Source organism: Chanodichthys erythropterus, chromosome 13 (genome assembly GCF_024489055.1).
Source record: "Chanodichthys erythropterus isolate Z2021 chromosome 13, ASM2448905v1, whole genome shotgun sequence".
Lineage (NCBI taxonomy): Eukaryota > Metazoa > Chordata > Actinopteri > Cypriniformes > Xenocyprididae > Chanodichthys > Chanodichthys erythropterus.
Window position 1 is genome coordinate 51,978,486 of NC_090233.1, and position 72,089 is coordinate 52,050,574.

General features: G+C 41.5%; 2 protein-coding genes across 2 annotated transcripts; both read right to left on the bottom strand.

Annotated features, from left to right (window-relative positions):
- Positions 1–21,434: 21,434 nt before the first annotated feature.
- On the bottom strand, positions 21,435–34,527 carry LOC137035017 (cytosolic phospholipase A2 gamma-like). Its single transcript, XM_067408262.1, has 14 exons — positions 34,420–34,527; positions 30,361–30,495; positions 29,173–29,315; positions 28,834–29,035; positions 27,528–27,639; positions 27,314–27,454; positions 27,038–27,103; positions 26,905–26,949; positions 26,501–26,761; positions 25,364–25,492; positions 22,885–22,962; positions 22,666–22,820; positions 22,415–22,580; positions 21,435–22,333 (listed from the first exon to the last, which is right to left on the bottom strand). Exons 1-14 carry the CDS (start codon positions 34,525–34,527, stop codon positions 22,167–22,169), a joined length of 1,908 nt encoding a protein of 635 aa, XP_067264363.1. The 3' UTR covers positions 21,435–22,166.
- A 15,093-nt stretch (positions 34,528–49,620) lies between these two features.
- On the bottom strand, positions 49,621–70,266 carry LOC137035018 (cytosolic phospholipase A2 gamma-like). The gene is made up of 13 exons (XM_067408263.1): positions 70,241–70,266; positions 69,942–70,053; positions 59,770–59,912; positions 59,485–59,686; positions 58,323–58,434; positions 58,108–58,248; positions 57,883–57,948; positions 56,882–57,055; positions 55,740–55,871; positions 50,342–50,419; positions 50,123–50,277; positions 49,869–50,034; positions 49,621–49,787 (listed from the first exon to the last, which is right to left on the bottom strand). Exons 1-13 carry the CDS (start codon positions 70,264–70,266, stop codon positions 49,621–49,623), a joined length of 1,674 nt encoding a protein of 557 aa, XP_067264364.1.
- Between the last annotated feature and the right edge of the window lie 1,823 nt (positions 70,267–72,089).

A 72,089-nucleotide genomic window follows, 5' to 3' on the forward strand; every position in this document is an offset into this window, starting at 1 on the left:
ATTAAGATGTTTTTAATCATGTAAGATGTTTTCAATCATGTTGTCAGATTTCCCAACAGAATGTGATTATGCAAAGCTTTTATTTCACAATCTCAAAAATACCCAATACACACCAGAAGAAATTCTCAGCACAATATACATGTAAAATATCAATATGAATAACAAGGTGTTTTTTTCATTTTTAGAAAATATGAAATATTTGAAATTTGAAAAAAAAAAGAAATATTACAATTTAAAATAACTTTTCTATTTGAAAATATTTTAAAATGTAATTTATTCCTGTGATCAAAGCTGAATTTACAGCATCATTACTCCAGTATTCAGTGTCACATGATCCTTCAGAAATCATTCTGATATGATGATTTGATGCTCAAGAAACATTTATTGTGCAAAATTGTACAAATTATTTGTGTACAATATATATTTCTTTAGTAACATTGTAAATATCTTTACTGTCACTTTTGATTTAATGCATCCTTGCTGAATACGAGTATTAAATTCTTTAAATTCTTTTCAAAAAAATCAAATTAAAATTTCTTACTGACCGCAGACTTTTGAACGGTAGTGTATAATGCTACAGAAGCTTTGCATTTCAGATAAACGCTGTTCTTTTGAAGTTTCTATTCATCAAGGAATCCTGAAAAAAAAGTACACAACTGTTTTCAACATTGATAATAATCATAAATGTTTCTTGAGCAGCAAATTATCCTATTAGAATGATTTCTGAAGGATCATGTGACACTGAAGACTGGAGTAATGATGCTGAAAATTCAGCTTTAATCACAGGAATAAGTTACTTTATAAAATATATTCAAATAGAAAACAGTTATTTTATATTGTGATATTTCACATTACTGTTTTTACTTTATTTTTAATTAAATAAATGCAGCCTTGGTGAGCAGATTAAACTTCTTTAAAAAAAAAACTAAAACAAAAATAAAAACATAAAAAAATCTCACCGATCCCCGACTTTTGAACCGTAGTGTATATTATATATTTAATAATAATAATATTATCGCTTTGCGTCAGGTGGAGAAAGAGTGTCTTATGTGTTATGTCTTATGTCTTTAACGAACGTATTAATAAAACTTTTTATTAAAATGTGTGCGTAATCTAGACCCAACTCTAATTAAATAAATAAAATAAGTTGTTTAGATGACCAAATCACAAGGTTTTCTCGCATAATTAACATTTTAATTGTTTGGCCAGATATTTACACATTCATATTAAACGTGCAGTTATGTATGTTAAATATGAATATAATTACAAGCGTATGTGCTCAGTACCTATAACTGCTTTGCATCCGCTTTCTGCTGATTGCTGAACGAGATTTACTCGCATGCTAAATGACCGTCCTATATCGGGTACACTCTCATTCATTTCATCTTTCTCTCTCGTTCAGACTCAAAAGACTCAAGTCATTTTATTTAAAAGAAAAAAACTGTTAAAACATAAAACAACAATACAAAAAAATGCACACAAAACCATCTGCTTGCGTAATTGAGCGTTTGTGCCCGAGACACTTACAAAAATGGATTTACAAAAATCACATTTACATTTATTTGGCAGATGCTTTTATCCAACACGTCTTACAGTGCTGTTATAACAGGGACGATCCCCGTGGATCAACCTGGAGTAAAGTGTCGAGAAGAGTAGCAATGTTCGAGTTCGATGCGCAACCGGTTCCCATGACAACTTTCACATTAGCGATTTTCCAATGTGAAAGCCCCCTTAAGGCAGGAACACACCAAGCCGACGGTCGGCCGTCGGGCAGTTTTCCTTTTTTTTTTTTCATCTGCGTTTCATCAAATGATGTTTTCCTGAAAGTGTCAGTGTGTGGAAACTTCACATGACTGTCCTGACAACCACATTTTTCCCTTTAAGCTCAACAAGTTGCTTGAAAGAAGTGGGCGTATTGCCGAATCAACAGGTAAAACAAAACTTATTTGGCAAACAAAAGTAATTCAAATCTGAATCTTTAAATTTAGTATTTATACACACACACACACCAAACTAAAAAAATGTATAGTTAAAAAAATAAAGTATAAAAATTTTATAATTTACATACATGCATGCATACATATATATTAGGACTATTTGTTTCTAAACTATTACTTCAAACATATTTTAGACCTGTACTTTATGTATTTTAATTAATATAAAATTTCCATACGTTTGATTACAGTTTTGATAAACTATTAGTAATAAACATTTGTTACATATTTGTCAGTCATGGATAAATGAAACACAAATAAGATTCGTGCAACAGTTCTGTACAGTATTTAAATGCACAATTTCCAGGGTTAGGGTTATTTTTATCAAACAGTCTCATGCATTTGACCTAATTGACATTTGCAGTTATATGCAAACATTACAACCATGTTCTTTCTTTTATAAAGTCCTCCTGAAGTCAGTAAAATCACCAAAATTACATATTTAAAGTTTTTGTTTTCCTGTGAAAAATGTATTCATGCCTTAAAATAGCTTGACACTAACTCTACACCCTCACTTCAGTTAGTATACGCAAATCAATGAATATGGAAATTAGCCCCGCCTCCACTCACTGACACCAGCTCAGAGATCCACTCGGTCAACTTACTGAGGTAAACGCTGCACAATGGTGTCGCTCTTTACAATGTCGGACACATAACAGTAATTAATATGATTAGTGTTTTGTTTGACTATGTTATCAAACAGTTAATAGCTTGTTGCTAATATTACACAAACCATGTTCACATTCATCATGTCAGAGTCAGACAGCTTCTAACCACCAGTCTCCTTACAAATGCTTTAACAACTCAGAATGTCAGTGTAGAAAGGCATATAGTTCATAACATCATACACCCTCCACATTGCTAATTGTACACAATTTTTCATATCAATAGAAAAATATACCAGGATAACCCGGTGTTGGGGAAAAATTTAATGTCAATATCTGCTTCTGCTGAAACCCAGGGGGGTAACGGTGAGACACCCAAACTGAGAGCTTTCCCGAACCTAGGGTGTCGGATAATTTAAATAAGTTCTAAGACAGAAGGGGGACCATTGTGTTTGTGTATTGTCACTAGCCATTTGTGTGTATTGTCACTTTTCCCCTGTATGGAAAAGTACTGAGTTGCTTAAACATTGGGGTGGGTATAAATGTTTGTGGGATCTCTGTGTCCTTAGTTCACACTCGGGGCAGACATTGTATGGTTGTGTCGACTGTGGACTCTTTCTTGCAAGAAATAAAATCTTTATAAAGTGAATTCTCCTGAGGTTTGTCTCTTACTAGTGATGTCAGCTAATTCATTTTTGCCGCAACAATTTTGGTGTCAGAAGTGGGATTCCTTGGACGGACCTTCTGGACCTGGGCAGCACCGGTGACCTGCAATCCTGACCCAAGTCAGCCCTAACCCCGTTTAGATTCAGGGACGAGGGGCCGGTGCTGTGTGTGTCCGGGAGGACGACCACTGGAATCAAGAGAAAAGAACCCGAGAGACGGCAACGGGAGCTGCTGGTAAGGGACAAACTTGGAAAATTCAGGGGGAGATTTTTTTTTTTAAATAGAATTTGGTTAAATTGAAAATTGAATTGATAGGGATAAACCATAAGGGGAGTCTGAATCTGTGGCAAATGCAGCGTGAACTGATGTTTTTTACGAGGTAAAAAAAAAAAAAAAAACTGAAATCACGTGGGCGAATAAGAGGGACTGAGTTGTGTGCGGTCCGGGGACTAGAGGGACTGAGTTGTGTGCGGTCCCAAATAGGGCGCTATTGAGAGCGTCCGCCCGGCTGATCTTGGGTGAAGAGATCAGATCTGTACGGAGACGTCCAACAGATTAATAGCGCGTGCGCGAAAAGCCACAGAATCAGACTGCCAATATGGGGAAATCCCAAAGCAAGCTAGCTGAATACGAGACACCGGTATTTTGTCAAATGAGAAAATTATATGGCCAAAGATGCATGCAAGATATAGAAAAGTTGATCAAATATCATGATTTCCCAAAAGAAGGAACACTTAGTAGTACAAGGTTGAAAACGGTAAAATTGTCGATCGAAGAAGGGAGTGACATAACGAAGGGTTGTGCTAAAAAACATGTATGTGGGAAATGTGAGAAAACAATTAATTGCTGGGTGGAAGAGGCAGATAATAGGGAAAGAAGAATGTTGAAAAAAAGAAAAGAAAAATGAAGAAAAGGCGACTGCGCCTCCACAGAATGAGATTACTATTACTAACACATCTTATGCTTGTGCTTTTCCACATGAAACACCGCTGAGCTACACAATTTATCCCAATGCGGAGCTCCAAGGCCTAAAAGTGACCCCGACCTCGACTGCTCTCCGTTTCCACTGAACCAACCAATTCTACCAGCCAAACCAACTCCAGCTCCCCAGGAGAGAGACGGGGGAAGCACGCACCGCTGCCGAGCCAACAGCAGAGGGGGCGCACACAGCTGAAAGCTTCCGGGGCAAAGAAACCCTGCCGTCCGGAAAGAGAAAGAGACTAGTGATCCGGAAGACAAAGCAAAGAAAGAAAGAGAGCGACGAGGAAGATGAAGAGGAAGATTTTGAGATCCAGAGTCCGAAGAAAACAAAGAACTGGGACAGAACTGCGAAGGAAGAGCGGGTGAGCATCACAGCACCCGTGGTGGAAGTTATGGGAACAAATTCAATAGAATTAGTATACCGCCCTTGGAATTTAACCGACATGAAAGAGGCGATGGCCCACCTGCCGAATCCCGACGACGCAGGGGACCATTTCGCCACCGAACTAATGACATTCTGCCAAGAGTTCAGCCTGACGCTAAATGAACTGAAAAGAATCATGATGGCAAAGCTGGGAGGAATGAACTGGCACAAGATCAGCGCAGAATTACCAGCAGCAGATCACAGACGAAGTCACGTTAACTGGCATCATGCTTCAAACGACGGATATCGAGCAGCTGTGACGGGACTGACAGACTGTGAGGAGAGCATTTCCAGCGCGCATTGACATGTCCAGAGTGAGCAACTGCCGTCAAGAACCAGGTGAGAGCATTCAAGTTTATTATGAGCGACTCTACAGTGTGTTTTGCAAGCACAGCGGGTTAAAGGAACCAGCAGATCGTGGCGACAGACCAACCACGTGGGAAAGTTGTTTGGCGAATAGTCTTTTGAATGGACTGAGACCTGAGATTTCCCAAGCCGTGAAACACAGCTATATTGAATGGACTGAAGGACGAGTAAGCACCATCATGAAACATGCCTTGCACGCGTTAGATGAGCTGAGGGCAAAGAAGGAAAGGTCAAGAATAAAAGAATTGCAGTTGGCAGCCGTGCAAAGACCGCAAAGATTCAGCGGGAACATATGGGGACACAATTCAGATAAAAATGGCTGTTATCTGTGCGGAGCTGATGACCACATTGTTCGTGAGTGCACGAGATGCAGGAAGTGCAAAATGGATGGACATTGGGCAATAAACTGCCCTGAACTGCGAAAGGCTGACTGAGGAAAAAGGATGCGGAGAGCAGGAGGAGATCGGGTGGACCACGGCCAAGGATGCAAAAACCGCCGCAAAGGGAAGTACACCTTTACTAATATCAAACACTCACACAAACGCACCCACACCTGAACACATGCACTGATAATGCAATGAAAAAAAAAAAAAAAAAAAAGAAAGAAAAGCTTGCACCTCTTTGTGTGTTTCTGAAACAAACAGAGAAGATTTTGACAAATGTTTGATTATGTATAGCAGTAAGGGATTTTTTAAACATGCCTGAATATCCCCTGCTAGTTGAAGGGACAATGATTTCATTTTTGGTAGACTCAGGGGCGACCCGATCTGTTTTGCGATCATGTCACTTGCCATGTGAACCAGCGCTAACAAACAAAACACATGGTTCTTTGTCTGTATCAGGACATTATATAACAGAACTGTTCACTGTGTCACTAAAGTGTGAGACAGAAGGGGGCCACATGCTGAAGCATGCATTTTTTAACTTCAAAAACATGCCCAGTACCCGTTCTGGACCAAGATTTAATGTGCAAATTAAATTTGGTAATGGTTGCAGATCCCTCGGGAATGTAGTGAGAGAGGGTGAGCAAATGTATTTGAAAACAGAACCAAAAATGGGTTTACAATTGGCACATAACCAAAACTGAGTGGCCAAAAACAATCTGTGAATTGGGAAAAAAATAGAACGCTGTCATTTGGTACAGATTTTATGATGCCTGACAATTTGCATTGCACGTCACGTCGCAACAGAACGAGATACTATGAAAAAAAAAAATGAAAAAAAAAAAGGGTTCATGTCTTCTGTTCTTTTGTAGCTACATGGAGACAGAATGCGACCAGTGGGTTATTTCTCTGGCAAACTAGATCCAGTAGCAGCAGGCCTGCCGCACTGTCTGAGGGCCGTGGCAGCTGCTGAACAGGCTGTGATGGCCTCTAGAGAATTTGTGGGGTATTCTGACATGACATTAATGGTTCCGCATGCCGTTTCCATGATTTTGCAGAAACAGAAGACATCACATTTGTCAACAGCACGATGGCTGAGGTATCAAACAATTTTGCTGGATATGCCAAACATCACGGTCAAGCGTTGAAGAGTGCTGAATCCTGCCACTCTCCTTCTAAAAGAGGAGGATGGGGAGGAACATCATTGCTGTTTGACTGCACTCAAACAGATATGTACCCCGCGCCCTGACATTTCGGACACACTGCTCGAAAACAGTGAGCATATCCTGTTTGTGGATGGCTCTGCGTTCAGAGATCCACAGACAGGCCTGAGCAAAGTTGGTTACGAGGTGACCACTGAATTCGAAACATTGACATCTGGCACATTGCCATCAAATTTTTTTTAGCTCAAGCGGCGGAGCTCGTAGCCCTGGCAGAAGCATGAAAGCTTATGGAGGGTAAAAGTGTAACGATTTACACAGATTCACGATACGCGTTCGGGGTTGAGAATGATTTTGGGGCTTTATGGAAACATACAACATTTTTTTTATTTTTTTTTTAAATCTGATGGCCGGCCAATTCTAAATTATTCTCTTGTGTCTACTCTTCTAGACACAATTCTCTTGCCAAAACAACTTGGTATATGTAAATGCGCAGTGCATATTAATAACAAAGATTTCATTTCAACAGAAAAAACAAGAGCAGATATGGCTGCGAAGGCCGCGGCAGCACAGCAGTCAAAGGAACCAGAATGTATTTTATTATCTGAAACTAACACAAATGCTTTGACTTCCTTACAGAGTATGCAGGCGTTTGCTACAGTAGCGGAGAAGAACCTGTGGAGACGTTGTGGCTGCAAACTTGAGAATGATGTGTGGATGAGCGTGGATGGCAAGCCTTGTTTACCCCGACATTTTTTTTCTCTCATTATGCTAAATGCTTCCATGGGCGAGACCATGGAGGCAAAGGGGCTATGGTAGGGCAGATGAAAGACATGTTGTTCACAAAGGGTTTTATTGTGTTAATGTACATGAGAATGAGAAAAAGAACCAGAGTAAATCTAAGCCCATTTGAAATTGTTTTGGACGACCACACTTCATGGGAATGGAAGGGGGTAAACAACAGTTGCCATCCACAGATTTGTGTGAGCACAATATGTTGAATTACCACAAAGAAAAGTCTTCTCTGTTGTCTAATGTCTGTGTGTAGGTGAAAGATGCTCAGGGCAAACCGGCTGAGACCCCCTTGCACAACATCAAGCCGAGAGATTACATGGTGATAAGGGACCTGAGGAGGAAGAGCTGGAAGGCGAAAAAGTGGCTTGGGCCTTTTTTGTCGTGCTTCTGACAACACACCGCCGTCAAGGTAGCTGAGAGAGCGACGTGGGTGCATGCGAGCCATTGCAGAAAGGTCCCACCAGTGATCGGGGAGGAGGAGCCGAGAGGAGAGGAGCAGGAGGCACACGTCTGTGCAGGCAGAGATCAAATATAGACATCGTTTGCCACTATCATCTCAGGAGCAGAGACAATGGCACAACGTGGTGCTGAGCCAAAAAAAGTAAAAAAAAAAAAAAAGCACATCAAAGAATAATCTTCCTCACACGTTCTGGACGTACAACTGTGCGATCCATTTAGCCAACTGTAAAGAATGGAGCAAGTGAGACCGTGGCACCGGTTTCGAGTGCCCGGAACGTGTGGCATGAAGCAGCATTCGAACCTGAATTCCCAGCTGGGATGAAACGGCGTAGATGGGAAATGAAGGAGCAGGAAAAGGGGGAACAAAACCGGAAGTGGACGAGGCAATGACAAAATGCCAAGGGAACAAGGCCTGCACTCTGGCACTGCTGCAGAAACAAGAACCGAAGATAAACACAAGCTGCTGGCTTTGTCTGCAAATGTCTCACGCCTGGAAGGCAGTACCATTGACTGTTGAAACAATAAATGAAACTGACTGTCTGATCCCAAAGCAGATGACAGAGGTGCTTAGAGCTACAGCGGACATCGAGCAAGGGAAGATTCCAACAAAACATCCAACGTCTGCCTGCAAGAGAACGCAACGGTACAATCACACAGAAATGTTGATTCCACCTTTGAGAGTGATGCATGTTAAAGGAGATGTGTGCATGTGCTCACAGAGACTGAAGCTGAACGTGAACATAGGGTGGTCTGACTGCAGAGTCAGAATTGACTTCAAGAATTCAACGATATCAAAACAGACTTTACCTGCCCGTTTAGCAAACTAGGTGACACTTCACCTGCGGCAGTTTGGGGTTGTGGTGATTGAGGATATAATTTCATGCCACAGAAAGATTGGACACATTGATGTTACCCAGCTTTAATGAATGTGGGTAACAAATCTGAGAGTTTGGGGATATTGGCTATGTTACACTGTGTTGCCAATTTTAAGTAAGAGTGATGAGTAACTTAAAATTGCTTGTTTTATTATTACTTTTTATTATTATTATATTCATATCTACACATTTTAAATTTTTCTTGTGAGTTATCAAAGAATGATAAAAGGGGGAATTGTTGGGGAAAAATTTAATGTCAATATCTGCTTCAAGCTATGCAAAACACCTCTCTGAGCTCAACAGACACAGTGTCTGCTGAAACCCAGGGGGGTAACGGTGAGACACCCAAACTGAGAGCTTTCCCGAACCTAGGGTGTCGGATAATTTAAATAAGTTCTAAGACAGAAGGGGGACCATTGTGTTTGTGTATTGTCACTAGCCATTTGTGTGTATTGTCACTTTTCCCCTGTATGGAAAAGTACTGAGTTGCTTAAACATTGGGGTGGGTATAAATGTTTGTGGGATCTCTGTGTCCTTAGTTCACACTCGGGGCAGACATTGTATGGTTGTGTCGACTGTGGACTCTTTCTTGCAAGAAATAAAATCTTTATAAAGTGAATTCTCCTGAGGTTTGTCTCTTACTAGTGATGTCAGCTAATTCATTTTTGCCGCAACAATTTTGGTGTCAGAAGTGGGATTCCTTGGACGGACCTTCTGGACCTGGGCAGCACCGGTGACCTGCAATCCTGACCCAAGTCAGCCCTAACCCCGTTTAGATTCAGGGACGAGGGGCCGGTGCTGTGTGTGTCCGGGAGGACGACCACTGGAATCAAGAGAAAAGAACCCGAGAGACGGCAACGGGAGCTGCTGGTAAGGGACAAACTTGGAAAATTCAGGGGGAGATTTTTTTTTTTAAATAGAATTTGGTTAAATTGAAAATTGAATTGATAGGGATAAACCATAAGGGGAGTCTGAATCTGTGGCAAATGCAGCGTGAACTGATGTTTTTTACGAGGTAAAAAAAAAAAAAAAAAAAAAACTGAAATCACGTGGGCGAATAAGAGGGACTGAGTTGTGTGCGGTCCGGGGACTAGAGGGACTGAGTTGTGTGCGGTCCCAAATAGGGCGCTATTGAGAGCGTCCGCCCGGCTGATCTTGGGTGAAGAGATCAGATCTGTACGGAGACGTCCAACAGATTAATAGCGCGTGCGCGAAAAGCCACAGAATCAGACTGCCAATATGGGGAAATCCCAAAGCAAGCTAGCTGAATACGAGACACCGGTATTTTGTCAAATGAGAAAATTATATGGCCAAAGATGCATGCAAGATATAGAAAAGTTGATCAAATATCATGATTTCCCAAAAGAAGGAACACTTAGTAGTACAAGGTTGAAAACGGTAAAATTGTCGATCGAAGAAGGGAGTGACATAACGAAGGGTTGTGCTAAAAAACATGTATGTGGGAAATGTGAGAAAACAATTAATTGCTGGGTGGAAGAGGCAGATAATAGGGAAAGAAGAATGTTGAAAAAAAGAAAAGAAAAATGAAGAAAAGGCGACTGCGCCTCCACAGAATGAGATTACTATTACTAACACATCTTATGCTTGTGCTTTTCCACATGAAACACCGCTGAGCTACACAATTTATCCCAATGCGGAGCTCCAAGGCCTAAAAGTGACCCCGACCTCGACTGCTCTCCGTTTCCACTGAACCAACCAATTCTACCAGCCAAACCAACTCCAGCTCCCCAGGAGAGAGACGGGGGAAGCACGCACCGCTGCCGAGCCAACAGCAGAGGGGGCGCACACAGCTGAAAGCTTCTGGGGCAAAGAAACCCTGCCGTCCGGAAAGAGAAAGAGACTAGTGATCCGGAAGACAAAGCAAAGAAAGAAAGAGAGCGACGAGGAAGATGAAGAGGAAGATTTTGAGATCCAGAGTCCGAAGAAAACAAAGAACTGGGACAGAACTGCGAAGGAAGAGCGGGTGAGCATCACAGCACCCGTGGTGGAAGTTATGGGAACAAATTCAATAGAATTAGTATACCGCCCTTGGAATTTAACCGACATGAAAGAGGCGATGGCCCACCTGCCGAATCCCGACGACGCAGGGGACCATTTCGCCACCGAACTAATGACATTCTGCCAAGAGTTCAGCCTGACGCTAAATGAACTGAAAAGAATCATGATGGCAAAGCTGGGAGGAATGAACTGGCACAAGATCAGCGCAGAATTACCAGCAGCAGATCACAGACGAAGTCACGTTAACTGGCATCATGCTTCAAACGACGGATATCGAGCAGCTGTGACGGGACTGACAGACTGTGAGGAGAGCATTTCCAGCGCGCATTGACATGTCCAGAGTGAGCAACTGCCGTCAAGAACCAGGTGAGAGCATTCAAGTTTATTATGAGCGACTCTACAGTGTGTTTTGCAAGCACAGCGGGTTAAAGGAACCAGCAGATCGTGGCGACAGACCAACCACGTGGGAAAGTTGTTTGGCGAATAGTCTTTTGAATGGACTGAGACCTGAGATTTCCCAAGCCGTGAAACACAGCTATATTGAATGGACTGAAGGACGAGTAAGCACCATCATGAAACATGCCTTGCACGCGTTAGATGAGCTGAGGGCAAAGAAGGAAAGGTCAAGAATAAAAGAATTGCAGTTGGCAGCCGTGCAAAGACCGCAAAGATTCAGCGGGAACATATGGGGACACAATTCAGATAAAAATGGCTGTTATCTGTGCGGAGCTGATGACCACATTGTTCGTGAGTGCACGAGATGCAGGAAGTGCAAAATGGATGGACATTGGGCAATAAACTGCCCTGAACTGCGAAAGGCTGACTGAGGAAAAAGGATGCGGAGAGCAGGAGGAGATCGGGTGGACCACGGCCAAGGATGCAAAAACCGCCGCAAAGGGAAGTACACCTTTACTAATATCAAACACTCACACAAACGCACCCACACCTGAACACATGCACTGATAATGCAATTAAAAAAAAAAAAAAAAAAAAAAAGAAAGAAAAGCTTGCACCTCTTTGTGTGTTTCTGAAACAAACAGAGAAGATTTTGACAAATGTTTGATTATGTATAGCAGTAAGGGATTTTTTAAACATGCCTGAATATCCCCTGCTAGTTGAAGGGACAATGATTTCATTTTTGGTAGACTCAGGGGCGACCCGATCTGTTTTGCGATCATGTCACTTGCCATGTGAACCAGCGCTAACAAACAAAACACATGGTTCTTTGTCTGTATCAGGACATTATATAACAGAACTGTTCACTGTGTCACTAAAGTGTGAGACAGAAGGGGGCCACATGCTGAAGCATGCATTTTTTAACTTCAAAAACATGCCCAGTACCCGTTCTGGACCAAGATTTAATGTGCAAATTAAATTTGGTAATGGTTGCAGATCCCTCGGGAATGTAGTGAGAGAGGGTGAGCAAATGTATTTGAAAACAGAACCAAAAATGGGTTTACAATTGGCACATAACCAAAACTGAGTGGCCAAAAACAATCTGTGAATTGGGAAAAAAATAGAACGCTGTCATTTGGTACAGATTTTATGATGCCTGACAATTTGCATTGCACGTCACGTCGCAACAGAACGAGATACTATGAAAAAAAAAAATGAAAAAAAAAAGGGTTCATGTCTTCTGTTCTTTTGTAGCTACATGGAGACAGAATGCGACCAGTGGGTTATTTCTCTGGCAAACTAGATCCAGTAGCAGCAGGCCTGCCGCACTGTCTGAGGGCCGTGGCAGCTGCTGAACAGGCTGTGATGGCCTCTAGAGAATTTGTGGGGTATTCTGACATGACATTAATGGTTCCGCATGCCGTTTCCATGATTTTGCAGAAACAGAAGACATCACATTTGTCAACAGCACGATGGCTGAGGTATCAAACAATTTTGCTGGATATGCCAAACATCACGGTCAAGCGTTGAAGAGTGCTGAATCCTGCCACTCTCCTTCTAAAAGAGGAGGATGGGGAGGAACATCATTGCTGTTTGACTGCACTCAAACAGATATGTACCCCGCGCCCTGACATTTCGGACACACTGCTCGAAAACAGTGAGCATATCCTGTTTGTGGATGGCTCTGCGTTCAGAGATCCACAGACAGGCCTGAGCAAAGTTGGTTACGAGGTGACCACTGAATTCGAAACATTGACATCTGGCACATTGCCATCAAATTTTTTAGCTCAAGCGGCGGAGCTCGTAGCCCTGGCAGAAGCATGAAAGCTTATGGAGGGTAAAAGTGTAACGATTTACACAGATTCACGATACGCGTTCGGGGTTGAGAATGATTTTGGGGCTTTATGGAAACATACAACATTTTTTTTATTTTTTTTTTAAATCTGATGGCCGGCCAATTCTAAATTATTCTCTTGTGTCTACTCTTCTAGACACAATTCTCTTGCCAAAACAACTTGGTATATGTAAATGCGCAGTGCATATTAATAACAAAGATTTCATTTCAACAGAAAAAACAAGAGCAGATATGGCTGCGAAGGCCGCGGCAGCACAGCAGTCAAAGGAACCAGAATGTATTTTATTATCTGAAACTAACACAAATGCTTTGACTTCCTTACAGAGTATGCAGGCGTTTGCTACAGTAGCGGAGAAGAACCTGTGGAGACGTTGTGGCTGCAAACTTGAGAATGATGTGTGGATGAGCGTGGATGGCAAGCCTTGTTTACCCCGACATTTTTTTCTCTCATTATGCTAAATGCTTCCATGGGCGAGACCATGGAGGCAAAGGGGCTATGGTAGGGCAGATGAAAGACATGTTGTTCACAAAGGGTTTTATTGTGTTAATGTACATGAGAATGAGAAAAAGAACCAGAGTAAATCTAAGCCCATTTGAAATTGTTTTGGACGACCACACTTCATGGGAATGGAAGGGGGTAAACAACAGTTGCCATCCACAGATTTGTGTGAGCACAATATGTTGAATTACCACAAAGAAAAGTCTTCTCTGTTGTCTAATGTCTGTGTGTAGGTGAAAGATGCTCAGGGCAAACCGGCTGAGACCCCCTTGCACAACATCAAGCCGAGAGATTACATGGTGATAAGGGACCTGAGGAGGAAGAGCTGGAAGGCGAAAAAGTGGCTTGGGCCTTTTTTGTCGTGCTTCTGACAACACACCGCCGTCAAGGTAGCTGAGAGAGCGACGTGGGTGCATGCGAGCCATTGCAGAAAGGTCCCACCAGTGATCGGGGAGGAGGAGCCGAGAGGAGAGGAGCAGGAGGCACACGTCTGTGCAGGCAGAGATCAAATATAGACATCGTTTGCCACTATCATCTCAGGAGCAGAGACAATGGCACAACGTGGTGCTGAGCCAAAAAAAGTAAAAAAAAAAAAAAAGCACATCAAAGAATAATCTTCCTCACACGTTCTGGACGTACAACTGTGCGATCCATTTAGCCAACTGTAAAGAATGGAGCAAGTGAGACCGTGGCACCGGTTTCGAGTGCCCGGAACGTGTGGCATGAAGCAGCATTCGAACCTGAATTCCCAGCTGGGATGAAACGGCGTAGATGGGAAATGAAGGAGCAGGAAAAGGGGGAACAAAACCGGAAGTGGACGAGGCAATGACAAAATGCCAAGGGAACAAGGCCTGCACTCTGGCACTGCTGCAGAAACAAGAACCGAAGATAAACACAAGCTGCTGGCTTTGTCTGCAAATGTCTCACGCCTGGAAGGCAGTACCATTGACTGTTGAAACAATAAATGAAACTGACTGTCTGATCCCAAAGCAGATGACAGAGGTGCTTAGAGCTACAGCGGACATCGAGCAAGGGAAGATTCCAACAAAACATCCAACGTCTGCCTGCAAGAGAACGCAACGGTACAATCACACAGAAATGTTGATTCCACCTTTGAGAGTGATGCATGTTAAAGGAGATGTGTGCATGTGCTCACAGAGACTGAAGCTGAACGTGAACATAGGGTGGTCTGACTGCAGAGTCAGAATTGACTTCAAGAATTCAACGATATCAAAACAGACTTTACCTGCCCGTTTAGCAAACTAGGTGACACTTCACCTGCGGCAGTTTGGGGTTGTGGTGATTGAGGATATAATTTCATGCCACAGAAAGATTGGACACATTGATGTTACCCAGCTTTAATGAATGTGGGTAACAAATCTGAGAGTTTGGGGATATTGGCTATGTTACACTGTGTTGCCAATTTTAAGTAAGAGTGATGAGTAACTTAAAATTGCTTGTTTTATTATTACTTTTTATTATTATTATATTCATATCTACACATTTTAAATTTTTCTTGTGAGTTATCAAAGAATGATAAAAGGGGGAATTGTTGGGGAAAAATTTAATGTCAATATCTGCTTCAAGCTATGCAAAACACCTCTCTGAGCTCAACAGACACAGTGTCTGCTGAAACCCAGGGGGGTAACGGTGAGACACCCAAACTGAGAGCTTTCCCGAACCTAGGGTGTCGGATAATTTAAATAAGTTCTAAGACAGAAGGGGGACCATTGTGTTTGTGTATTGTCACTAGCCATTTGTGTGTATTGTCACTTTTCCCCTGTATGGAAAAGTACTGAGTTGCTTAAACATTGGGGTGGGTATAAATGTTTGTGGGATCTCTGTGTCCTTAGTTCACACTCGGGGCAGACATTGTATGGTTGTGTCGACTGTGGACTCTTTCTTGCAAGAAATAAAATCTTTATAAAGTGAATTCTCCTGAGGTTTGTCTCTTACTAGTGATGTCAGCTAATTCATTTTTGCCGCAACACCGGCTTCTCTCGAGACTCCCCTGCTAGTTCTCTGTTAATGATATGCTAAAGCCTGCCGGCAGGTAGACGTTATTGGTTACAAGGTAGTTTGTGACGTCACACACTCCAGCGATTTCAAATCGTGTTTTTTCACTTCAGATTTAAAGAGAAAATACTCAGCAATGGTGTTGACTAATGAATTTTCACATGGTTTGCCTTAAAGCATATTAAAAACACCACATAGACATATAAACAACATTAAAAACTTGATTTTCACCACAGGATTCAATTTGATTGTTTTCACAAATGGGCTGGTTTATACTGATTCTAAGTAATCAAATAGATGCAATTTTGAAAATATGACTTCTAAACTAAAATCAAACAGACGCAAAACGTCTCGGGTTACGTCTGTAACCCTGGTTCCCTGAATAAGGGAACGAGACGCTGCGTAGTCGCTTTGGGTACGCCTCTGCGCGTTTTGTCTTGAAGCACTCGTGAAATCGAACCAATAGTGTGACGGGACGTCAGTGCGGGTGACGTCACGGACCAGGAAGCTATAAAGCACTCCTGAGAACAAAGAATGCCAGCTTCTGATATGGATGAAGCAGACGCTCACAGGCGTGCAGGGAGTATGGCTAAGCTACGCAGCGTCTCGTTCCCTTATTCAGGGAACCAGGGTTACAGACGTAACCCGAGACGTTCCCTTTCATGGGAACATCGACGCTGCGTAGTCGCTTTGGGAACGCTATCCCAACTAGGCCATAAGACCAAGTGCCTGTCTGTTATCTTACGACGAGAGCACCGAGGACCCTGTAGTGGAGCCCAATTCAAGGTTATACAACCTAATGAAGGTATGTTGAGATGACACCCAGCCGCATCACATATCTCGTTAATGGGAACCCCCGAGATCAAAGCCTTTGAGGCAGCCATACCCCTAGTAGAGTGTGCCCGGACAGTCAAAGGTGAAAGCTGCCCGTATGACTCATGGGCAAGAGAGATGGCCTCGACCACCCACTTGCTCATTCTTCCTGATCCGGATTAATCAAAGGAGGAGGACAAAAGGCCTGCAGTACATTCGGTCCTGGGACGTTGGTGGGGACCTTGGATTTATAACCAGGTCTAAGATGAAGGAAAGCCCTGAACATACCAGGCGCAAATTCCAAACATGAGGGAGCAACCGAAAGTGCTTGAAGATCTCCAATTCTTTTGAGAGATGATATTGCCAACAGGTGGACAGTTTTAAGAGAGAGGAATCTTCCAGACACCTCCTCTAATGGTTCAAAGGGAGCCTCAGCTAACCCTTCCAACACAATAGCCCAGTCCCAGACCGGAGTTTTGTACGCACAGAAGGCCTCAGCCTCTGGGTACCACAGAGAAAGCATATAAATGGGGAGTCTCTTCCACAGAAGAGTCCCCCAACAAAGCATGATAAGTGGAAATAGCCACTATATAAACCTTCAAGGTAGAAGGAGATAAACCATCCAAGTTTTATACTTTGTGAAATTGCAGCACAAGACTGATAGAAGAGTGGAACAGGTCCAGCTGACGTTGTCTACAGCAAGTAGAAAACAACTTCCATTTATTTGTCTGTATAGCTTTCTCGTGGAAGGAGCTCTGGAGTGGAGTATAGTCTCGACAACCTCAGTTGGGAGACCGGATTCTATGAGCCTAGCCCCCTCAGAGGCCAGGCTCAGAGTTTCCACAACTCCAGACGGGGGTAAATTATCATGCCGCCCGCTTGAGACAGAAAGTTCTGTCTGATAGGGATCTCCATGGGGGAGCAGTGTAGAAGAGACACTAGGTCTACAAAACAAACTCGGGTTGGCCGGAACTGGGCTATCAGTATGAGATAGACCATCTCTAGGCAAACCCTCTCCAGAACTCCTGGGAACAGAGCGATCAGGGAAATAGTGTGTACAGACGTAACCTCTGCCACGTCTGCACCATGGCATCCAACCCCAGAGGGGTGGATTAGTCAGAGAGCACCACAGTGGGCAAAGAGATGTTCTTTCGAAGCAAATAGGTCAATTTCTGCACGACCAAAGTTCTCAAATGAGCTCCACCACCTCAGGGTGGAGACTCCATTCCCCGGGCCTCGGCCCCTGCCTCAACAGGATGTCTGCCCCCACATTTTGATGCCCCGGGATAAGTGCTGCTCTCAGGGAGAGGAGCTTCCCCAGAGCCAACAAGAGGATCTGATGGGCTAATCTGCACAACTGGCAAGGCCTCAGACCCCCTGATGGTTGATATGAGAGACCACTGACATGTTGTCTGTGCGAACCAACACATAGTGGCGAGCCTTGGGTCTGGGAGGAAGTATTGAGTACTCAAAATACCCCCATCATTTCCAGATGATTTATGTGCCAGGAAAGTAGATGGTCCTCCCAAAGACCCTGAGCCAAGCGACCACTCATGATCGCCCCCCCCAGTCTGTGAGGGAAGCATTTGTCGTTAGCATTACACGACGACAAGGAGCTCCCAACACAGGTCCCTGGGACAGGAACCAAGGCTTCTTCCACATGACTAAGGCACGAAGGCATCGCCGCGTGACCTTAATCATGCGAAAAGGATTTCTTCTCTGAGAAAACACCTTGGTCCTGAGCCACCACTGTAAGGGTCTCATGTGCAGCAGGCCAAAAGGTATCACGTTGGACGCAGCTGCTGTAAGACCCAACAGTCTCTGAAACTGTTTTGCAGTGTGTGACTGGCCTAATTTCACCCCATTCACGGCTGAAAGAATGGAACGCACCAGAGCAGGAGACAGACGTGCCTGCATCGTGATGGAATCCCAGACTACCCCTAGACAGTTGGTAGTTTAAGCTGGAAGAAGCACACTCTTCTTGGCATTAATTCTCAACCCTAGCCTTCTGATGTGAGACAGAACAACATCTCGATGTTGGACTGCTATATGCTCAAACTGAGCTAAATTCAACCAAGTGTTGGTATAATTCAACACGCGAATGCCCTGGAGTCTCAGAGGAGCCAGAGCTGCATCCACGCATTTTGTGAAGGTGTGGGGTGAAAGAGCTAGGCAGAAAGGAAGAACCCTGTATTGATAAGCTTCGCCCCCAAAAGCAAATCTGAGGAACCTCCTGTGCTGAGGATGGATGGATACATGAAAATACCCTCCAACCCTCTTTGGAACAAAGTACAGACTGTAAAACCCTGACAGCTTGCTGGGAGGAGAAACCCCTTCTTTAGCTCCTTTTTGCAAGAGCGCCAGAACTATGTGTTCCAATACCAGAGACTGCAAGGGGTCCACCACTATAGGGAAGACCCTGTTAAATTGGGGCGGGCCAGACCCAAATTCTGTAACCCTTTTCTATTGTGAGCAGTACCCATTGAGAAATACTTGGAAGTTTCCATCTACCAGAAATCTACTAAGGGAACCAGTCTCTCAAGACTGACCTCTGGTGTTTCTTTTTTTTTTTTTTTTTTTGAGCATTTGACTCAGCGCCCTGAAGCGGCGAACCGGCAGGGAACAACCGAATCAAATGTTGACCGGCCCTCCTCAGAGGGTCAGTGGAGACTGCTGCGCCCTGAAGCACACGAGGTGGCAGGGTTGGCAGAACGGCCCCCTGAGGGCACCGAGGAGGGGCGGATACCATATAGTGTGGTAAAGAACCCTCTTCGGAAGGGGGCTACCCTCGATTGTCCCATGTCACTGGCGTCAGGACCTTTTCGAAGCCTTCTTGGTGATAATAACAGTCCGCAGATTCCACAAAGACTTCAGCTGTGTTGCCTGTCCCGGTCCCCAAGCTTTCTGCGGGGGAGCACGGGTGGCGACACTTTTTTTTTTTTTTTTTTAATGAACGGTCAGACCAGTGCCCTGAAATGGCGAACCGGCAGGTAACAACTGAACTGACCACTCTATGACCCTCCTTTCCTTGGAGGATTACTGGAAACCGCTGCGCCCTGAAGCACACGAGGTGGCAGGGTTGGCAGACCGGCCTCTTTTCTTTTTAAATTCCTCAGAATTTAATGTATTCAATATTTCATTTAATTCTCAAATTAAATGCAGCCAAAAACAAACAGTCAAAAATGACAGGCTGAATATATTAGAATACAAAAAGAATTATAGCTCGAAATAGTTTGCAATATTATAGGAAAAGAGAGAAAGGGAACTCCCGTCTACTCAGTTCCCTCCAAATATATATAAACATATATATAAAATATATTACGGGCACGATATCTATGCGCAGCCTCGGCAAACGCGAGATCCGAGCCGTATATTCTTTATTGCGGACTTAATCTGCGCGCTGCCTTGGCAAACGCGAGATCCGAGCTATATGTTCTTTATTGCAGGCTTAATCCACACGCTGCCGCGGCAAACGCGAGATTCGAGCCTTGCGTTAGACTTTTATTCCCTCGAGAATAAAGCCAACAGGAGTGGAGCTAAAAACTCTCGCTAGTGCATACTTCTCTTTACACTTCGGGATATTTTTATGAATGAACACTGTCAGCTGTGAACTGACGTGCATGCTCCACTCTCAGCAAACAAAACATCGTGTGCATCCTTACTCGCTTTGTAGTATGGAAGTTCCTTCACTGGAAGGAATGCAACTCAAACTGCTGTTCACTTTCTTTATATATACAAATATATCTTCAATATTTGTAAGTTGACAAATTCAGAAAGATATTACTTCTCAGTTAAATCGAGAAAATAATCAGACAAGTATTTCACGGTCTGAATATTAAACAAAATAATCATGGCTTTCAAACACAACTGATTTGTTTTTGATGTTAGAATAAACGTGTGATTTTGAAACACGATATGTGTGTGAGGTGGCGAGTCCTCAAATCAATATCACAATATCCACCTCCTCAGAGCTGGACATGTGAAGTACCGGTGCCTCAACCCGGGGGAAGAAACCGCAGAGCGTGCTTCCACCTGGGAGACGGCACTGAAACTGGCAGGTAAGGGCAGAGAAAGGGCAGCGCCCGTCTCTAACCCCTCTGCCAAATTCATCTGCGAACTCCATGATCTGAGCCGCCACTCTGCCTCGGCAGATGCGCGGGACCTGACCACGAAGAACGCTCGCCGCGGCACCTTCCTCAGAGAGCGCCCGGCGGGAGTGGAGAGGTTTTATATTACAATGCTCGCAAACAACCCCCTCGAGGGCCGCCTGGGCATGCTCCGCTCCCAGACAAACAACACAGAGCTCGTGTGTATCCCCACCCGTGAAGTAATGAAAGTAGGGAAACACACGGTCTGATGCTGTTTGCTCGCCATTATAGTGTCTTTTATATACTATATATATATGTGGTGTAATACTGATACTCTTGTTCTCAAACAAAAGAGATCGTTTCTGTATATGTAAATGACAGACAACACCAAATAAGACACACGATAACACAGAGCGCTGCTGAAGACACAGAAGCTGGCGTTCTTTGTTCTCAGGAGTGCTTTATAGCTTCCTGGTCCGTGACGTCACCCGCACTGACGTCCCGTCACACTATTGGTTCGATTTCACGAGTGCTTCAAGACAAAACGCGCAGAGGCGTTCCCAAAGCGACTACGCAGCGTCGATGTTCCCATGAAAGGGAACTCTGTTTTATTATAATCAGCATGCATGAAGAAACATTGAAACATGCAGAAACATATTAAACAGAATTAAAATGGAAACCTCTGATAATCTAATGTCATTTTGCAGAAAAAAAAACTGATAGACAAAGAAATTAAACCGAAGAGTTTGGTTCCAAAACACAATAACTCCATTTTAATTACTTTGAGTAAAAATGTGTTTGTTTGTTTTTTTACCAAGAAAGTGGCAAAATGAAAACCACTATTTTCTGTTTCAAACTTTCACATACTGTAGCATCTTTTGATTATAAAAACATGAAAAATTCAAATCTACATTTTGATTTTAAAAAGTTTATTATAAAAACGGATTATTTTTTCCCCCAAAATGCAATAAATCCATCAATATAAAAGTTATTTTTCAAATTGAAAATACACAACAAAGTAAGTTGATTCACATATATGACAATGTGGCATTTTTCTAAAAATACATTCAGCCGTTGCTCCCAAAATGAATTCAACGGGTCATCTTGTTAATGTTATAAATTATTTGTCATTACGGATTAAAGAGTATCTGGCGCCACCTCACGGTTAAATAAACACATTTGCCGGGTACATTGGTATTAAAAACGTCTTTTTAAAAAAGCCTACAATGTTTACAGAGCGTGGAATGGAGCGCTGTGATTGGTTGAGCGGATATATCGCGTTCTGCAGAGAAAGGAGACTGGCGTTTGTCTTGTTTTGGAAAGAAAGGGAGAAAACATGACAGAATAACACAACAGATATCTCATTTTGCACAAAATTAATAAATTACTTTTCAATACCGACCAGATACAATACTGATTTTGACGTAAACTCCGTTTTTTTTAAAATGCTATTTATCGCGTTTTGAAACCAAACTCTGTTGGTAAATGACTGATATGCAGTGTAGAGGAAAGTTACTTCAGAAAGTATTGCGTCACCCTCCAAAAAGAAAATAATTGCGTTACATCAGTCAATAAATGTGAAAACAAAGTAACTTGCGTTACTGATTTGAAAAAGCAACTCTGAGATTAAATTGTAAATTTAAAAGTAATGCATTACTTTACTAGTTACTTGAAAAAAGTAATCTGATTACGTAACTCAAGTTACTTATAATGCGTTACCCACAACACTGCTGATACGCAAATCAGTTTAGTCTATATTCAGATTTTATACATTAACGTCTGGATCCTTTTTGCCCAACGGCCGCACGGATCTGCTCCAGCAGTTTTCCTCTGTTGTTTGTGATGTTTTTTCCAGCGACCTCCATGAGATCAGTGATCTCCTTAGCGCTGTAAGCACCTTGAAAGGTCTTATAATTTTTCCTCCAGGCCTCAATTTTATCTGAAGAAACATGAACACACTTAAATCAGAACACAGTTGATATTTCAGTTTCATTCAGGACATTGTAAGACTTTAACTTGCCTCCACAGTTGACCACATTAAAAAGAGGGATGTGGATCACAGTTGGAGTGTTTTTGCCTTTGAACACATAGAAGTCCTTCGGTTTCTTTATGTCTTCACTCGGAATGTTGATCTCAGGAAAAGGTATCTTTAGTTCCTTGCACGTCTTGGCAGCTTCCTTCACCGTCTGCAGTGGAAAAGCAGCACTTATTTTTTTAATCACTAACATATTCTTATGAGTGAAACTAGAGAATTAAAAATGTGTATAATACCATGAAAGGATCACCCTCACTGAAATCCAGTGAAATGATGAGGTCGATGTCTCTCTCTTTTCTCAGCACTGAGAAGTAGGGTGAGTTCAGCAACAGCCCGGCATCTTCATAGTCTCTCGTCTCAGTTTCCTGAAGAGTGGAGGGCACTGCTTCACCTGAGGGATCACAGCATTACTAGATTATTCACAATGAATTTCCAGTCAGCAGGTCTGTTCTTACCTGTCATGTTGTGGAGGAAGTTATAATTCCTGCCCCAGGTCCAGTGATTCATGCATTTAATAATGCTCGTCCAAGCATCTGTAAAACAAATACACTCTTATTAATTAAAGGGGTGGTTACATGGGATTTCACTTTTTTAACTTTAGTTAGTGTGTAATTTTGTTGCTTGAGCATAAACTGTATCTGCAAAGTTACAGCACTGAAAGTTCAATGCAAACGGAGATATTGTCTTTTAAAGTTATGGCAGTTTATTGACTATAAAAACAGGTGGTTTGGACTACAACAAGCTTCTTCCCGGGTTGGTGACATCAAAAACCCTTGCTATTAACATAAACACTGCCCCCGGGAACACACAACAAAGTGGGCGAGGCCATGTGGCGCAGCATAATGGAAGCGGAAGAGTTGTTTACACCGGACGTGAGCGGTGCGACATGACGCGTCAAAAGATATAGAACCCTTTTATAATCTGATATTTTCTACACTGGATGCGGTGCTGAAGACAGATTCCAGAATCTACACGAGTTCAATGCTGGATTTACACAAAGGCTTTTACTGAAAGATGAAGCAGTTCCCACTTTAAAAGCAGAAGCTGCTGTTTATTGGCTTCAAACTGTAAGCACGTTTTATTGTTTGTACATGTCTTTTAAACGTAATGTTATAGTTCTGTTGCTATTTTTAATGCATCAAGGACATATACAAAGAGCAACTCATTTTTGCTAGCCAGTTAGCTAAATTCTACTGCAACAAACACCAACAAACTTCTATGTTCATAGACAAACAGTTGTTCATGCTATAAATTAAACGCTACCTTTACAAAAATGCTACTACTCAGTCATGTATTCAGCTACAGTAAAGCTTGAATCAGGGTAATTGAAAGCTAACAAACAGCAGTGAAAGCATCTAAACAAAATACTAAATGAAATACCATTCATAAACGTCCTTTAAAAGACACGATTGCAGAAGTTCTGCTTTTTCCTCTTCATCTGGGTCCGATTCGGCTCAATTTGATACAGCAATATAGACACTATTATTTATGTTTCCTCTGAAGCGCTAACTATGAATGGTAAGGGGCGTGGCATTTCCGGACGCTTTAGCGAATCATGATACACTGGGCCAGTTACCAAACTGCTGACCAATCTGATCACACTGCGTATGTCGGAGGGAGTGGCTTCATAGAAGCAGGAAGTCAAACGAGCCGTTCATATGACAGTGGAAACAGAGGTGTAGAATAAAGGCAAAATATATGAAAAATACAGCGTTTTCAAAAAAAACAAAGCATTAAGACATGTTAAACTGTGCCCCCAAAACACAATCAAGCCTAGAAAAAAACCACTGAACCACCCCTTTAAGGTCTACAGTTTTCAGGCTGAGTAAATAGTTCTTTTGGCCCTCTAGAGGATGAAGCATAAAACTACAAGTTACTTATGGCGGAACATTGTTTTGATCGTTACGTGACGCGAGTTGTGCTTTGGCTCCTGCGTAGATGAGTCTAATCAGTGCGAATGTCACTAACGACATCAAAACACCCAATAATGCAAGAAAGATGGAAAACATGTCTTGTAAGTAACTTCTAGCCTATAGATGTTGTTTTGACTTGTTGAAATCGATTGTTTTAAAATAATGTTACAAGATTTTGGCAATGATTGCTATTCATATCAGATATCATGTATCATTTATCATATATTCATATCAGGTTTTCTGCTTTTTTATCAGCAATTCTTTCCACATGACTTTTGCCTCCAGAGAGGTCTGTAAAAACAAAAATAATAAAATTGCTTTGAAAACTGCTGACGAAAAGCAAAAAGAAGGCAACATTACATGAACTTAATGTCAAATGTTAAAGTTTGTTTTTACATTCATAATCATTGGAGTCAGGACACGCCGACATCTTGGAATTGACTCAAAATGACTGATCTGTCTGGAACATAGCATAAGTAAGGATTTTTATAGGCAAATACTCAAAACTGGTTTAGAGATCGTTACCAGCATAAAGATTGTTTTCTGAACTTAGTCGATGCAGCAAATGTACTGCTATGCTAATTATGTTGATTCATGTTTTATTACGAGTTCTGACGCTTTCGCATTTTGCCTGTGAAATTTTTTAGTTTCAATGTTCATTTGTCGTGGATTCAAGCTATTACGACACCTTCCACTGCATATAGTAGCCTGAACTTCTTTCATTTATCTATAGATAGACATAAACATGAAAGTATGCAGTTTCACGCAAAATCCATCCCAACAGCTGTCAAATAGGCTGATTATTATGTTTACGGCAGTGATTTGGGGTAAGGCAAATACTTGGAAAAGTTGGATTTTTAATATACTCGCTCACAAATATGCATCACATTACATTTATTAGTTTATGTTAAAACAATGGATGGAAATTTTGGTAACATTAAGGTGTAAATGAGCATCCCCACAACTCTAGAAAAATGGTGTGGAGAATCGATGGATGGATATTAGAAACATTTCAACCTACCAAATGGCCAACCAATCCGGCCTTTCAAACTGTTGCATACATCCATGGTGTAACTATTCAAATCCAGTTCATTTGCTTCATCATCAGCCATTCTCAGTGTTCCACTACGACTTTGGCCTCCAGAGAGGACTGTAAAAAGACGGGACATGTACATTTGTGAGTTCTTCCTATTCTAGTGTATGTATCTTTTTTTTTTTTTTTGTTTCATGGTTTTCATAATGCTTTTGAAATTTTGCCAAAATGCAAAAACAGACTGTAATACATTTTTTAAAATAACATTTAATCATTAACAGATGCTTTTATCAAAAGCAACACTTACAAATTACAAATTTTAAATGGAGATATGATATGAAATATGGCCTTTTGTATTGTATACAGTATTTAGTTTTTGTTGTTGTTGTTGTTGTTTTTTTCTCAAATCTAAAGGCCTGTTCACACCAAGGACGATAACTATGTTAGCATTCACAAAAAATTCTTGTTCTAAACCTGTATGAATTTCATTATTCTGCTGAACACAAAGATGATATTTTGAAGAATGTCTGTAACCAAACTGTTGATGGACCCCATTGACTCCTACTATGTAAGTCAATGCCCATCAACTGTTTAGTTACATATAATCTTTAAAAGATCTTCTTTTATGTACAAAAGAAAGAAACTAATTGAGGATGAGTAAATTAGGACAGAATTGTCATTTCTGGGTGAACTATGTCGTGACTCCAACCTCAATTTTATGAAGTGACGTGAGTGCTTTGTTTGTGCAAAAAACAAAATGTAGCACTTTATTTACAAAATATTAATCTTGATATTAATATTAATATTTTTAGGTGAACTAACCCTTTAAGCACAATCTGCACTTTTGTAATCTGTCACTTTAAATGCTCGAGCTCTTTAAGCAGGGTGAATTCTGATTGGCTGTCAATGTTTTTATTGTTCATCAGCTGGAAAAAAATCATTCTGAAAGTGATTCCAATGATATTGTTTCTCTGCGCTGTTAGAGTTGTGGTGTGGATTCTGCTATTCTTTTATATTTAGAGCAATATCTAGTTATCGTCCTTGGTGCAAATGGGCCCTAAAACTTTCATTAAGACGTGAACACAAGGCTGTGATGGACATACAGACCAAGCAGTGGCTTGTTACCGTACAGTGATGTCCTGATGGATTCATTATGAGTAGAAGGATTTTCCCCAGTCAAAGCAGAGAGATTCATGTTCACAAGGTTCATAAGCATCTGGTAACACTCCTCGTCTGAAGCTTGAGAGTTTGGACCTTCTTGTCTGCACTCTGATATAGGGTTCAGTAGCGCTTCTCGTGTTCCGGATACGAATCCCGCTGCAAAGACTTCTTCCGACCTTGTTCTGCTCCCTCTTGCCAATGTTTCCAGTCTCATCTCATGATGTTCTATAAAATTAAAATTTTCGGCATCATTACTCCAGTCTTCAGGGTCACATGATCCTTCAGAAATCATTCTAATATGCTGATTTGTTGCTTAAGAAACATTTCTTTATAAATAAATTTATAATAAAGCCTAAGAAATGCTTTACCCTTCCTCGATTCCTGAAATATTTTTTCCTTTGGTTTAAATAAATCTGAAAAAAATAAAAAATAAATAATAAATAAATAAAATGGATGGTAATGAAATGACTGTTAATTTAAGCCAAATTCAGTCCTCTGAACCTTTTATCTTTTGCCAGAGCTGTTCCTTAATCGCCACTTCATCAGCTAAAGCGCTTCCGCATAGAGCTGCAGAAAAACAGAGAATATCAGCAAACATGAAGTTTACAGTAAAACAGTGGACACCCTAACACATAACATAAATAGTACATATATTTATGCCATAAGCTAATAATACAGACCTGAGATTTCGGTCAATGACATACAGTAAGTGTACAATGTACAATATAAGCTGATATTACAAATAATATTAAACACCCCTTTAACAGAGTTTGTTACCTTGGAGGTACAGCATGTCAAATTCATCCTGCTGATTTTTCTTGGATCCTTTGTGAAACTTGCTGCCAAAGTTGGAGGCGTCCACAAACGCTCTAGTGAGAGAATAACCTGCTTCATGAGGAGTGATCTCAAACCAGGGGTCTGCAGACAGAAACACGTCTATATAACAGCTGAAACAAACACATTATCTCTCTCTCTTCAGACAAACACAGACCTCCGATATTGCGTTGTTTGCACTTCTTGTCGATCACGGTGTAGATGGGAAACGGGACTTTACCATCTTTACTGTGCTGGCTCCACTGCTCTGTGAGTGTGTGTTCATCGATCTATAGAGAACACAGTATTCACAGCTTCATGTTATTGTAGAGACCGGAGATAAACACATTAAATTTCTTCAATCACCAACAAGTTCAACTTAAAACTTGTGCAACAGCAGTCCTCTTGACTCAAAGCCTCAAGTAAGTGTGTCCTCGGCTTAAGGGAATGCAACTGTTTTGCGTATTACAGTTTTTTACAATCGCTAGGACACATTTCTCAATACTTAGGTCACTTTTTCAAAACTCTTCACACAGTTCTCCTAACCAACTTTCATCTTGGTACAGCAGTTAATTTCACATTCAAAATGCACTAAATCTACCAAAACACTTCATTCATGTCTCAAATCAGCTCATTCTTCCAGAACACTAGCAAAGGTTTTCACCAAGCAAACACACTTTGTCAGTCATAAGACATCGACCTTAAAAACACTAACATCAGTTAGCATTATACAATGTTTTCTTTTTTAAAATTTCTTTATAAAACAAGAATGACACTCTCTACTGCTTATAATTAACCGCAGTACATGTTACATGGTCCATGTTTACATTACAGAACAAAATTATTCCTAAGTTTCTCCTTTTGAATATATATTCCTCTGATAGTATATATTGAATATATTCCTATGATAGTATGGTAATGAAACTGAAAAACAAATGCTTGTGTAGGTGTTCAGTTTCATCTAATTCCTCTGATAGCATTTGATTTTTTATATTCAGAATATATTTCATAACTATATTACTGTAGAAATGCAGCATATTTCTGCCTTATTCAGTTTTGTATGATGTTATTGTTTTGAACATAAGTTTAACAGTTTTGAAAACAGTATGTAAGCATGTGCAAATTGGCCTGTACGTACAAAGGGTTTTGGCAGTTGTTGTGTCTGAGTGTGAAAAGAATTCATGACATTTGAGAGATGTAGTCATTGAATGCATTTTGTGCCAAAGCAATGATAATTGATCCTCAGTTTAGCCCACATAGACTTCTGTTGTGCTCACTGTGTGAAGAGTTTTGCAAAAGTGACCTAAGTATTGAGAAATGTGTCCTAGCATCTGTAAAAAACTGTAATATACTCAAATGTTCATAAATCCACAGGAAATATGAATTATTGCTTTCTTTGGTGTTGTTACTCCTCATAGTCTTCATGCCATCTTATAAATAATTTTCTAGATCTGTCCCGGGTCATGAATAGGCTCTTTACAGACCTCTTTCACATATGACGTGATGACCGTCACTGCCCAGAAGTCAGTCAGACTGAAGTAGTCTTTCCTAAGGTAATATTTCTTCAGTTTGTCAAGTGCTTCTTTCCAGCTGACTCCAGGACCACTGAGTCTCTTGATGATCTTGTCTTTCACAGTCTCTAGTTTGGTGGACCAGTCTGGTTCCTTATATAAGGAGGCCATACACCTTCAGAGGAACAACATATGCTCTTATTTTAGGCATTCAACTAATCTCTCTGTGTGTGTGTGTGTGTGTGTGTGTGTGTGTGTGTGTGTGTGTGTGTGTGTGTGTGTGTGTGTGTGTGTGTGTCTCAGTGTTCATACCAGGTGGATCCAGAGACTCCGCTCAGATAAAGGATGGAATCCAGAAGACCTGTTTTCTGGAGCTGAACCAGGGATCCCAGCAATCCCACCATGGCTCGTTGTCCTCCTCCAGAACCCAGTAAGGCAATGTTTGGCACCTCATCCTGAAACACACACACCATTCAAAACATTATTTTATCCACCTTATTTTTCAAGTAAGAGCCCAGCTAACAGGGAACATTCTGAGAACTTTAGCGAACTTTCTGGCAAGGTTCTCTGAAAGTTATGAACAAACATTCCTCAATAACGTTAATAGAATGTTCATTCAAAGTTGTGTGGTCTTTATGTTCTCAAAATGTTAGCATAAAAAGGTTATTTGTACATCGTTCATGGAGCGTTATTTATTTTCTAAAATGTTTAGTTAGATGCTCGTCTAACATTTTTAAATGTTACTACTTGTTTCAGAATGTTCAAAGATCATTCAAAAGTAACGTTTCAATAATGTTTGCAAAATGTAATGTTTCCTTAACGTTTGCATTACCAAGATAAAATGTTTTTTAACAATGCAAAACATTCTTAGAACATATTTTTGTTTGCTGGGAGTGGCAATCAGTGTAGACCAAACATTTTTTGGTCCTAATTGTATTATTGATTGAAGAAAGTTTCAACCAGTATAACAAAAAGTGTTTATGAAAAACATTGGCTTCCCTATCTTTAACATTGTGTAAGAATTTAAATTTTTTTGCAATCACATGAAATTTGCTACTTTTTATTGATTGCATTAAGAAGCGAAAAATAAACGATAACTGTGTTTAAAAAATGAACTTAACCATTTTTATGAAGTAATTTACAGTGTTTTTCTTTTGAGTAGTAATAGAAAATGTGTAATAGTCAGGAATTTGTTGACATAGCATTGAAATGTAGTTGAAAACTTTGTATGTTTCATTGTTATCAGAATGTGCAAATATGACAATGAACTAACATCACCTTGTAATCAATGCCAGGGGTGTGTTTAGGTTATTGGTAATTTTCATTTGAAAGTGAACTAATCCTTTAATGTTGATGCATCATTGTTGACTAAGAAGTGTTTCAGTGGTTGCTTGCTAAGAATGGCATAGTTTAAGAAAGTGATGTGACGTGATGTTCATCGGCCACAGCACCATTCACAGGTCATCTCAGATATATGAAGTGTGAAATAAGATGCTTTACCTGACGGCACTTTATCTGAAGCTTCTTCAGGCTTTGTAGAACAGATTTTCTCCTTCCGTCTATAAACTCTGCTTCATTCTTATTCAGAGAGGGTTCGATTCGCACCTTACCACTGCAGCGACAGACAGAACAGTCCTGAATTTAACTTATTTGATATTTAGATATTGAATATTATAGATTTCAATGCAATCTGAGTCTGCAGTTTATTTTGAACAGTTATTCTCAGTTAGACTTTAATTGTGTAAGCAATAGTACAAAACTTATTTTAATGCTTCCATGAATCTGAGCAGGATTACAAACCTTTCCTGGGGTTTGTATGCACTCATCTATAAAACAATAGAGTCCACATGCAAGTCAGTTTCTAGTCAGTTTCTAATATATATATATATATGTATAGAAAATTGAAAACTTTGTCATTGAAATACAAATCCATGACTATGTTAAAATTGGTTTTAAAGACAATTACAGAAAAATGTAATTTAGCCTATAGTGCCATGAAACCTTTTAACTGCATTGCTATTGCTGAAACGACATTATTTACTTTAATATTAAAGTAAATACTTACTATTCCTGTAAATCCCGAGTCTTCACCAGCAACACCACAGCAGCTGTTATCTTGACATCTGGACAGAAGATGCTCTTTATATGGCTCTGAAACTACACTGCAATTCCAGAAATTATCATGAGGGTGAGGTTATGAATCATAACCCATAATTCACAGGGACAGGAATTTCCTTGTTAATAATCATGCAACCTCTCCTCACGTCACCTCACCTTTTTTTTGTGGCAGGCAGAGCCGGCTCTAGCCCTTTGGTTGCCCTAGGCGAGATTGCCCCCCCCCCCCCCATACACAAATGCTACAATGCTACAAAGAATGTTCGAGGATATTTACCAAAATAAGTAATAAACTTAAGGAAGAAGGAAGATATACTATAGACCAGTATATAGAGTATAATAGACCAGTATTGTTTGAGATTAATTTATGAGGAATGTCAATGTTTACTTGGAAACAAGTCACTGAAGTTTTAAATTGTGGTTGAATAAACGGTATTGAAGGGTCTTACTTGCTTCAGGCTGAGTATCCCTGGTCTCAGTGGTCTGTGTTTCACTGGGGCCTGGAATGCTAGATGTGACTTGGGTAAAGTTGGTATTATATTCGCACATTCAGACATCCGTATTTAATAGCCTTGTTAATCACACTACATTGGACATTCAGTGGACATTCACAAGTAAATATGCCATTAAAACAATACTTCCCTATTTTGATCGACTGTGAAACATTTTGTAAGTTGACAATCGTTGCTGCTTAAAATTCGCAAACATTAATTTATTGCACATTTATTGGAAAGTCTGAATTTATCAGAAGTCTGAATGTGCGAATATAAAACCAACTTTACCGAAGTAACACCACAGCATAATGGTTACTGTATGTGTATGAGCCTGCTAGTTATAATGAATGTAGAGTAGAGAGCAACTGTACTTTTCATAACTAGCATGCATACGTTATCCGAAATACTGGTCTTTAATTAGCAAAAACACTTGTATTTAAACATACATTAACACACTTTAAACAGGGTCTTGGGATCCCAGACAAATGAAAGTTTGGTCTGCTCTTGTGATCCCAGTGATTCCAGCCTTTGATACTGACACATTCAATCTGAAATATATAATAAAATGACATTACAACAAACATGTATTATTAAAATTTTTAATACACTGTCATGTTCTAAACAAAGTGAAAAATAAAAGTGTATGCTTTGTCTGGTGTACAGGGATATTTATTGGCAAAAGTCATATTTGGGAATGAAAGAATTTTGGCTATAGATATATTAGTTTTCACGATGAGTAATTCACTGTGGCCTATTTGGATAATAAATAAACTATATTTAAAGTACATTAACAGAATTTAATCAGAACATCAAACGATTTATAACACACTATTTACATATTTTGGGCTCCTGTGAGTTTTACTCGCACACAGACATCAAGAATCAGCATATGAATCTCAACAATGGTGACATGCTTCATGGTGCAATGCATTCTGAGTGCATCATACGAAACTCATCCATGGCTCCCAGAATGCATTGCACCATGAAGCATGTCACCATTGTTGAGATTCATATGCTGATTCTTGATGTCTGTGTGCGAGTAAAATTGACAGGAGCCCAAAATATGTAGTGTGTTATAAATCGTTTGATGTTCTGATTAAATTCTATTATTCTCTTGCTGTAGAATCATAACAATAAAACAGAATTAATAACATACTACCCGTATAAACCTCCCACATAATATCAATGAGTTAAGCCAATATATGATGATTATATTCTTATCATCAATCAGCTTACAGCATCTGATTATATTTTATCTTGCTGTTCGCGCCATAACAAACAGACACAGCTGTCAAGAGAAAAACTAATGTTAAAAAGTCAAGAGCCTGACTAAAGAACACACTGATCGCCACAATGGTAACATCAAATCAAACTATTACTTTCAAATAAGTAAACAACACCTAAGCCTCTTCTTAATTCTTAATACAAACTTCTGTAGATTTCTGAAATAAAGTCAGTCTGGGGTGAGTTTCCCGAAAGCATCGTTGGTGAACTATGGTCGTAAGTCCCATTGAACTCTATTGGTAACGACGGAACTTGCGACCATAGTTCGCTTTGGGAAACGCACCCCTGGTTAGTAATAAGTGAAGCTAATGTTGTTTGATCAGATCTTGAGAGATGTAATGTATTTTATCTTCAGTTGATTTCATCCAAGGCTGTGGCTGGAAGTAGTTCTTGTGTTTCTCTTTCCTTCAGTGATTATGCTTATTAACAGCAGGTGTTCTTCACTAATACAAAATCATTGTTCAATCACTTAATTATCTCATTACCTCCAACACTGATTAAGTGTTACATTAAACAGCCTCTATTGTGCACACTAAGCAGTGTTCATTTCATCTGGGCAAATCCATGTGGGGCCTACATGGAAACTGGGTGCAAAACTGGCTGGGTCCCATTTAGATAGCCCAGGTCAAACTCATTTGGGCCCCACATGGCTCTGCTGGCTGGGAAACCTCTATAACTTTTTACTTATTTTACTTTTTAAACTTTTTTTAATTCAACAATCTGACAAGGGTCTTCTTCAGAATTAGACCAAACATCACACACATGATTTCGTGCTGCTCATGTTACTCCCTCACATTTCCTCAGTAAAATATTTCCTCATTCCTCATGTGTGTGATGTTTGGTCTAATTCTGAAGAAGACCCTTTCGCAACCTCACCTGACCTGAGAACGTTTACTCACATGGAGGAACTCTCGTGATATCGTCTGAGGAAGTGAGTGCAATTGATAACAGATAAAGTCTCTTTTGCTGATCAACGTCTGTTCAGACTTCCTTGTAATAAACATGACAAAATAAAACAATGAACTGACTATTTCGCCATTCAATTTTCACCTCTTTCAGCCACAAACTATGTTAAAACAAAATTACTTTGTATATGAAACAGAATATTGAAACAAAATGAAATATGGCTTTGTATATTGAACAGAACTATGATTATGTTACACTCACGTTGTTAGTCTGTGTGACTTTTTATAGTACACCTTTTAACCCTAGGATTATTCAGGTAGGGTAAGGTTGGTCAAATCTGGCCTAAACCATACCCGCTGGCAGGTTGAAGTCCTTCAGGGATTATGTAGTCTTGTGGTTGTTCTTTATTGAGGCTCAGTTTGTGGTTACAAGTAAAATCTCACGGAAGGCAATCATAACAAAATACTTTTATTGATTACAATACAAAGCAGTTGATGCAAAATAAAACAAAATAAAACTTAAATCAGCTTTAAAAGCTCTATAAGCTTTTATCCAGCAATATTGGAGATGCAGTTTAGCATCCCTGGTTAGGGCATCAGGTGTTGTTCAACGCTTAATGCAGGCAGCATCTGAGGAGGCCTTTTACTCCTCAGACTTTTATACTACTTTTTGATAAACTGCAAATTCATTGATTGATCAACGCCTTGTATAATCTAATCTTTTAGTTGTAGGCGTATCAGTCCCTGTATCTCTTACTTACTAAGCCTGATGTCCTTCCTCTTGGCTTACGCTGTTGTCTTCTTCTAGCACTCTTCCTCTTCTTCACTGAAATCTTCATCTGGATCACCTCCGCCTGAGGTTGCAACATGCTTTCTTCATCCTTATTGTTAAACTTTGTGGTTGGTTACAAACATCAAACTCGAAAACCTAACTTTCACAACTGTTGCTTAGTCATCTTATCAAAGGATGTATTGCAGTTACTTAATTTCATAATCATTCAAGCATTCAAGCATATTTGACCTTAACTTAAAAGCAAAAAAAGCAAGCAAATAACAGCACTGAAATGGGTAAATAGCAATATCAATCTCAATATCCAAAACAACCTGTACAGCATCAGCCAATACTGAGAGAGAACCCAGAAGAGCTGCACTATTTACTACATCAACAGCACAGGAGACTGACAGGGAAGAGAAGAAATTACTGAATAAAGTCGTCACATGGACTATTTCAACAATGTCTTTACTAGGCCTTGAAATTTGTTATGACATTGCTGTCTATAGGGAGGACAGAAACCTCTCAGATTTCATCAAAAATATCTTAACTTGTGTTCCAAAGATGAACAAAGATCTTATGGGTTTGAAACGACGTGAAGGTGAGTAATTAATGACAGAAATTTCATTTTTGGGTGAACTAATGCATGCAGTGGCTCAAAGGGTGCTCTCTGTAAGGCATTAAGCACCACTGAGAGGTTCCAAGAGGGGATGAGGCATAACCAAGGAGAATTTAGCCTCCTGGTGCCTCTCAGGAACCTGATGATCAGGTTGAACTTTCCCACAGACCTACCGTCTATTGCATTGTGCATTGCATTGTGCAACCGTCTATTGCAACACATGCAATGGCGGCAACATACACTTTCAAAGTGGAAGGACACAGCCTTTGCTCCAACCTTTCCTGAAAGAAGGAAATCACAGAACTGATCGGGCATTTCCGGGTCAATCAATGAACAGACTCCACTTCAAAGCATATAATATTCATTTTCTATATAAAGATTTTATTTGCTTGTACATTCTTATTGATATTTTACATGTACAGACGTGGACAAAATCATTGGTACCCTTGATAAATATGATCAAAGGTGACTCTAAAAATAAATCTTCATTGTTTATCTTTTTGATCTTTAATTCATAAAATTAGCAAAATTCTAACCTTTCACTGAAGGAAAATAATTGAAAGTGGGGGGAAAAATCACATTATAAAATAAATGTTTTTCTCCAAAAACACTGGCCACAATTATTGGCACCCCTAGAATGTTTTATGAGTGAAATATCTCTGAAGTGTATTCCCATTCATATTCACATTTTTTTAGCACACCAGGGTGACTAGCATGATATTATCCAGCCATGACTTCCTGTTCCACAGAAGTAAAAACATGAGGAAACACAAAAGTTAAATTCCCGTAATCATTCACTATTGAGAAGTTCCAATCAACTAAAGATGTTACAAATCTGCCTGGAAGAGGACGTGTATCTAAATCGTCCTAATGCGCAGTGAGTAGGAAAGTTTGAGTGACCAAAGACTCTCCAAGGATCACAGCTGGAGAATTGCAGAGATTAGTTGAGTCTTGAGTCAAACAGAACCTACATCCCCACAAGTTGTTTGGGAGGGTTTCAAGAAAAATCCTCTGCTCTCTCCAGCATATTCAGTTTTCAGACAAGACTGGAACTTCCAATGGGACCGGCTTTTATGGTCAGATGCAACAAAACAAAAAAAGTTTTTCGGCAGCAAACCCACCAGATGGGTTTGGTGCACACATAGATAAAAAGTACCCCATGCCCACGGTTAAATGGGCGTTCTGGACATCTTGTTCAGACCCATGGCATCATGGATTCTATCAAATACCAACAGATAAAAAAATAAAAACCTGACCGCTTCTGCTAGAAATCTTATAATGGGCCATGGTTGGATCTTCCACCAGGACAATGATCCAAAACAAACATCAAAACCAACACAAAAATGTGTCACAGAGCACAAAATGAAGCTTCTGCCATGACCATCCCAGTCCCCTGACCTGAACCCTAAAGAAAATGAGTGTAATGAACTGAAGAGCATCAGGCATTATAGAAGAAGACTCAGAGCTGTTATTTTGACAAAAGGAGGTTGCAAAAAGTATTGAATAAATGGGTGCCAATAATTTCGGACAACATGTTTTAGAGAAAAACATTTATTTGATTTTTTGCCCCCCACTTTCAATTCCTTTCCTTCAATGAAAGGTTAGATTTTTGCTAATTTTATGAATTAAAGATCAAAAGAATAAACAATGCAGCTTTATTTTTACAGTCACCTTTGATCATATTTATCAAGGGTGCCAACAGTTTTGGTGTGATTTTGTTTGGTTCTGCTGTATGACTGTGATGCCACTACCTTCTTCCGTTACGGCTAAAGTTCTCTTTAAATGGGCGTGTTGTTGAGATTGTGAAATAAAAGCATTACTTTCTGGGAAATCTGACAACAGATCTTACCAGGCTAGTTATAATTCACATTAAAAAAAAAAAAATAATAAAAAAAAACTCTATCTGAAATAAATACAATAAAAATTAACCTTAACCTTGTTTTATTTCAGCTAGTTGCACCGTAGAAACATTTCTCATTTTCATTTAGTTTAACTTGATGTACTTAAATAATGATCTAAAACTGAAATAAAAATTAACAAAAGATATACTATAACTAACAAAAATGATAAAAACACACAACACAAAAAGAAAATTAAAATGGAAAACAAAAAATAAATTCAATGATTATCTCAGTGATATTAAAATAACACAGTGTAACACATTTTGTTTCAACATCTGTAACATCCTGTCATATACCCATAGGTGGGGAACTCCTGGGCGGTGTCTCAGTGTCTCCATGGCCTGTCCAGACCTGCCATGGCCACCCACGGCCTCTGACCCGCCATGGCTGCCTGGACCCATATTTTATATATTAAGCAAGTTAACCTTGTTTGTTTTTTTGTTTTGTTTTTTTATGTTGAATGAAATGTTAACTTGGAAAATATATACATTAGGGGTGTAACGATACGCTCAGGTCACGATACGGTACGTATATCGATACGGAGTTCACGATACGATACGTATCATGATATTTTGAACAAAATGAAACTGAAATTCAAACAAGATTTATTAAAAAAACATTAAAAATTTCAATAATTTTCCTTGTACATACAAGATCACATTTCAATAAAATAAATAAATATAAAATTTTAATAAAAACCTTCTGTATTCAAATTAACAGTTGAATAGGGCTGTCTGTCACTGAAAAAAAATAAATAAATTTAACATGAACTTAGAATTATGAATAGGGGCTGTTCACATATCGCGTCTAAAAACGCGTGGAATTCGCGGCCGCACCGCTTCTCCTTCTTTCCAAAGCGCTTGCGCTCCCGTGGCGTCGGTCGTTGCTATGCAACCATGAACTGAGCTCTCCAAGAGGATGAGGATGTTTCTGCAAAGGATAAATAATTTCTAGCCCTTGCATTAGTTTCACTATGAGATATATTGATGGAGATAAGATATAAAAACCACCATGTACATCTATGATCAGCTGTTCGGCTGAGCTTTTGATGTTTTGTTACGGAAAGGCCATAGCTGATTGGTTGATTCTTGTCACACAACCTGCGGTGCGCTTGCGGCATTCTGAGAAGTTGAGAATTGCATGCGTGTCGATCCCATTATGAGCGCGCCTGCCGCGCGGCTACATTTGAAAATAATAACTGACAACATGTGAACGGCCCCACAGAACTTCTTAAAGCAAAGCATCGCAAGCGTCTTTTGCTTTTCTGTGAGCACAGCTGTTGCTGTGCACTGCGGTGAAAGAAAGCCACGACTTTTCTCACGCGACCATGCAAGAGACTGACATGAGAAACGTTTAAACCTGCTTGCAAGATTCAATGTGTGCCCGAAACACTTACTGAACTAGAGAGCTGGTTGAGACACACCATCTACGATAAATCGTTACACCCCTAATACTTATATTAATTTAAAAATGTGGTAGCATTGGATCTGGACAGGAAGGATAACTCTGGGAGTTGGAAGGGGTGTGTTGCGATTCTGCCTTCTCACATCGCGATACACGTTCGTGGACCTGTGTATCGCGATTTCAGTTTCATATTGCATATCGCTACAGCCCTAATATACATTCATATTTATACATTTACTCTGTATTTAAGTCTGAATTTAAAGTACAGTACTTTAAGATTTTATTCAACTGCACTCCATCTCAGAGACAGATGTTGCATTTATGAACTGACTTGGACATCACGGATATTACAGTTTGATTGGTGAAACCGGGGCATTTTCTACATTTATTTGAAATCACACCTGAACTCCCGTCGTCATCGGTGCGCAATGAACTGTGGGATAGTGTAGACCTCAAAGTGTCTTGAGATGGGTTCTTCATTCCACTGGGAAAAGGAGAGGGTGCACTTGAAGTCGCTCTCTAATTACGTCATCCCTCCTCGCGCCGCGGTGAATCGCACTTCAAAGGATGCTTTTTTCCACGTTTTCTCAAGAACAGAATACAGTGCATAAAAATGTGTCGATATAAATATTATTTAAATGCCACTTTGTCAATAAAACAGCCTAATTTCTGTACAGTTTTTTTTTTAAGTTAGCAAATGCATAAGTTGTATACATAGGCTATATTTGTAATGTCATTTATTTGTAAATGAGTCTGAGTAATTTCTGTTAAACCTTTTTTTTTTTACATACGTTCACATGTGTAAATAAAAGAGAATTGTTCTGTTCATACTGTTTTTACATTAAATACATCGTTCTAAAGCTACATTACATAAAGTACCTTTTACAACAGGACTTAGATTTAACATCAGAAAAATAGCATCACATTTTAAATCATCAGTATATAAAACAGAACAAAACATATTTGTGTAAACTTTCATTCGACTGAGCAGAGAGACGCTGGTGGAGCATATTATTTAAATATATAAAAACGTCTCGGTTACGTATGTAACCCTCGTTCCCTGAAGGAGGGAACGGAGACATACGTCAGTAGTGACCGACGAATTGGGATATCGCTTAGAGAGCCCCATCAGCTTCGTGTAAACTAAAACAAGCCAATGGAATTGGCGTGCGATATTTGCATAATGCGCACCGCCTTCGACAGGTGTATATAAATAGGAAGCAGATGCAATCGCACTCTGTTTTTTGCTGAGGAGACAACTGGTGTCCGCGCTACAGCGAGGGTACAGAAACTGTGGCGACGGGATGTACGTCTCCGTTCCCTCCTTCAGGGAACGAGGGTTACATACGTAACTGAGACGTTCCCTTTCAGTCGGTCACGTTCGACGTACGTCAGTAGTGACCGACGAATTGGGATCCCAACTAAAGCGCCACAGTTACGAAACCCCTTCCAGCGCCCAGCGCAAGCTCAGCCGCCCATAGCACCGGCTGGCGGTGAAGGGGGCGAGCTTACACCGAGAGAGTCTACTGCTGTCTAACCAATACCCACTAAGTAAACTAGACTACACTGGGGAAGCGAACCCGTAAGGGACGCTGCGGAGACCACTACCTACCCAATGGGGGAGGAATTTACGTGGAAAATACACATATGGACTGGCCCGGGGGGCAGTACGCATATGGAGTCCCTGGGATGGCTCCACCTGGGTAGGGGGAGACTCATCTGACAGGTGACAGCAGAGCTGGCTCTGCTAAGGGAAAGACACGGACTCGCCGTAGGGAGTTTTAAACCGTGGATAATTACATATATGGGACCGCTCACGTAGGGGGGTCACGACATATGGGCCCCAGCCAACAGACAGCGTCAGCGACGGATGTAGGCCTGGCATCAGACACTCCGCAATGTCCGAGCCGAAGGGGGAGGCAGAGGAACTCGACAGGGTTCGCCAAGCGGGGAACACGACTGGAGTGAAAGTATGCACGTATCCGGCCAGTGGCGGGAATGGCATTGCAAGCCGACACTAAGAGCGGGTACAACACATCTACCGACTAGTGGATGCGAGTACACGTGAGGATACCGGCTCTACACGTAGGCTATAAAACCTAGCGAACGTGTTAGGTGTCGCCCAGCGGACGGGACAGAGCAAAGCTAGGGCTGGGTCTGCCTCCTCTGAGGGCAGCGCTTGCAGGTTCACTACCTGATCTCTGAAGGGAGTGGTAGGAACCTTGGGCACGTATCCAGGCCGGGGTCTCAGGATGACGTGAGAATCACCGGGCCCGAATTCTAGGCACGCTTCGTCGACCGAAAATGCATGCAGATCCCCTACCCTCTTCAGGGAAGCCAATGCAACCAGAAGAACCGTCTTGAGGGACATTAGTTTCAGGTCGACTGATTGCAAAGGCTCAAAGGGATGACCCCGGAGAGCTGTGAGAACCAGGGTCAGATCCCAAGAGGGTACGGAGGAAGGGCGAGGAGACTGAATCCTCCTCGCCCTTCCTCCGTACCCTCTTGGGATCTGACCCTGGTACCCCTCAGGAACCTGACGATCAGATCGTGTTTCCCCAGGGACTTACCCTCAACTGCGTGGTGATGTGCAGCGATAGCGGCAACATACACCTTCAGGGTGGAGGGAGACAGCCTTCGCTCCAACCCTTCTTGCAGGAAGGAAAGCACGGATCCGACCGAACATAATCGGGGGTCCTCTCGGCGAGAGGCGCACCATTCGACGAACAGGTTCCACTTCAGCGCATAGAGACTCCTAGTGGAAGGAGCTCTAGTGGAAGTGATGGTGTCTACGACCGCTTGCGGGAGATCACTCAGAACCTCCGCATTCCGTCCAGGGACCACACGTGGAGGTTCCATAGATCGGGACGCGGGTGCCACAGGGTGCCCCGTCTCTGAGTCAGGAGGTCCTTCCTCAGAGGAATTGGCCAGGGAGGGGCTGTCGCGAGGAGGATGAGGTCTGAGAACCAGGTCCGAGTGGGCCAGTACGGAGCCACTAACAGAACCTGCTCCCCGTCCTCCCTGACCTTGCACAGGAGTTGTGCGAGAAGGCTCACTGGGGGAAACGCATATTTGCGCAGACCCGGGGGCCAGCTGTGTGCCAGGGCATCCGTGCCGAGCGTGCCGCCGGTCAGGGAATAAAACCACTGGCAGTGGGCAGTTTCTGGGGAGGCAAACAGGTCTACCTGGGCCTCGCCGAAATGCTGCCAAATCAGCTGAACCGCCTGGGGGTGGAGCCGCCACTCGCCCGCAAGTGGAGGCTGCCGTGACAGCTCGTCGGCTGCACGGTTGAGCACACCTGGGACATGAGTGGCCAGAAGGGACCTCAGATGCTTCTGACTCCACAACAAGAGATGGCGGGCGAGTTGCGACATGCGACGGGAGCGTAGACCACCTTGATGGTTGATGTACGCAACGGCCGCAGTGCTGTCTGAGCGGACTAGAACGTGCTTGCCTGACAACAGCTTCTTGAAGCGGGCCAGCGCAAGACGTACCGCTAGCAACTCGAGGCAATTGATATGCCAATGCAGCTGAGGCCCCGTCCAAAGACATGCCACTGCATGCCCGTTGTACGTGGCCCCCCATCCCATGGCAGAGGCATCTGTGGAGACCACAGCATGCCTGGACACTTGTTCGAGGGGTATTCCGGCCCGCAGGAACGAAGGGTCCGACCACCGGACAAGGGTGCGACGGCAGCTCGGTGTCACGGGGACACGGAGCGTGCCGCACTGCCACGCCCATCTCGGGACCCGGTCGCGGAGCCAGTGTTGAAGCGGCCTCATATGGAGCAATCCGAGCGGCGTGACCGTGGCTGCAGATGCCATATGCCCCAGGAGCCTCTGAAAATCTTTCAGTGGGGCCGCTGTCCTGCGCTTGAGCGAGCTCAGGCAGTTCAACACTGACTGGACATGCAACCGAGTCTAACTCGAGACCGAGATAAGAGATCCTCTGCCCGGGGGCGAGTTTGCTCTTGTCCCAGTTGACCCGAAGACCCAACCGGCTGAGGTGAGCTAGAACCATGTCCCTGTGTTCGCACAACTGCTCTCGCGAGCTGGCCAGGATCAGCCATTCGAGATAGTTGAGAATACGAACGCAACCTTTCTAAAGACGCGGGGTGACAGGGCCAGCCCGAAGGGTAGGACTTTGTACTGATATGCCCGACCCTCGAACGCAAACCGGAGGAAGGGCCTGTGCGTCACACAGGGAGTGACGCGATGTGCCAGGTACACCACTCCCTGGACACACCGAGGAACCAGCCCAAATCGCAACACACACTTTTCACTTCGAGGCAGTTTAGTTTCTTCACGAAGTTAGTCTTCTGAACACAGGACACCACTGTATGGCTCCGAAGCGAAAGACAGAGTGCGATTGCATCTGCTTCCTATTTATATACACCTGTCGGAGGCAGTGCGCATTATGCAAATATCGCACGCCAATTCCATTGGCTTGTTTTAGTTTACACGAAGCTGATAGGGCTCTGTAAGCGATATCCCAATTCGTCGGTCACTACTGACGTACGTCGAACGTGACCGACTGAAAGGGAATCAGAAATACTTGAACATACAAACAGATATGGTCCATTCAAATTTGGTCTTGGTCATCATAGCTATAAAATTCTTGCATGTTACAAATAGTCATGCTCAGGAGTGCAAGTTTATTTTAATTAAAACAACTGACAGAGTTAACATTTCATTTAACATAAAAACAGACAAGGTTTACTAGTTGCTAACGATATAAAACTTACATTATAGATTAACCATACATATTTTGGTCCAGTGTCCCATCGTCACCAGCAGTGAAGCATGTCAAAACCCCATAAAGTCATAAAACTTTAAAATGCACACACAAACATCAACTGTAAGCTGTCTGTCACACAGCCGCTAGCCATGTATTGACGCTCGGTTCATTGTTGCCAGGTCTGGGATTGGGATACTTTTACACTTGTGCTGTGATTTCGCTACTTTTGGGATGGTTTTGTTGTGCAGACCTGGCAACCCTCCACTCCAAAACCCCACCCCTTTCATGCACTTCGAAGTGCACGGCCCCTGAATTGGGACACAGCTCCTATATAATGGGGTGCTTCTCAATATCCCTCCTCGTCTCCTCGCTCCTCCGTCCTCCATCCTATGACCCAGAAAACGATCAAGCTCAGCCATCTTGAAGGACATCTCAATTCTCTAATTGCACCACGGGGAGGCGAGGATCGAGGAGTGAGGAGGCTTTCTGAGGAGTCATGAGCGAGGATACACAGGTGCATCCTTTGCTAAAGTCTTTGTCATCGAGAAACGTGACGCATGCATAATTTCTCCTCCCCCTTCATATCTGTCACAATAATTTAAATTTAAATAAACTTTATACCTCAAATTTCAACGGGGCATCTTGCTTTATTAATATTTATTATATATTTCTTTAAATAACCAAAATTTTTCAACATGTGGGTATCCCTCGTGTGCAGCTTTGAAGTGACGCTAAAGGGAGCAAGGATATATCATTTCACTTGATTCAATTCCTCCGTCCTCGCATATTTTCCTTGCGTCCTTCCCTCGCATCCTGAAGGGGTGGAGCTAAGACGCGAGGAAAGGAAGCAAGGAAAGGAAACGAGGATGCACAAATTAGAATTGAGAAGCACCCCTAGACTCACTCCCTTCACTCCTTGTCTGTTCTTAATGTTAACCTATGTGAAAAGGAGTAAGGAGGAGGAATGTTCAGGTAGCTAGCTTGAAGCCAGTGGGGCTGTCGGTAAGAACAGGTCCAGCCTAGTCACTCAGGTTCACAGGTTTTTATTGCACATCCAAGGGTATTGTAAATATATAGGTGCATGTGTCTGCATACAAGCATGAGCGTTTGGTTTCTACAAATTGAAACAGAAATACAGAGTTTTAGGATTAAATAAACAATTCAGTTACAAAGCAAGGACAAATCTTACACTGAATTCATAAGTCATAATCAAGACATAAGGCTACCTACTCACAAGCTAACTAAGCACATGCCCAAACAGGAAAAAAAACAAAAAACAAACTTGAAATACATATTTAGGGCAAACTTAACTCATACCAAATCTCTAAATATCAAACAAAAACACTTACATAATTAGTTACGCACACGCAGGAAAATCAAAAGGCATAAAAGTCAGTCCTCTGCAAAGAACAGCCACATGCAAAAGAATGGGAAAGATGTGGGCACAGGTGCAGTTAATAAAGCCTGAGGGAAGTCCTAATGGGCTTGAGATTGGCTGGGTGGAGCTTAGGGCTAATAGGGAAATGATTATGCTATAACATATGATTAGGCTGCAACAAAACGTCTCAGGTTACAGATGTAACCCTGGTTCCCTGAGTAGGGAACGAGACGCTGCGTGGTAACGCATTGGGAACCTTCTGCGTGATGTCGTCACTGAAGCACTCATGTATCTAGCCAATCGTGAAGCGAGACGTCAGAGACGGGTGATGTCACGGACCAGGAAACTATAAAGCACACTCGGATGCAGAGCACGCCAGCTTCTAAGTAAGTCTGAAGCAAGCACTCGCAAGTGTGCAGGGGTACGGCAAGAGACGCAGCGTCTCGGTCCCTACTCAGGGAACCAGGGTTACATCTGTAACCTGAGACGTTTTGTTGCAGCCACAAAAGGTGCCACACACCTCTATAGCATAATCATTTCCCTATTAGCCCTAAGCTCCACCCAGCCAATCTCAAGCCCATTAGGACTTCCCTCAGGCTTTATTAACTGCACCTGTGCCCACATCTTTCCCATTCTGTTGAAGAGGATCATCACATCAACCTCCTCGGAAGAAGAGAGATGAAGCGCGGGTGCCTCTCTCTGGGGGGAAGAAACCGCTGCGCGTGCTTCCGCCGCCTGAGAAGAGGCACTGGGGCTGGCAGGTAAAGGGCGAGATAAGGCTGGGCCCGTCTCAACCCCCTCTGCCAGCTCCATTTGCGAACCCCACGAATGAAGCCGCCGCTGTGCCTCAACAACAGCGGGACCCGATCCACGGGGAACGCCGACCGGAGCACCCTCTTTATCGTGAAAGAGTGCCCAGCGTGATCTTAAAACTCTGAGGGTGAGCTTCTCGCAATGAACACAGACAGCCCCCTCGAGAGCTGCCTGTGCATGCTCAACCCCCAGGCAGACAACACACATCTCGTGAGTGTCCCCATCTGGAATATATCGTGTACATGGGTGAACACACTTTTTGAATTGTCTGCCTTCCGCCATTTCACTCGTGTCTTATTCACTATATATATATGTGTGGTGCACAATAACACTCTTGTCCTCAGACGAAGAGATAATGTTTTCCAAAATAAGCAGGACAAACAACACCAAATACGACACACAAGATAACATGTAGCGCTTGCTGAAGACACAGAAGCTGGCGTGCTCTGCATCCGAGTGTGCTTTATAGTTTCCTGGTCCGTGACATCACCCGTCTCTGTCGTCTTGCTTCGCGATTGGCTAGATACATGAGTGCTTCAGTGACGACATCACACAGAAGGTTCCCAATGCGTTACCACGCAGCGTCGATGGTTCCCACGAAAGGGAACTCCTCAACACTATAGGCTTGTTCGAGATTCATCGGCGCTGCGCAAGACCGATCGGTGTATGACATCAAAGTACAGAGAGAGCGATTCAAAAGCATAAGGAGTCGTCTGGTCTCCAATCGCTCTCGCGGTACTTTGATGTCATTTGCCAATCGGTCTGCGCAGCGCCGACGCATCTCGAACAAGCCTAATGTGTGTTTGGATGTTTTTCTCTCCTTCGTTATATACCTTTACCTTTTATTTGTGGATTTCTGTGAACGCCTCATCTCTACAACACCACACCGTAACACATCCAGCCTTTTATTTATCTGCTGCAAATTAAAATCCAAAAATGTTTGCATAAAACATGTTTATTCAGTAACATATTACAGCAAGATCTCATTAATTAATGTTGGTTAATGCATTAAATAACAATGAGCAATACATATCGTCTTTGTTAACATTAGTTAATAAACTGTTTATCGTTAGTTCAGGTGCATTAAATCATATTGACAGATGCAACTTTTGATTTTAATAATGCAGTAGTAGATGTTGAGATTTAGAGTAAATAAGATTAATAAATTCTTTAGAAGCAGTGACCATCATGTTAACTAATGTAGTTAATGTTAGTTTTTCCACAGTTGCTAAAATGTTAAACTATCTGAACCAATTGTTAAATACCTTAAACCAATTTGTTGAATAAATCACTCTTTCTGTAAAACCTTAAACAAATTCAAGCACATAGACACAATTTGTAAAACACATTTTCACTCACTAAAACAATTTGCACTGTGATGCAAAATGTCCTGAGGCTGGACCCAACACATAAGTGGCAGATCAGGCGGCTTGCTGCAATTGAATATCTAAGTAAGAGACGTCCTCTGTCACAGATGAAACCTAAAAAATGCAAGGACACAAGGCAAGGCAAGGCAAGGCAATTTTATTTGTATAGCACATTTCATACACAATGGTAATTCAAAGTGCTTTACATAAAAAGAATAATAAAAATAGAACATAAGGAATAGAAATAACAGTAAAAACAGAGAATTTTGCTATCTGGATGGAAGAGCTAGGAAGTCTCAGGGAGTTTGTTGTTGTTGTTGTTGTTGTTGTTGTTGTCGTCCATCAGAGTTGGATCTAAACGGATCTATTCATCAGAGCAGATCAGAATGAATCTTCCTCATCCAACAGGACTGCTACCTGTTAAGGCACTTCAAACTGATAAACATAGTTTCAATCTCCCCTTTTGCCAAGACACCTCAAACTGCACCACACAGCCCTAATCCCCCTTCCGGAGATATCTTACCTATGGAACGCAGTTCAAATTTCCCCTTTGGAAATTTCCCCCTTTGGAAAGTGTCCTGACTGTAATCCAGAGATATCTTAACCATGCACTACAGTTTAAATTTCCCCATGGTTTGTCAAATTTACCAAGTTTTAACCTAATCAATTTCTTCCTAATTCTCCCAGCTCTTTCAACCAGACAGCAATAATGCATTAAAAGTCAGAATAACAAGATGATACATAAAAGATATAAAATACATTAAAAATGAAATAAAAACAGGAAAAGGAATTAAAAGAATAAAAAGATAATACGTATAAAATAAAATGCAAACAGTTCGGACATAGCACAGTGCTCAATCAGCAAATGCATAGATAAAAAGATGTGTTTTGAGTCTGGATTTGAATGTGGCTACTGTTGGAGCACACCTGATCTCTTCAGGAAGCTGGTTCCAGCTGCGGCTGGCATAACAGCTAAAAGCAGACTCTCCTTGCTTTGAGTGAACCCTGGGTATTTCTAAATGACTTGATCCTGATGATCTGAGTGATCTGTTAGGTTTATATTCTATGAGCATATCTGCAATGTATTGAGGTCCTAGGCCATTGAGTGATTTATAAACAAGTAATAGTACTTTAAAATCAATTCTAAATGCAACTGGAAGCCAGTGCAAGGACCTGAGGACTGGTGTGATGTGTTCATGTTTTCGGGTTCTGCTCAGAATCCTGGCAGCAGCGTTCTGTACGAGCTGCAGCGGTCTTATGGTCTTTTTGGGAAGACCAGTGAGGAGCCCATTACAATAATCCACCCGGCTGGTGATGAAAGCATGAACAAGTTTCTCTAAGTCTTGACTGGAGACAAAGCATCTAATTCTTGCAATATTTTTGAGATAATACGCTGATTTAGTTATTGTCTTTACATATTCACTTTGAAAACTTCATCTTTGTTTCCAAACGCAATGACTTCAGTTTTGTCTTTGTTTAACTGAAGGAAGTTTAGACACATCCAATTTTTAATTTCATCAATGCACTGGCACAGGGAGTCAATGGGGCTGTAGTCGTTAGGTGATAGGGCTAGGTAAATCTGGGTGTCATCTGCATAGCTGATTTAGATAATTTAATAATACTCAGTTATATATTTCTGTCCAAACAGTGAAGATTGAGCTCTGGCGCCCTCTTGTTTAACTTGTATCCTATTACACCTGAACAGCTTCCATAATTTGCAATTAATACTCATACTCGCTTTGAAGGTAAGGTTTTAATCGCGGATGCGGAGGGGATGCAGTGCGCAGCCACGGTGGGTCCGCAATCCACATTCGTTGCGGATCCGTCACTGCGCGAAAGTGGACGCCGATACGGTTCCGTTCTCGGATACGTTCCGGAAGCCACGATATCTCGCCGCGGAGTCCTTTTGCTGTGTGGGAGACTACACCACACCACTGGGGTAGTAGTGACGTCACACACAACAGCGATTTCAAACCACGTTTTTTCACTTCAGATTTAAGGAGAAAATACTTAGCAATGGTGTTGACTGATGAATTTGCACATGGTTTGTCTTAAAGCATATTAAAAACACCACATAGACATATAAACAACATTAAAATATTGGTTTTCACCACAGGGGTCTTTGATTGATTCAATTTGATTGTTTTCACAAATGGGCTGGTTTATACTGATTCTAAGGAATCAAATAGATGCATTTTTGAAAATATGATTTCTGAACTAAAATCAAATAGATGCATCTAGTTAATAAACCATGCCATTCATTCATTCATTCATTCATTCATTTTTTTTAGTGTATTGATTTATTTCTGGGTAATTAAATTATTACACTGCTTGTAAGGAAACCAAATCCTAACCCTTGTGGAATTAATAAGAAACCATTTTAAAAATACTGTAGGCCTATGTCCAAAATACTAAAGGGAAAGTAAAAATGATGAAACTCTGAATTGACCAGTCAGCATTCAGGACCATAACTCTGTTTTATTATAATCAGGATGCATGAAAAAAACATTAAAACATGCAGAAACATATTAAACAGAATTAAAATTAAAACCTCTGATAATCAAATGTCCTTTTGGAGAAAAAAAGCTGACAGAAAAAGAAATTAAACTGTTGTAAAATGACTGATATGCAGTGTTGGGGAAAGTTACTTCAGAAAGTATTGCGTTACCCCCATTACCCCCATTGCATTACTTAGTTACTTTTTAGGGAAAGTAATGTTACGTTACACACACTTACGATTACTCTCAACATGGCGATAGGAGAGGCATCAGTCAATAAATGTGAAAACAAAGTAACTTGCTTTACTGACTTGAAATACTCAGAGATTAAATTGTAAATTTAAAAGTAATGCGTTACTTTACTAGTTACTTGAAAAAAGTAATCTGATTACGTAACTCAAGTTACTTATAATGCGTTACCCCCAACACTGCTGATATGCAAATCAGTTTAGTCTATATTCAGATTTTACACATTAACGTTTGGATCCTTTTTGCCCAATGGCCGCACGGATCTGCTCCAGCAGTCTGTCTTTGTTGTTTATGATGTTTTTTCCAGTGACCTCCACAAGATCAGTGACCTTCTCAGCGCTGTAAGGAAGTTGAAAAGTCGTATATTTTTTCCTCCAGGCCTCAATTTTATCTGAAGAAACATGAACACACTTAAATCAGAACACAGTTGATATTTCAGTTTCATTCAGGACATTGTAAGACTTTAACTTGCCTCCACAGTTGACCACATTAAAGAGAGGGATGTGGATCACAGTTGGAGTGTTTTGGCCTTTGAACACATAGAAGTCCTTCGGTTTCTGTAAGTCCTCACTGGGAATGTTGACCTCAGGGAAAGGGATGTTTAGTTCCTTACACGTCTTGGCAGCTTCCTTCACCGTCTGCCATGGAAAAGCATCACAATTGCTCTTATAGCACTAACATTTTCTTATGACTGAAACTGTAGAGAATTAAATATGTGTATAATACCATGAAAGGATCACCCTCACTGAAATCCAGTGAAATGATGAGGTCGATGTCTCTCTCTTTTCTCAGCACTGAGAAGTAGGGTGAGTTGAGCAACAGTCCGGCATCTTCATAGTCTCTCGTCTCAGTTTCCTGAAGAATGGAGGGCACTGCTTCACCTGAGGGATCACAGCATTATTATATTATTCACACAGAATTTCCAGTCAGCAGGTCTGTTCTTACCTGTCATGTCGTGGAGGAAGTTATAATTCCTGCCCCAGACCCACAGATTCATGCAATTAATAATGCTCATCCAAGCATCTGTAAAACAAATGCACTCTTATTAATTCAGTTTTCAGGCCAAGTAAATCGTTCTTTTGTCCCTCTAGCGGTTGAAGCATAAAACTACAAGTTACTTACAGCAGAACATTGTTTTGATCGTTACGTGACGCGAGATGTGCTTCAGCTCCTGTACGGATGAATGTGATCAGTGCGAATGTCACTAACTAGGGCTGGGTATTGTTTACAAGCTGTTTTATGGACGTCTTTCTGAGGTTGAAACACTGATTGAGCGATTACACGAGACATGATATGGATTTCAATAAGTTGTACTGTATATTTGAACATACCTTCAGATGTTCATGCATGTTTATTTCACGCTGTAACTGGTATTAAAGCAGAGGAGAGGATGATCACATGCTTCTTCTCCAAAGTAAATCGCATGTTTGAGGGCTTAAACAAAAACTCATGAAACTTGGCACACGCGTCAGAAGTGGTGAAAATTTCCGTCTGTTATGGGTCGCAGCATTAGGCATGGCAAAATGGCTCGATAGCGCCATCTAACGTACAGCCCCTCTCGCTACATTTCACTAGGGTTTTGAAATTCGGTACACACATTTATCAGCCCAGTACCTACAAAAAATTCTCTTGGACCAAAATCCGAAACCAAACGGGAAGTCAGATATTTTGAATTAATTCACCGTTTTTTGCATTTTCCAGACGTTGTACTTTAACGAACTCCTCCTAGAGATTTAATCAGATCAATGTCGTTTTTGGTCAGTCTAATCAAAAGGCCTTTGTGACGTTAAATTGCGAAGATCTAGAGTTTTCACTGAAGGGCGTGTCCGTGGCGACCTGACAAAGTTTGATGTTTTCGCCATGAAAAAGGAAGTTGTTGTAACTCAGACAAACAATGTCGGATCTGCCCCAAACTGCACATGCTTTATTAGAGTCCTGACCTGAAGACATCTTCATAACAATATTCAGTTACAGTCATAGCGCCACCTGCAGGCAACAGGAAATGACATGTTTTACACTGTGATTAACTCTTCATAGAGATTTAACCAGATCAACATCAAATGTTTTCAGTCTAATCTCAAGACCTTAGCGATGATAAATATCAAAGATCTTGAGTTTTCGCTAAAAGGCGTCTCCGTGGCGGACTGACAAAGTCTGATGTTTTGCCATGAAAGAGGAAGCTGCTGTAACTCAGGCATACAATGTCCGATCTGCTCCAAACTTCACATGTGTGATAAGAGTCCTAGCCTAAAGACATCTATATGACAATATTCAGTTAGTCATAGCGCCACCTGCTGGCAACAGGAAATGGCATGCTTCACGATGTAATTCACTACCAGATACACATTTCATCATGCCACGAAGTACCAAACATGCTAGAGACACGTTAAATCATGCAACACTTGGCTGAGTGCTAATTTATGCGATTAACCCCCGAAAGAAACAGGAAGTTTTTGTAACTCAGGCATACAATGTCCGATCTGCTCCAAACTTCACATGTTCAATAAAAGTCCTGGCCTGAAGACATCAACATGGCAAAATTCAGTTACGCTCAATGCGCCACCTGTTGGCAGCAGGAAGTGTGGCATTTTGAAATGAGTTTGGCCATAATTCTCCTGTATTCACTCGCTTACATGCATGTCGCCCACTGTTCACTGTTTCCTAAGGCTAACGGGTGGCGGTGAGCCTGGGTGCGAGGGCCCTTTCATCGCTGCTTGCAGCTTTAATTATTTTTTGAATCTCATAATAAGATGGACGTCATTTGAAATCTGAGACTTTGCTTCATATCAAAAGTAAAAAAGCACAAAGATTACTGTGATTTATTGGATGGGAGGCACTACATATTCTGCTCATTCATCAACTGAAAACAGACTAGACTAATCGATTCTTGGGATTTAAGAATCCATATCGATTCATAAAAATGAGAATTGATTAAAATCGAGAAATCAATATTTTTTACCCAGCCCTATCACTAACAACATCAAAACTCCCCCAATAATGCAAGAAAGATGGAAAACATGTCTTATAAGTAAAACCAGCCTATAGCTGTTGTTTTGACTTGTTGAAATTGATTGTTTTAAAATAATGTTACAAGATTTTGGCAATGATTGCTATTTATATCAGATAACAGTGGAAACTATAACTTATGCTGCATGAGGTTGGACGAAATGAAATGTCCCACTTCAGACCTCAGTGAGTTCCAGTCACTCATACGTCACGTTCACATGTCGACCACATGACACAATGAGAGCATATTGTGTATTTGTGTTGATTATGGCAAAATAGAATAAAAATGACATAAAATCACTTTGAAAACTGCTGATGAAAAGCGAAAACGAAGGTAACATTACACAAACTTAATATCTAAGGTTAAAGTTTGTTTTTACGTTCATATTCATTGCAGTCAGGACATGCCGACATCTTGGAACTGACTCAAAATGACACATTTTGCTGAGGTCGGGGTTGATCGATGTACCCCGAGTTCACGCAAAATGGCTGACTTTGAGTGGCGTTCCAGACGTTATTTCCTAGAAGGAGGTGGGAAAAATCCAAAACATGATCTGTCTGGAACATAGCGCAAGTAAGGATATTTATAGGCAAATACTCAAAACTGGTTTAGAGATCGTTACCAGCATAAAGATTGTTTTCTGAAACAGCAAATGTACTTCTACGCTAATTATGTTGATTCTGGTTTTATTACGAGTTCTGACGCTTTCGCTTTTTGCCTGTAAAATTTTTTAGTTTCAATGTTCATTTGTCATGGATTCAAGCTATTACGACACCTTCCACTGCATATAGTAGCCTGAACTTCTTTCATTTATCTATAGATAGACATAAACACAGAAGTAAGCAGTTTCACGCAAAATCCATCCCAACAGCTGTCAAATAGGCTGATTATTATAGGTTTATGACAGTGATTTGGGGTAAGGCAAAAACTTGGTTTGACAGTTGGATTTGTAATATATTCCCTCGTTATTTACATTTTGTTAATTTTGACAGTGTAGTTTTGATTTTGAGTTCTTATCGAGAACAATGTTGGCTGTATAGACTTCCTGACTACATGTTTCATTACAGGATCAGAAAAGTATTTTGTTTTTTAAAGGTGCCCTAGAACACTTTTTCACAATATGTAATATAAGTCTAAAGCTGTGTCCGAAACCGCTCACTCGTTCACTCATTCACTAATCCCTATATAGTGTATGGCATTTGAGTGCACTATATCTGTATGGAGTGAACGAAATGAAGTGAATGAATTCGGACGCTGACGTATACACTGTGCGTCGGAGATATCTATCTCAGAAACGGCTCGACACGCAATAAAACTATTTTATCCTACATGTTATTTACATTATAAAACAATGTTAATAACGATAACAATCATAATGACTTCATTTTGTAATCATACATGCCTCTGTGCCAGCTTTGTAGTTTAATCGATTGTATATTTTATTTTTTTTGTCATGCTTAATGTGTTCATAATCATTTAATACTATAAAATACTGCAAACAAAAATAAACACATTAACAAGTGTACATAATTTCATGTATTTATCCTTTTTAATAAAGTTGTTAGAAACTCTCACGCTCACAGATTACGTGGTCTTTGAGCGCCCTCAGGCGACCGTTATGATTTGAATACGCTACCTATGATTAACGAATTTTTTTAAATCATCCACTAAATTATCATCTTTTAAAGTTTAATGAGTTAACAGTGCCACAAATTATTAAAACACATTGCTGTTAGTAAAACACATTAAATTGATTTAACGCCTACATAATATTTTAATAATAAAAATAATATTTTTATTAATATAATTTCATTTTTTAATTCATCTATATAATAATGTCCCCCTACATTTTAGTAGGTTTTATTCAAGTAGTGATTAAAAAAAAAAAAAAAGGTAAAAAAATTTGATTTTGGGAAATAGTGCTTCAGCAAGTGTACATGGAATGTACACTCGAAATCAGAGAGAATTGTGGGTATAAAGTAGTGAACGAATGTAGGGAATGAAGTCGTTAACTTTCACGTTCACAATTCGGACGCCACTACAAAATGGCCGACACCCGATATAGTGGACTATATAGTGGATAGGGAGCGGTTTCAGACACAGCTTAAGTGTCCCCTGAATGTGTCTGTGAAGCTCAAAATACCCCATAGATTTTTTATTATTCAATTTTTTTAACTGCCTATTTTGGGGCATAATTAAAAATGCGGCGTTTCTGTGCGTGTCCACTTTAAATGCTCGTGCTCCCTCCCCCCGAGCTTGCAACTCTATAATACATTGCATAAACAAAGTTCACATAGCTAATATAACCCTCAAAATGGATCTTTACAAAGTTTTTGTGATGCATGTAAGTAAAGTATTCATTTGGATGTTTACATTTGATTCTGAATGAGTTTGATGGTGCTCTGTGGCTAAAGCTAACATTACACACTGTTGGAGAGATTTAAAAAGAATGAATATGTGTTTATGAATTATACAAACTGCAAGTGTTTAAAAATGAAAATAGCGACGACTCTTGTCTCTGTGAATACAGTAATAAACGATGGTAACTTTAACCACATTTAAGTACATTAAGTACATTAGCAACATGCTAACGAAACATTTAGAAAGACAATTCACAAATATCACTAAAAATATCATGATATCATAGATCATGTCAGTTATTATTGCTCCATCTGCCATTTTGTCCTTGCTTGCTTACCTGCATAAAGTCTGTTGATTCAGCTGTGCTGCTCCAGACGTTAATACTGGCTTGTCTAATGCCTTGAACATGGGCTGGCATATGCAAAATTTGGGGGCGAACATATTAATGATCCTGACTGTTGCATCACAGTTGGTGTTATGCAACCAACCAATTATTTAACTACGCCGAGGTAAATTCAATTTTCAATTCTAGGGCACCTTTAATAGAACTAACTGGTTTTCAAAAGAACTAGAGGATAAAAAGTTATTTGATTCTTAAATATCTAAAATACTAAATGAACAGTGGTTTACATATCAATCTGGCTATAAAATGAAAAAAAAAATGCATATAAAATGATCATCCATTTGAACAAACAAACTAATAATGTGTTGCATATTTTTCAGTTGTACATAAATGAATCGGTTTTCTATAATAGTGCTAAAGTGTTTTTTTCTTAATTCCCAATAACCAGGTTGAAACAGGTTCTGACCTGTTTTATTCATGTGTGACTGACAAATATGCATCACATTTATTAGTTTATTTTAAAACAATGGATGGAAATTTTGGTAACACTAAAGTGTAAATCAATATCCCCACAACTCTAGAAAAGTGGTGTGGAGAATGGATGGATGAATATTAGAAACAGTTCAACCTACCAAATAGCCAGTAACCAATCCGACCACTCAAACTTTTGATTACATCCATGGTGTAACTCTTCATATTCAGTTTTTCTGCTTTTTTATCAATAATTCTCAGTCTTTCCAAAAGAATTTTGCCTCCAGAGAGGACTGTAAAAAGACCGGACATGTACATTAGTGAGTTCTTATTCTAGTATGTGTATCTTTGTGTGTGTGTGTGTGTGTGTGTGTGTGTGTTTGTTACATGGTTTGATTTTCATAATTGTTTTTAGATTTTGCCAAAAAGCAAAAATTGTAATGTTTTTTTTTTTTTTAATTACTTTTAATCACTTACAAATTACACATGCAGATATGATATGAAATATGGCCTTTTGCATTTTATACAGTAATTTAAAAAAAAAAAACAAAAAACAAAAAACGTTCTTCTCAAATCTAAAGGCCTGTTCACACCAAGGACGATAACTATTTTAGCATTCACATCGTCCAGACCAACACAACACAATATCATTCTGTTTATTAAAGGGCTAGTTAACCCAAAAACAAAAATTCTTGTTTTATGAATTTCATTATTCTGCTGAACACAAAAGATGATATTTTCAAGATTGTCTGTAACCAAACTGTTGATGGACCCCATTGACTCCTACTATTGAAGTCAATGTCCATCAAATATCTTCTTTTATGTACAAAAGAAAGAAACTAATCGAGTAAATTATGACAGAATTGTCATTTCTGGCTTTAAAGTAACCCATGTGAGTCCAACCTCAATTTTGAAAACGAAATGTAGCACTTTATTTACAAAATATTAATCTTTCTATTAATATTTTTATGTGAACTAACCCTTTAAGCACAAGCTGCAGTTTTGTCATCTGTCACTTTAAATGCTCGAGCTCTTTAAGCAGGATGGATTCTGATTGGCTGTCAATGTTTTCATTGTTCATCAGCTGGAAGAAATCATTCTGAAAGTGATTCCAATTATATTGTTTCTCTGCGCCGTTACAGTTGTGGTGTGGACTCTGCTATTCTTTTATATTTAGAGCGATTTTAGAACAATGTCTTTAACTTTATAGTTATCGTCCTTGGTGTGAATGGGCCTTAAAACTTTCATTAAGACGTGAACACAAGGCTGTGATGGACATACAGACCAATCAGTGGCTTGTTACCGTACAGTGTAGTTCTGATGGATTCATCAAGAGCAGAAGGATCTTTGCCAGTCAAAACCGAGATATTCATGTCCACGAGTTTCATGAGCACCTGGTAACACTTTTCTGTAGCTGCAGAGTTTGGATCTTGTTGTCTGAGCTCTGATATAGGGTGCAGTACCGCTTTGAATCCCGCTGTAAAGACTTTTTCCAACCCTGTTCCACTCTCTGTTGCCAGTGCTTCCTGACTCTTCTCATGCTGTTCTATAAAATTACAATTTTCAGCATCATTACTCCAGTCTTCAGCATCACATGATCCTTCAGAAATCATTCTAATATGCTGATTTGCTGCTTAAGAAACATTTCTTCTTATTATTATTATCATATTTTTGTTAAAATTGTTCAAAAGTTCGGGGTAAGATAAAAATGGATACTTTATTCAACAAAGATGCATTAAATTGGTCAAATGTGTCAGTATAGACATTTATAAATATTTCCATTTCAAATAAATGCTGTTCTTTTCAACTTTTTTCTATTCATCAAAAATCCTGAAAAAAAAGTATCATGATTTCCATAAAAATATATATAAAAGAAACTGTTTGATAATAATCAGAAATGTTTATTGAGCAGCAAATCATCATATTAGAATGATTTCTGAAGGATCATGTGACACTGAAGACTGGAGTAATGATGCTGAAAATTGATCAATAAATGACATTTTACTTAATATTCACAAAGAAAAAAATTTTAATTGTAAAAATATTTTAAATATTACGGTTTTAACTGTGTTTTGATCAAATAAGAGACTTATTTCAAAAACATCAAATCAGGGCTGTTAAATAGTTAAATGAAATTCATAAATAAAGCCTAAGAAACGCTTTACCCTTCCTCATTTCCTCAAATATTGTTTCCTTTTGTTGAAAGAAATCTGAAAAACAAAGCAAAAAACAAGTAAATAAAAAAAATCAAATGGATGGTAATGAAATAACTGTTAAATTGAAGCCGAATTCAGTCCTCAGAACCTTTTATCTTTTGCCAGAGTAGTTTCTTAATCTCCACTTCATCAGCTAAAGCGCTTCCACATAGAGCTGCAGAAAAACAGAGAATATCAGCAAACATATAAATAGTACATATTTTTATGCCATAAGCTAATAATACCTGAGATGTAGGTCAATGACATAAGTGTACAATGTACAATATAAGCTGATATTACAAATATTAAACTCCCCTTTAACAGAGTTTGTTACCTTGTAGGTACAGCATGTCAAATTCATCCTGCTGATTTTTCTTGGCGCCTTTGCAAAACTGACTGCCAAAGTTGGAGGCGTCCACAAACGCTCCAGTGAGAGAATAACCTGCTTCATGAGGAGTGATCTCAAACCAGGGGTCTGCAGACAGAAACATGTCTATATAACAGCTGAAACAAACACATTATCTCTCTCTCTTTCAGACAAACACAGACCTCCAATATTGCGCTGTTTGCACTTCTTGTCGATCACGGTGTAGATGGGAAACGGGACTTTACCATCTTTACTGTGCTGGCTCCACTGCTCTGTGAGTGTGTGTTCATCGATCTATAGAGAACACAGCATTTGCAGCTTCATGTTACTGTAGAGACCAGGGACAAACCAGCATATGCTGGTTAAGGTAGGTTTTAAAGCTGGTATGCTGGTTCAGGACCAGCTTAAACCAGCTCAAACCAGCATACCAGCTTCAAAACCTACCTTACCTTTTTTCAACAGATCACCAACAAAACAACAGTTCTCTTGCCTCAGAGCATCTTTACATTAATGCAGTGAGAGACTTTTACTGAGAAAATGCGCACATTTCATCACTTCATTCATGCTTGAGATAAAGAAATATGACCGTTGAAGAACAAAAGTAATTTAGGAGATTTTACTTTTCACGTAAGTTTTATCTCTGATTGGTTAAAATGAGTGAATATGCTTTACACTGTCTGTATTTTCAGATATAGTTGATATAAGCCAAATTTTATGAACAAATGACTCTTATGAACCGGTTCTTTTCACTGAGTCAAAAACACACAACTGAACCTGTCTAGCCTGATTTACATACAAATCACTCTTATGAAACTGTTCTTTGTAGTGACTCAAAAACACACAGAGGGAGCAACATGTGCATAGACCAATTCATGAACAAATGACTCTTATGAACCGGTTCTTTTTATTGAGTCAAAACACAGCGCAATCTGTGTAGCCCGATTCAGTGGACCGCCTTTGAATCACTGAATCAAAATCTGATCATTAAGTAAACTGCAAGATATCAATAACTTGTTCTCTGTAAAAAAATCATACTTTGCCCTGAGTAGGTTTGAGAAATTATTATTATTATTTTTACACAACCCCTGAAGAACTGACTGTGGTCACGCCATCTATGCGTCTACATGTAGGTGTTTAGTGTTGGTAGATTTTAACATTTTAAAATTTATAAAAAAAATAAATAAATAAAATCAAACTGTTTACTGCAATCTTCAAATATGTCAGGTCATAAATCCACAGGAAATATGAATTATTGCTTGCTTTGGTGTCACTCCTCATAGTCCTCGTGCCATCCTAAATAATTTCCTAGATCTGTCCCGGGTCAGGAATAGGCTATTTACAGACCTCTTTCACAAATGTTGTGATGACCATCACTGCCCAGACGTCAGTCAGACTGAAGTAGTCTTTCCCATAGTAATATTTCTTGAGTTTGTCAAATGCTTCTTTCCAGCTGACTTTAGGACCGCTGAGTCTCTGGATGATCTTTTCTTTCACAGTCTCTAGTTTGGTGGACCAGTCTGGTTCCTGATATACTGAGGCCATACACCTTCAGAGGAACAACATATGCTGTCAATTTTGGCATTCAACCCATGTCTCTGTGTGTATGTGTGTGTGTCTCACTGTTCATACCAGGTGGATCCAGAGACTCCGCTCAGATAAAGGATGGAGTCCAAAAGCCCTGTTTTCTGGAGCTGAACCAGGGATCCCAGCAATCCCACCATGGCTCTTTCTCCTCCTCCAGAACCCAGTAAGGCAATGTTTGGCACCTCATTCTGAAACACACACACCATTCAAAGCATTATATTATCCACCTTATTTTTAAAGTAAGAGCCCAGCTAACAGGGATCATTCTCAGAACTTTAGCGAACGTTCTGGCAAGGTTCTCTGAAAGTTATGAGCAAACATTCCTCAATAACGTTAATAGAATGTTCATTCAATGTTTTCTGGTCTTTATGTTCTCAAAATGTTAGCATAAAAAGGTTATTTGTACATCGTTCATGGAGCATTATTTATTTTCTAAAATGTTTAATTAGATGTTCGACTAACATTTTTAAATGTTACTACACAGTAAAATCCCCAGAGTTAAATCAACTCTGCTCAGAGTACATATGGTCCCTCTATATATAGTATTAAAGTAACACTGAAGTAGAGTTAAAGTTAATGTGATAATTAAGCAATTAATAAGGCTGTGACTGAATTCAGTTGTAGTTCTTGTGTTTTCTCTTTTCTTCAGAGAAACACAAGATGATGAGTTGCAGGTGGCAGTGATTAGTATTTGGGTAATTGAGTGTGCTGGGATTGGTGGATGGTGGAACCTGACGTGTCTGTGACAGTACCCCCCCTCCCACGACCCGCTCCTGAGGGCCGAGGACCCTGGCATCGTGGTGGTCTTCCTCTTTTGTGCGGGGCAGGTCTGTTGGGATGATTGGTGTGGAAAGCTTGGAGAAGATTGTGATCGAGGATGTCATTTCTAGGGACCCAAGAGCGCTCCTCGGGACCGTAGCCTTCCCAGTCCACTAGATACTCTAGCTGACCACCACGACGCCCGGAGTCCAGTATATCACAAACCTCGTAGGCTGCATCATTGTTCAGGATGAGTGGAAGGGGGGGCTCAGCGGCTGCCACGTCAGGTTCTGTGGAGAGAGGAACAGAGGGGTGGTGAGGTTTTAACAGGGAAACATGGAATGTGGGGTGAATCCGGTATTGTGAAGGAAGTTGGAGTTGATACGTGACTGGATTGATCTGTCTGGTGATGGTGAATGGGCCAATGAATCTGGGACTCAGCTTTTTGCAGGGCAGACGCAGTCTGATGTCCCAGGTTGACAGCCAGACCTTCTGTCCCAGTTAGTTGGAGGGAGTGTGGGAGCGACGAAGGTCCGCTGTCATCCTGCGTCTGTGCAGGGCTCGCTGCAGTTGGTGGTGAGCTGAGTCCCAAACCCTCTTGCTCTCCCGGAACCAGTAGTCGACCGCTGGAACGTTGAATGGTTCCCTGCCCCAGGGGAACAGCGGGGGTTGGTATGGAATGGAGTGAGTCTGGTGGTTGGTTGACGTAGGGACTTCTGTGCGTACTCGGCCCAACCCAAGTACTGGTTCCAGGAGTCCTGGTGGCCGTGGCAGAAGGTACGCAGGAAGCGGATGATCTCCTGAATCTTCCTCTCCATCTGCCCGTTCAACTGAGGATGGTATCCGGATGAAAGACTGACGGTCACACCCAGGAGTAATAGGAAAGCCTTCCATGCACAAGAGATGAATTGGGGTCCTCTGTTTGAGAAGATGTCTTCGGGAATACCATAGTATCGGAATACGTGATTAAACATGAGTTCTGCCGTTTCCGTAGCGGTAGGTAGACCTCTCAGGGGAATCAGACAACAGGATTTGGAAAAGCGGTCTACTACTACCAGGATGCATGTGTGGCCATCAGAAGCTGAGAGGTCCGTAATGAAGTCCACTCCCAGGTGTGACCAGGGTCGCTCAGGAACGGGCAGAGGATTAAGCTTGCCGGCTGGAAGATGGCCAGGGCTCTTTGAGATGGCGCACTCCCTGCAGCCCTGCATGTACCTTCCGTCCTTGTGATGTACTGCAAGCCTTGGGGACAACCCGGCGGAGCGTTGGTGGAGGCATTGGAGGAGGGTAAGGTCTCTTCTGACCATGAGATGGGACTCACAAAGATGGATTCGGGGAGAATAGTTTCAGGTTCTTCGTTCTTTTCATCAGGAGTGTGGAGACGGGGCAAGGCATCTGCCTTTATATTTTTGGAGCCAGGATGATAGGAGATCGAGAAGTCAAATCGGGAGAAAAACATGGCCCAGCGTGCTTGACGGGGATTAAGTCTCTTTGCAGCTCTCAGGTGTAAAACCATATAAGTTTTTATGGTCAGTTAAGACCAGGACGGAGTGTATAGTTCCCTCCAACCAATGCCTCCATTCCTCAAAGGCAAGCTTGACGGCCAGGAGCTCGTGGTCGTCGATGTCGTAGTTGACCTCCGTCGGGTTGAGCTTGTGGGAGAAGAAGGCGCATGGATGGAGTCTACTTGGCGTCCCCTGCTGCTGAGATAGTACCGCTCCCACTTCTGTGGTGGAGGCGTCCACCTCTATGACGAAGGGCAGGTCTGGATTTGGGTGGACGAGGAGGGGAGTGGTGGTGAAGGCTTTCTTGAGGGCTTTGAAGGCGTTGGTGGCTTCTTGGGTCCAGGACAGAGACTTGGGCTGGTTGCGGAGTAAATTGGTGAGTGAATGGACAATTGAGCTGTAATTCTTTATGAAACGGCGGTAGAAGTTAGCGAAGCCAAGGAAGTGCTGGAGTTCTTTGATGGTGGATGGTGTGGGCCAGGACTAGATAGCTTCCACCTTCCCCTCGTTCATCAGGATGCCACTGTGATCAATGAGGTAACCAAGGAAGAGAATGGAGGGTTGGTGGAATGAACATTTTTCAGCTTTCAGGAAGAGATGGAACTGTCGTAAGCATTGGAGGACCTCCGCAACGTGGTGGCGCTGTTCAGCCAAGCTCCGGGAGTAGATGAGGATGTCATATATGTAGACCAGGACGAATCTATGGAGAAACTCCCGGAGCACCTCATGTATGAAGTCCTGGAATACGGAGGGGGCGTTGACCAGGCCATACGGCATAACCAGATATTGATAATAGCTGATGGGCATGACGAAGGCGATCTTCCACTCGTCCCCCTTGCGTATACGGATGAGGTTGTACGCGCTGCAGAGGTCCAGCTTGGTGAACACAGTGGCACCACGGAGATGTTCTAGGGCAGCTGGGACGAGAGGAAGGGGATACCGGAACTTGACAGTGATCTTGTTCAGTGCACGATAATCAATACAGGGCCGCAAGCCTCCGTCCTTTTTCGCCACGAAGAAGAAACTCGAAGCAGCAGGGGAAGTAGACGGGCGGATGTAACCTTGATTGAGTGCCTCTTTGATGTATTCCTCCATGGCCTTCTCCTGGTAAATCCTTCCCCTGGGCACTGGCTCACCCAGTAACAGATCGATGGCACAGTGCCATGGCCGGTGTGGAGGCAGCGTGGAGGCAGCTTGGAGGCTCTTTGTGGGCAGAAGATGTCACTGAAGGGGGTGTAACAGGATGGAATATCCAGTGAACGTTTCTTAACAGGACTTTCAATGGAGGTAGTACAGATGGAGATGCCATTGGCACGAGGAGACTTGGAGACAGGAAACTCGGAGAAACAATTGGAGAAACAGTTTTCGCCCCACTTCAGGATTTCGCCCGTGCACCAGGAGATGGTAGGATTGTGCTGCTCTAGCCACGGGCGCCCTAAGACCACGTCAGAGGTGGATTCCTCCAGAACCAGCAGGTGTATTTCTTCCACATGTAATATTCCAACACGCAACTGAAGGGGACCCACGCAACGACTGACCTTCCTTCGGCTCAGGGGTTTGCCAGTGATGGAGTGGACTTGGTAGATGGTCGGAGAGGGCATGATTTTGAGCTGGAGCTGTCTACAGAGGGAGCCGGAGATGAAATTTGCTGCTGACCCTGAATAGAGGAGCGCCACCACTGGAACAGATACATCAGCAGCAGTAAGGTTTACAACAGCAGTGAGTGGTTTCATCTTCTTAATGGAGGGAATGATAGCACTCACCATGGGACGAGGAGGACGGATGGGGCATGGGGCATGCGGATTCAAGGTCAGCCTTCGTTGACGCTCAGTGGAAGAGAGTCGGGACGTATCCACTTGCAGGGGTTCGTTGGCTGGTTCTGGAGGACTGATGGGTTTGAATCGACGGAGGAGGGTGTTGGGAAGTGACTGGCCCTGGTGTTATCCTATACACGACTGCATACGAGAGCCCATGTGGATGGACAGCTGGATGAAGCGTCCGAGGCCAATGGAATCCTCATATGCAGCGAGATGCAAACGCACTCTATGTTCCAGACTTTGACGACAGGAGGTGATGAGAGCTTAACGTGAAGTACAGATGAATGGAGTAATGCAGAATGGTAATACTGTCCTTCTTGTTATCGTAGGAGTGAAGAGCTTGAATGACACTGGAGAGTATGGATGCAGGAGACTGGGAACACTCACAAACAGATGGAGAAGCACACGAGGAATACAGGAGACACTGGAGACAGGTAAGTAGATCGTCTGAAGTCCTTAAGGTAAGCATACAGGTTAATATGATGCAAACGAGACCGGACAAAGTGTGTGTGTGAGTGTAGGCTTCTTATAGTGCTGGTGGTTGCGTTGATGATGAGTTGAATGTGGCAGTGATTAGTATTCGGGTGATTAAGTGCGCTGGGATTGGTGGATGGTGGAACCTGACGTGTCTGGGACATATGTACTCTGAGCAGAGTTGATTTAAATCTGGAGATTTTGTTGTGTACTTGTTTGAGTATGTTCGGATATTGTTCAAAAGTTATGTTTCAATAATGTTTGCATAGCCAAGATAAAATGTTTGTGAAACATTAAAAAAAAAAAAAAAAAAAAAAAAAAAAACTTGTCTTAAACATTAAACATAACATTTTCTGAGTGTAGACCACACATTTTTTGGTCCTGAGACTTCCACAGAAGATATATATATACTGTTAAAAAAAATATTTAGATCAATTCTATATCTTTTTGGAATCACATGGAATTTGCTGCTTTTTATTGTTTGCATTAAGAAGTGAAAAGAAAATAACTGTTTAAAAAATGAACTTAATTTTCATAAAGAAATTTACAGTGTTTTTTCTGTAGGATAGTAATGGAAAATGTGTAATGGTCAGGAATTTGTTGACAGCATTGAAGTGTAGTTAAAATCTTTGTACGTTTCATTGTTATCAGAAGGTGTGAAAGTGATGAACATCACCTTGTAATCAATGCTATTAAAGGATTAGTTCACTTTCAAATGAAAATTACCCCAAGATTTACTCACCCTCAAGCCATCTTAGGTGTACGTGACTTTCTTCTTTCTAATGAACACAATCTGAGTTATACTGATAAATATCCTGACGCATCCAAGCTTTATAATGGCAGTGAACAAGGTCCATGTGTCACGGTTCATGGGTTCACTGATTCATTCTTGCTCTGTCTGTGTGTGAGTTTGTGTGGTGTTTGGGTGCTGTCAGTGTCAGCTAGTCATTAGCGCCGCTTGATGATGACTAATGAGGCTGATCAGTAACATGTGTGTCTCGTTATCTGTTCTATATGTAGTCGTGTGTTTGCTGTGTTTCTTTGTCAGATTGTTCCAGTGTTCATGTTGTGGTCTCGTGTTCCCAGCAGTTTTCCCATTGTCTCCTGTTTCCTGTGAGTTTGTTCAGTTCAAGTGAGGATTCTCATCAGCCTTGTTTCTCTGGACTGTTGTCTGCTAGTGTGGTTTCTCTTCCAGCCGTGTTTCTCGAGACTACCATTTGCCAGTGTGAATTCTAGCCTGCTGCTGTCTTGTTACCACCCACAGCCTGTTTCTTGCATATATCTGACCATCTTGCCCTGTTACTATGGCTTTTAATAAACTGTTAACACTTGCTATTGGATCCAGTGTTTATTTCCTGACATAACGATCTGACCAACTATGGATTCAGTGAGTGCTGCTTTCTAATAGCAACGCCCGTTTTGATTGCCAGGAGGAGCAGATCATGGCAATGGGACGTGCTGTGCAGGCTTTGGTGGCGCAGGTCTCTGAATTGACCACACAATTACAGCAACTTTGAACTGACTATGCCCACACTCCCACTGTGCCGAGCCCACCATCCGCGGTTCCGCCTGGTGACCACTCTGCTCGACCCATGGAGCCTTGATTGCCAGCCCTCATGGTTTATTCTGGGGAGCCACAATTATACCGGTCCTTTCTGGCTAAATGTTCCTTGTTTTTTGCTCTCCAGCCGTCATCATTTCCCACAGAGGAGTCGAAAGTGGCATTTATGATAACATTGTTATCAGGACGAGCAGCGCAGTGGGGAATGGCTGTTTGGGAGCAAGGTCATCCGTGATGTGCATAATTTCAGTCTTTCAATGCGGAGCTCAAGAAGGTGTTTGATCGCTCGGTCTCTGGGAGAGAGGCGGCATGAGTTTTGGTGGACCTCCGTCAAGGAGAGCGAACAGTTATGTACTATTCCATCGAATTCCAAACTCTGGCGGCAGAATGCAACAGGAACGCGGAGGCACAGTGGGATATTTTTCTGCATGGGCTGGCCGACCGTATCCAGAATGAGATCTACGCGATGGATTTGCCGACTACACTAGATGGATTGATTGATCTGCCGATCCGGGTGGATACGGGGCTGCAGCATCGAGATCAACGTGCTCATAACAGTCGGATGGCTGCTGTGGAGAGGGATTATTCCAGCGCGGCTGTTGATACGGTCAGCCCCTCGTTCGATCCTGAGCCCATGCAGATGGGCAGAGCTCGGTTATCTCGGGAGGAGAGGGAGTGACGCCGAGTTCAGGGACTTTGTCTCTAGTGTGGTTCTGCAGGACATTTCGCTGTTAAGTGTCCAGTTAAAGACAAGGCCCGTCAGTAGGTGTGAGGTTACTGGTGGGTGGCATTGCCTTCAAGAAATCCTCTCTTGCTGCGACTCTCCTCCCAGTAAGACTGCAGTGACTGGTGGTAGTTATCGGTGTGAAGCTCTCGTGGACTCTGGTGATGAGGGAAATTTTATGGACTTCAACATTCCTGTGAAGTTACTGGCTCATCCGATATCCGTCAAAGGTAGACAGCCACTGTCGTCTATCACTCAGGGCTGGTGAGTCTCACTACATCAGGCAACCACACGGAGAGAATTATGTTCTATCTCACTGACACAGCCTTGGTTCCAGTGGTACTGGGGCATCCATGGCTAACACTCCATAACCCTCACGTTAATCGGAGTCAGAGAATGGTCTTGGCGTGGGATAAAAAATGTCATGCGTCTTGTTTGGTGTCTGCTTGTTCTCCTGTTTCTTGTTCTTTGTTGCAGGATGAGTCAGTGAACCTGTCTAACGTGCACGAAGAGTATCTCAACCTGAAGGGAGTGTTCGGTAAGTCCTGGGCTGCTTTTCTTCCTCCGCATTGTCCCTATGACTGTGCTATAGATTTATTACCAGGTACGTCTCCACCTAAGGGCTGGTTATACTCGCTTTCTGCTCCAGAAAGGGAGGCCATGGAGAAATATATTTCTGATTCTCTGGCAGCCGGGCTCATCCGTCCTTCCTCCTCTCCCGCTGGGGCAGGATTTATTTTGTGGGGAAGAAGGATGGTTCCCTGCGACCGTGTATTGATTACCAAGGGCTGAACAACATCACGGTAAAGAACACCTATCCCTTGCCGTCGATGTCTTCAGCCTTCGAGTGGTTGCAGGGAGCGTCCATCTTCACTAAATTGCATTTACGCAATGCCTATCATGTGGTCCACATAAGAGAGGGGGATGAGTGGAAAACCGTGTTTAATATCCCCAGGGGGCACTTTGAATACATTGTTATGCCCGTCGGGCTATCCAACTCCCCTGTGGTTTTCCAAGTGCTTGTTAGTGACGTGCTGAGAGACATGGTCGATCAATTCATATATGTCTACCTAGACAACATATTGATATTTTCCTCTTCTCTCCAGGAACATGTTCAGCACATCAGGCTGGTGCTCCAAAGGCTGATAAGGTGGAGAAGTGCACGTTCCATGCACAGTCGGTTCCGTTTTTGGGATACATCATCTCATCCGAGGGAATGCACATTGATCCCGATAAGGTTAGAGCTGTGGTGGATTGGGCAACCCAAGATTCCCGCAAGGCCTTGCTGAGGTTTCTGGAGTTTGCCAATTTCTACCAGCATTTTATTCGCAACTACAGCCAACTAGCCATTCCTCTAACCGCTTTGACATCCACCAAAGTGATGTTCAGGTGGTCTAGTGCAGATGAAGCTGCATTTACCAACCTCAAGAGCCGCTTTGTTTCAGTTCCTATTCTCATTGCCCCTGATCCTACATGTCAGTTTGTGGTGGAGGTCGATGCTTCAGAGGTGGGGGTAGGCGTGGTTCTCTCCCAGCGCTTTTCCTCAGACGACAAGATGCACCCTTGCGCGTTTTCTTCTCATAGAGTGTCGTCCTCTGAATGTAACTATGACATTGGTAACAGAGAGTTGCTGGCAGTCAAGTTAGCATTGTAAGAGTGGCGTCATTGGTTAGAGGGTTTGGGGGTACCCTTTGTTGTCTGGGCCGACCATAAGAATCTCAAGTACATCAGATCTGCCAAACGACTCAACTCCAGGCAGGCTCGGTGGGCACTTTTTTCGGTCGTTTTGATTTTTCCCTTTCATACCATCCGGGGTCCAAGAACATCAAACCCGATGCCTTTTCTCACATTTTTGACCGTCTACTCTTGAGTGCATTATACCTGAGAGACTGGTTGTCTCCTCGCTCGTATGGGAGATCAAGTTGAAGGTCCGCACGGCCTTAGAAGGGGTAACGCTTCCGTCCGGTTGCCCACCGAGTCGTTTATTTGTGCCGGAGGGGTTACGGTCTGACATCATTCGGTGGGGTCATTGTCCCAACGTGGCATGTCATCCAAGAGTGAATCTTACCAGTTTTCTAGTTTGACAGTGATTTTGATGGCACTCCATGGCCCGTGACATCCGAGATTTTGCTTTGGCCTGCTCAGTTTGTGCTTGGTTTAAGACTTCCAACCGTAATCCAGAGGGGTTACTTCACCAGCTGTCTGTCCCTTTGAGACCCTGGTCCCACATTGCGCTCGATTTTGTCACTGCCCTTCCACCATCCCAGGGCAACACAGTCGTTTTGACTGTAGTGGACTGGTTCTCGAAGGTGGCCCATTTCATTCCCTTGATCACATCTTTCGCATTCATGGCCTCCCAATGGATGTGGCTTCTGACAGGGGGCCCCAATTTGTATCCAAATTTTGGAGAGAGTTTTGTCATTTGCTGGGTGCGAGTGTCAGTCTGTCTTCTGGTTTTCATCCTCAGAGCAACGGCCAAACTGAGTGGGCCAACCAGGACCTTGAGCGAGTGTTGCGATGTTTGGTATCACAGAATCCTTCCTCCTGGAGCCAGAAACTCTCATGGGTTGAGTACGCACATAACTCGTTACCAGTGTCATCGACAGGCCTTTCTCCGTTTGAGTGTAGCTTACCAGCCACCTGTGTTTCCTAGTCTGGATTCCGAAGTCGTGGTCCCCTCTGCTCACGCCTTCGTCCAGAGGTGCCGTCTCACTTGGAGAAGAGCCCGCGAGACTCTCCTCCGAGTGGGAGCGTGCACTAAGGCTCAGGCTGATCGCCACCGGTCGAAGCCTCCTGTCTACGTCGTGGATCAAAAAGTGTGGCTTTCTTCTAAGTATATTCCTCTCTGCTCCGTTTGTAATAAATTAGCTCCCAAATTCATCGGCCTGTTTACTGTCACTAAGATTCAGTGGCAGTCCGCCTGAAACTTCCTCCTGCATACAGGAGAATTCACCCCGCCTTTCATTTCTCTAAAGCCTGTTTTTCATTCCACCATTAATCCGCCTGCTCCTGTGCATGATGGATGGATGTGAATGGAGACACTTTCTTCAGCTCATACTTGTTGATCCCGCTCACTGCCATTATAAAGCTAGGATGCGTCAGGATATTCATTAATATATCTGTGATTGTGTTCTTCAGAAAGAAGAAAGTTATATACACCTAAGATGGCTTGAGGGTGATTAAATCTTGGGGTAATTTTCATTTGAAAGTGAACTAATCCTTTAATGCTGATGCATCATTGTTGACTAAGAAGTGTTTTAGTGGTTGCTTGCTAAGAATGGCATAGTTCAAGAAACTGATGTGACGTGATGTTCATCGGCCACAGCACCATTCACAGGTCATCTCAGGTATATGAAATATAAAATAAGAAGCTTTACCTGACTGCAGTCTATCTGAAGCTTCTTCAGGCTTTGTAGAACAGATTTTCTCCTTCCGTCTATAAACTCTGCTTCATTCTTATTCAGAGAGGGTTCGATTCGCACCTCACCACTGCAGCGACAGACAGAACAGTCCTGAATTTAACTTATTTGATATTTAGATATTGAATATTATAGATTTCAATGCAATTAAGTCTGCAGTTTATTTTAAACAGTTATTCTCAGTTAGACTTTAATTGTGTAAGCAATAGTACAAAACTTATTTTAATGCTTCCATGATTCTGAGCAGGATTACACACCATTCCTGGGGTTTGGATGCACTCATCTGTAAAACAATAGAGTCCACATGCATATTTTTCAGACGTCATGCAAATTTGCATCCTTATAGTTTTTATTCACACATAAAACGTAATGATCAAATTAGCATCACTGTAAAAAAAGTTTTTTTTAGCTGTATAAGTCTTTTTAACTTAAATTAAACTGACTTAAAGTTTCTATCAAACATACAGTTATTTATAGAATATTCAAAGAACATTACACAGATTTTCATGTATAGAAAATTGAAAACTTTGTCATTGAAATACGAATCCCACAAATCGTTTTAGCCTATAATGCCATTAAACCTTTTAACTGCCTTGCTATTGCTGAAACAACATTTATACTTACTATTCCTGTAAATCCTGAGTATTCACCAGCAACACCACAGCACCTGTTACCTTGACATCTAGACAGAATGCTCTTTATATGGCTCTGAAACCACACTGCAAGTCCAGACATAATCATGAGGGTGAGGTTAAGAATCGTAGATCTTATTGAACATGTTTATATAAGGCTCTTTTTTACAGAGAAAAGGCAGAAGACTTCATACATGGAGGAACTCTCGTGATATTGTCTGAGAAAGTGAGTGCAATTGATCTCAGACTAACAGATAAAGTGTCTTTTGCTGATCAACGTCTATTCAGACTTCCTTGTAATAAACACGACAAAATAAACAATTAATTAATTGACTATTTCCCCATTCAATTTCCACCTATTTCAACCACAAATGATGTTAAAACAAAATTACTTTGTATATTAAACAGAATATTGAAACAAAATGAAATATGGCTTTGTATATTGAACAGAACTATGATTATGTTACAATCACATTGTTAGTCGGTGTGACTTTTTATAGTACACCTTTTAACCCTAGGATTATTCAGGTAGGGTAAGGTTGGTCAAATCTAGCCTAAACCATAAAGTCCTTCAGGGATGACGTAGTCTTGTGGTTGTTCTTTATTGAGACTCAGTTTGTAGTTACAAATATAAAGTGTCATGGAAGGCAATCGTAACAATAAAAATACTTTGGTTACAATACAAAGCAGTTGATGCAAAATACAACTTAAAGCTAAAAAGCTCTATAAGCTTTTATCCAGCAATATTGGAGATGCAGTTTAGCATCCCTGGTTAGGGCATCAGGTGTTGTTCAACACTTAATGCAGACAGCATCTGAGGAGGCCTTTTACTCCTCAGACTTTTATACAACTTTTTGAGAAATTGCAACTTAATCGATTGATCAACGCCTTGTATAATCTAATCTTTCAGTTGTAGGCGTATCAGTCTCTGTATCTCTTGCTTACTAAGCCTGATGTCCTTCCTCTTGGCTTACGCTGTTGTCTTCTTCTAGCACTCTTCCTCTTCTTCACTGAAATCTTCATCTGGATCACCTCCGCCTGAGGTTGCAACATGCTCTCTTCATCCTTATTGTTAAACTTTGTTGTTGGTTACATACATCAAACTCAAAAACTTAACTTTCACAACTGTTGCTTAGTCATCTCATCTTATAACAAACAAAGGAAGTATTGCAGTTACTTAATTTCATAATCATTCAGGCATTCAAGCATATATGGCCTTAACTTAAAAGCAAAAAAGCAAGCAAATAACAGCACTGAAATGGGTAAATAGCAATATCAATCTCAATATCCAAAACGACGTGTTCAGCATCAACCAATACTGAGCCGGCGTTCTGATATAGAACCCGGAAGAGCTGGGGCCCGTTTCAGAAAGGAGGATAAGTGAAAAGTGAGTATGTTAACCCTGAAATGAGAGAAACTCTGGGTTTTCCGTTTCAGAATGAGCATGTCAAACCCAAGAAAGCAGGTTAAATCA

Coding starts and splice junctions, on each gene's coding strand:
- LOC137035017 (XM_067408262.1), bottom strand. CDS start 34,527: ATGTTGCAACCTCAGGCGGAGGTGATCCAGATGAAGATTTCAGTGAAG. Junction 26,762..26,904: donor ATTTCAGGAATCGAGGAAGG/GTAAAGCATTTC, acceptor TTAATTTTATAG/AACATCATGAGATGAGACTG. Junction 25,493..26,500: donor CATCAGGACATCACTGTACG/GTAACAAGCCAC, acceptor GTCTTTTTACAG/TCCTCTCTGGAGGCCAAAGT.
- LOC137035018 (XM_067408263.1), bottom strand. CDS start 70,266: ATGAGTGCATCCAAACCCCAGGAATG. Junction 58,435..59,484: donor TCACAACATTTGTGAAAGAG/GTCTGTAAATAG, acceptor TGTTCTCTATAG/ATCGATGAACACACACTCAC. Junction 49,788..49,868: donor TAATGTGGTCAACTGTGGAG/GCAAGTTAAAGT, acceptor ATGTTTCTTCAG/ATAAAATTGAGGCCTGGAGG.